Here is a 60948-nt window from a genome sequence, read left to right as displayed (position 1 = left end):
TAAATATTATTTTAATTAATTAATATTGGGAGATGCAAAAGGCTATAAGTTAAACCCTCTTTTTTCCTTTGGGTAAAGGTAGTACAGTTTTGCCTTTGATAAACTTATTATTGTTTTTATTATTTAACTTTTTAGGTTTTTGCTTAAGCTGATTATAGAATGCTTTTCTGTTACTTTGATATACGTAACATTAAATTTTCTTAGGATAGTATTATAAAAATTGTTTTTATGTATTCCTTATTTTATTTGTCCTTTATGTGGTGAATTTATTTGTGCAATTAATTTTTTATAGTTGCTATATTGGTGCATCATTTCAAGTTAAATGAGAATAAACTTGATTGATATTTGGTTGTGCTAGGAGTGTTTGTGAAAATTATGTTGGTGAACGACCCTATCAACTCGGGTTTAGTTTGGCCTTGATTTGGGTTTCAAGAAATTATAAATCCAAATAGGCAAATATATAAGCAAAGGGCATACCAATTATATGTACTACTTATATTGTACTATTATATGTCAAACTAATTATGATAGTCATAATATATGATAGTGATCAATGAACACCCTTATCTATACGCTACATTGCTAGCAAATATATGAATGAAGTCTAGGTAGTTGCTGGTTTTTTATGGCTCAAATTGTATGAAAGTCTAGGTTATGTAGTTTCTTTTTGCCTAGTAAGCCTAGCAGTATGGATTTTAAGTTAATAATAGTTGCTCGTTTTTGATGGTTTAAGTTGTATGATAGTATAGGCTATTTAGTTGTAAGCTTGGCAGAAATTAGTATGAATTATAGTATGTAATTATAAGCAGCATGAATATTACGTAAGCATTTTATTGGAATGACTATGAAATAATATATTTCTATCTATTTTAGCTAAAAGTTATGGTATTTGTTGTTAAGTTTGTGATGCTTTCTTCTTTTTTTGCCAAGTTTAAAGCAAATATTAGCTGAATTGTGTACCATTATAGTATTATTATTGTTAAACATTAGTGCACTAAAATGTTGTAAACCTTACCAGAAATGAGAATGTAAATCTTCTAATTATACTTATAGTAGCTATCAAAATAAATGAGACAAAAACATCACAAATTCAATCAATGCAAACTCAAATAAAGACTCCAATACCACTAATCTTTCTTCCCTCATAAAACAAAACTAAAGAACTTGAAATTAGATATGCATATAGTTCTGAAGATTTCCAGCAAATAGTTTTGAAGATTTCCAGCAAATATTAACAAAATTACAACTATATTATTAGTATAATAAACAAAAAGCAGTAATCTATATTATCAGCTATATTAATCTAGCATGCTTAATTTCATAGCAAATCACAAATAGTAATCCAACATGATAGCTGTCAGCTAAATAAGTAATTGAGAGAAAAATTTATAAAATCATTACATAGTTAATAAGCTTAGATTAATGTGGTAATGGATGATCGAGGTTTGTAAATTTGTCCAAAAGATTACAACTAAACGACTTGCAACAAGATACCATAGCTGCATAAGTTCACAGATGTGATGAATCTACCATCGATTCTAGGCTAAGATAGTTTTAGAAGAACCACTTATTAGCTAAGCAGTAGAATAGTTACAAGCAGTGCAAGATCAAAAGGATTAGTAGAGGAATATGAGATAACAATCACACTGCTTGCTAAGTAAACCTCCATCTAGTTACTCCAATGAGACAGATTTGAGAGCCCAACTCAGAGCTCCCACCCTGCTCAAAATGTTTGCTGGTCCAACACAAAAGTAAGCCTCCTTAGTCGACAGTCTAGCTGCTGCTTCATTAAAGTCATCCCAGTATTCCTATCAAGGTAGCAAATGATATTAAGTTAAGAGCTTGTTGTGTTTTAGGCTTGTAAGTCTTAGGTATGTGAGTTACTTACAGCAAGTGCTTTGTTGTATATGTCAGCAAGTTGCATGCCAAAGAGCTTCTCACACTCTGCTCCAAAAGCTGTGAGCTTCAATTCCCCTGTTCCATCAGTTATGGTGAAGGTGTAGTTTACCCTGCATGAAACAATATGACAACTAGCTTTTTAATTAAGACATGTGCTTGTTATTGCCATTACAAGAACATAGCTACCTAGTAGTGGCTGTGCAGACTTTGTTGGGGCGGAACATTTGAAGGTCTCACCAGCTAGTTCATCACAGCGACGACCACAATTGTCGCAGCCAATGTAAGCAATAATTTTCTTCACATCAGGTTCAGGGATTTTTGCTTCGAGCCATAGGCTTTCTTCTTGTATTGTATTAGTAAGCTGCAATATTAAAATAACAATTTAGGCATGCACATGCTATAGATTGGAACGTCAAATACAAGAGTAATGTTTGTAAACCAAAACCTTTTTCAGTTCAAGTTCATCAATAGTAGTTATAATCCTTTCATCAGATGGTTCACGGATTTGTAGAACCTTAGCCATCAAGTCACTTATGTAAGGTTTTTTGTCCTTAGTCCTGTTGAAAACAGATACCAAGTTAGCATTATAGCTAAATGCATGCTTTACATATTGGTTGTAGATAGTAACTGACCATTTTTTTAAATGATCTGCTGTCTCTCCTGAAGGGCCTAGTATTACTGATGTGGACATAGAGGATGCTAGTGAGAAGCCTGTTGATCCAAAAAATTTCTAAAGTGTTAGGCATAGGAGCTTATATAATCTTGCCTAAAAATATATAAATGTAGTAGAACCAGTTACCTTTGTGACCTATTGGGCGCATGTAGGTGAAACCAGCAATGAGTGGAACTGATGGCCAAGAAGCTAATTTTTCGCATGCTTCAGTAGCAAGTCCTCCCCAACGTGAGAGTATTAAAGGCTGGTAAATACTGCATGTTAATCAAGTTATGGGAATCAGTGATTCAATGTTCACACTATGTTAGTAATTAGATAACTATGTGTAAGAATTTACCTGTCATCAGCTATCACAACCTCTCGGACATCCATTAAAGCCCCTGATCTAGTTTTGACCTGCCTAACCTGCTCCATGTATACAATTACTCCAATGACATCTGCAAGAAGCATAATATAGTAAGCATACTGAAGGCACTCTAGCTTAGAAAAAATTGTAATAAGCAAAAGTAGATAGGTAGATACCAAAGCGTTCATTCTTAGAGCTGGTGCGTGGAATAGAAGCAATTGGAATATACTTAGGAAGCACAGGACCTGCTTCAGCTTGAAGTGGCTGGATGGTTGTATTCCCTCAAAAGGTCATCTGGCAGTCATCTTCTCTTGTTTCCCATTTCTCATTAACAACCCTTAGTGGAGCATTTACAATTTCATACTCCCTGCCTAGCTCAAGAATTCCCTTGAAGCTCTCTACTTCATTTTCGAACAAAGTTCCACGAATGCGATTTCCCTTAAGCAATTAGAATGACAAAAACAATTAAATCCAGTTGAGTTTGCCTAATAAACAGCCTGTACAAAATGCAAGCAAAAAGAAAATAGGAGAATTTGCAAACAAACCTCACTGTCTTCTAGTTTCAGCCATTGGTACAAAGTTTTGTTAGGAGATAGCTTTGGTTCTGCTTTCTCAATTACCCTTGCTCGAACTTTATACGCTTTAGTTTGTGGAGTCAGATTGCCAATGGGGGTATATTCAGGCTTCATCTACACATTGTGTTGGATATGTTATAAACTAAAGCTTGTAAGTAAACAAAAATAAACAAAATTATAAGGATTTTGTACAAGTCATTCTTAGTAATCTGTTTGTTGTTTTGATAATTTAGATTTTACTCAACTTTCTTTTACAGTTTTCTTTTAGGAAAAGCCTCTCTTCAACCTATCCCACAAAAATTATCTCAGAATATAGTAGTTTGTTTATCCAAGGCATAACAATTTCCAAACACCATTCAAATCAAGGCATCAGATTCTCATACAAACACTGAAGAAAGCATGCATGATTACGTAAAGCAAATACAACTCTGAGAATCCAATAACTAACTACACAAGCATACCATGCAGCAACTAAGTAGTGTAAGGGAAATATCAAAGGTCAGAGCAATATGTCCAAGAGATTTAGATGACAATTATAGATGGTCTTATAGTTAATTAATTCATAAGCAATTACTTGAAGAACAAAGCTAGCCAGATAGTCTAATAGTAAATAGCATACTTTAAAAACAAAATACCACACCTAAATAGGGTGTGGAATATGAGCAGCAGTGCATGAGTAAAAAAAAATCATGTTAAACAGGACTTGTTATAACATTCATCTACATTAATACTTTAATTTAGGCAGAACATTTTAGTAATACCAAACAATGATAAGTAGTGACCTATTTCTAAGCTTTGTTGTAGAGAATCTAAGTAGATAGTTCTTTTTAAGTCTCAGCAAAAGTTAGCACAAAGAGAAATTCAAATTGCTTCTATGATTAGGGTGCAAAATATGTTCACATTATGATTGGTTATTTATTTCTTCTACTAAAATAGTCACTTGTTACTATCCATTTGTGTGCTCATTTATTTATTGTTGTGGTAGATATAACCTTAAATACTTTATAAATTGTATATGCATAACATGAAGAAATGTAGTAAATTATAACAGAGGATTCATAAATACAATGTTAAAAGCATGTCAAGTGATTACTATGTGATAACAAACTTATGCTGGCATAATAATGATAAAAGAATCCATCTAAGCATTTAATTGAAAACGAAATATAGAATCTAGAGGTGAAGAAGTACCTTCAATGGAGCTCCTCAATTATGCTCTTCTATTTTTGAGAGAATACTAATGAGAGTGGTAAAAGAGTGCTTTGAAAACTCATATATGAGAGTGGTGAGAGAGTGCTTTGAAAACTCATATATGTACCTTAGCAATGGTTATTATCTAGCAGGTAATACACTAATCCTAGCTTTTGTAGGATTAGGAAAGTGACAAGTAGACCAAACAAAGAAGTGGGACGATTTGACTATGGTTTTCCTTGTAACAGTTATAAGTAAATCTATTATAGTGTTTGTTTAGGGTAAAAATACCCCAGGTACGTGGCCCAATCTCATAGTGACACGTGGCCCAATAAGAAGGCGACACGTGGCCCTATGAGAGTGTGACACGTGTCCACCTGACAGGGTGACACATGTCAGCCATCTTAAATACACAATATAACATCAGAAAGAGAAAAAGGCCCTGATTACAATTACATCAGGCCCAAATCCCGAGAAACCGTTGAAAGCCGTAAAACGGCGCCCCCATGACACGTGGCGACCCCTGATTGCGCAGCCAATCACGTCACGATATTCTAGGGTACAAACCCTAGAGGGGCACATGTTCCCACCCCTATAAATACCCTAATCATTTATGATGGGAGGGTGGATTACGACATAACATAAAGATAGAGCATTAAAAAGCTCCAACTTTTCTCTACTTTCTTTCTCTAGCTTTTCCGATTTTTGATCACTAACTTGATCGTCGGAGGCAAATATTCCGATCACCGGAATATTCGTTGTTTTGCAGGTGTCCGAGTCTCATCGTCAGTAGAGCGTGACCAGTATCCGAGGAGATCACAAAAAACCCCGAAACATTTGGCGCCGTCTGTGGGGATACTCGTCCGTTATGGCAATAGATGGTCAGACACCTAATTCTGGTCCTCGTCCAGGCGAGGACGGATATGTTGAAGACATACGTACTACCATACATTCAAGCAATCCTTTGACTGCCTCATTTGAAGAGGCCGAACAACCTCCTGTTACCCCAGCTACCCTAATGGCCGAGCTGACTAAGCTCCGCAAAGAGTTGGCCGCTAACCAGCAAAAGGGGGGAAGAGGTACTTCCAAGAAAACACACAACAGGACCAATGCAACTGATGCTGGTAATACCCCATTCCGTCGTCCGCATGGAAGGTCTCCCCGAGTCCCACAGACCAACCTCTCTAGCCTGTTAGCGAAAACACAGTCGGCTGGGGGGAGGGGCAAACAGCCGACAAGAGTTGAGACTGAGCCGTCACAGCGTTTCAAAGACGCAAGGGATTACATTCGGCACAGGCAAAGGGAGAGGGCCGCATATTCTGACACGGCCTCTACCCCAACCATGCCGGATGAAGCCTCCAACCAATCTTTCTCTCAATACACCAACACGGCCGTCTCCAGCAGAAGTCAAGCCGCTCATACCATTCTCCCAGACCAATTCAGCCATCACAATATCAGCCCCCTCAAGTACTCAATGGGTTGATACAGCCAACTCCCCAAGTCTTTGGGCAATATGGGCCGTATGGCCAGGTGTTCGGCCAGGCTCCCTACCTGGCTGGAACGTCCGCGCAGCCTCAGCCCATTGATTGGCAGATGCGTTTGTTGAATTTGGGAGATAAGCCGCCTCCGTTTTCGCAAGACATACTAACGTCCCCTCAGCCAGCAAAAGTGAAGAGTGTATTAGTTGGTGCCTATGATGGTACGGGCAACCCAGAGGAACATATTACCTCGTACAGGAATTTGATGTACTTGCAAAGTGTAGATGATGCTACATGGTGCAGATGCTTCCCGGCCACTCTTAAGGGGGTGGCCCAGGATTGGTTTAACAGCCTTCCGGCCGGATGCATAAATTGCTTTACTACCCTCAGTTTGTTGTTTGTGGGAAATTTCTCATACAACATCCCACCAAGAAAGACAAGTCTCAACTTGGCAACAATTGTTCAAGGAAAGAATGAAGGACTACGCTCGTATGTCCAAAGATTTAACCAAGAAAAAGCCCAAATTCATAATCTTCCGGACGAAATGGCATACTCAGATTTTCTCCGGGGATTAAGGCATAATGGTATTAAGTTTGATTTGGTAAGGAAAAAGATTCGGTCATACGCAGGTGTATTGCGGGAAGCCGAAGCCTATATTGAGGCCGCGGACTTTTGTTCGCTCACCAAATCAGAACAGCCGGCCAAGGGGGCTGAGAAGAAGCAATCTTCTCAGCAAGACTCGGCCGGCCGAAAGAGAGAAGGAAACAAAAGAAAAGAAATCTGGGTGGCTGATGACAAGCAACCCAAGTCAAAGAAAAGCAAGACGTACGAACCTCAGTATGAGTTCAACAAGGATGGCTACTCCATTTTGATGGAGATAAAAGACAAGTTTGAGTTTGAGAAGCCTCAGCCTTTGAGAGGCTCGGCCCAGTACAGAAACAAGAACAAGTATTGTCATTACCACAAGGATGTAGGTCATGACATGAACGATTGTATCAATCTGAAGAGGCTGTTGGATAAGTTGGCCGACAAGGGTCTGCTGAAACCCTATGTGACCAAGTCCAAATTCACCTTCAAACGGACAGACAACACGTCTGAGAAAAAGCAACAAAGCGATAAGAAAAATGACAAGGAAGATGATGGGAATAGCACTGATTCAGGTTTTGTGGCCGTAATATCAGGAGGCTTTGCTTCAGGCGGCCCTACCATGAAAGGAATCAAGCGGGATGCTCGAAATTTGTCAAATGTGATGCAAACGGACGCCGTTAAGGCCGAGCCATTTCCTGAAGTGATCATAAGTGAGGCTGACCGTGGAGAGGTCAGGGCTTTGCACAATGATCCCATGGTCTTTGTCATGAAGATAGCAAATTTGAAGGTGGGACGAATATTAATTGATACGGGCAGTTCGGCCGATATCATCAGCCTGTCTGCCCTAAGGAATTTAAGCTTCCCAGAAGATGCTCTCTAGGATATCACTCACCCCTTGGTAGGATTTGGGGGGAATGTCATTCATCCGGTCGGACGGATTGATCTTCCAATCCGTTTCGGGCAGAAGGGAGAGGGGAGAGACATGGTCGTCCGCTTCCTTGTTGTTAAAGAGTTGATCGGCTACAACGTCATCCTTGGCCGCCCCACTCTGAATGCAGCCAAGGCGGTTATAGTGCCTCACTTAATGTTGTTGAAGTTTGAAAGGTCGGACGGAAAAATTGGAACAATCCAAGGAAGTCAGAGAATGGCTAAGGAATGTAATCAGCTGGCCGTGAAGCCAACAGCGCGCGGCCCAAAACTGTCCGAGCCAAAGGAAGAAAGAACCTCACTCCCAGCATACCAGGTCGGCCAGAAGCATAAGGCGGCCAGGGCAGAAGAAGCCTAGCAATTAATGACTGTTGGCCGGCCAGATGAGTTGAGGCCCCAGCCGGCCGGCAGCCACCAGGATATAGTTCTTGACTCCAACCACCCAGAACGGACAGTTAGTGTCGGCACTATAGCTTTGGGATTGCTTGGGGATGAGTTAGTTAAGCTTTTAAGAGAATTCAAAGATGTGTTTGCATTTGAAGTTGGTGAAATGCCAGGGATAAGTCCTGACCTGTCCGTGCACAAGTTGGCCGTGAATCCTTTGATAAAACCTGTCCGCCAGAAGAAGAGGAATCACGGAGAAGAGAGGAATCAGGCGGCCGCAGCAGAGGTGAAAAAGCTGCTGGACGCCGGTTTCATTCGGCAATGCTTCTACCCAGATTGGGTGGCCAATGTAGTTCTTGTGAAAAAGCCGAATGGAACTTGGAGAATGTGCGTGGACTACACGGACTTGAACAAGGCGTGTCCTAAGGACAGCTTCCATTTGCTTAAGATTGACCGTTTGGTTGACTCTACGGCCGGACACGCCCTAATGAGTTTTATGGACGCATACTCCGGATTCCACCAAATTCCTTTGTGGGAAGAAGATCACAAAAAACCCCGAAACATTTGGCGCCGTCTGTGGGGATCGAACCCACGACCACGTGGTTAAAAGCCATTCGGTTAGACAGCGTTTGTGACCGAGCAGGGGTTGTACTGTTACAAAGTTATGCCATTCGGCTTCAAGAATGCCCCTGCTACCTTTCAAAGGCTTGTTAACACAGTCGTTAGAGACCAGATCGGCTGGAACATGGAGGCGTACATTGATGACATGATTGTCAAGTCAAAAGAGCCGGCCGACCATCTCAAGGATCTACGAGAAACGTTCACCGAACTCAGGCGGCATAAGATGATGTTGAATCCAAAGAAGTGTGTATTTGGTGGTGAGTCCGGCAAGTTTCTCGGATTTTTGATTGATCAACGTGGAATTGAGGCCAACCCTGAAAAAATTCAAGCCGTCCTTGACATGAAGTCCCCAAGAACAATTAAGGAGGTGCAAAGACTGACCGGCTGTTTAGCAGCCCTTGGAAGATTTTTGTCAAGGTCAGGGGATAAGTGCCGTTACTTTTTTCAAACCATTAAGAAGAAAGCCATGTTCGAGTGGACAGAGGAGGCCGAGGAAGCATTCGTACAGTTGAAGAGTCACTTGCATACGTTGCCTCGCCTCGTCAACCCGCTCAAGAATGAGAAGCTATATATCTATCTGACCATCTCTGAACATTCTCTAAGTGCCGTCCTTCTTGCTGAGAGGGACGGCCATCAGGTCCTGGTGTATTTTATCAGCCATGTACTTCACAATGCTGAGCTTAAGTACCCCCCAATTGAAAAATTTGGCCTGGCCTTATACATGGCATCAAAGAAGCTGCGGCCGTACTTTTTGGCACATTCAATTGTGGTCTATATAGACCAACCCTTGAAGAAGCCGTTCTCAACGTTAGAAGTAAGTGGCCGCATGCTCAAGTGGGCCTTGGAACTCAGGGGCTTTGACCTTGTGTTTGAGCCAAGGGAGGCAATTAAGGGGCAAGCTTTTGCGGACTTTTTGGCTGAAATGACACGGCCTGATCTTCAGCCGGCCGGAGACCAAGTCTGGAAGGTGTTTGTGGATGGTAGTGCAACAGCGACCGGGTGTGGTGCTGGTGTTATATGTGAATCTCCTGAAGGAGACAAGTATGAGTACGCATTGAGATTTCAGTTCCAAGCGTCAAACAATGAAGCTGAGTACGAAGCATTGTTGGCCGGCCTAAGGATGTGTAAAGCGGCCGGGGCAACCAAAGTTGAAGTATGCTCGGACTCCCGGCTAATAGTTCACCAAGTCAATGGTGGCTTCGAAGCTAGGGAACCGTCCATGATGAAGTACATGGAGCTAGTGAAGGATGACGCCGAGTGCCTAGAACATTTCTCTCTCAGACAAGTTCCTCGATCAGAAAATCATCAAGCGGACGCGCTCTCCAAATTGGCTTCCTCGGCATCATGTGATACTCCAAGATCAGTGTTTTGGGAAGTAAAGGAGAAAATGAGTATTGATGCCGAGCCCGTTCAGATGATAGATAGAAGTTCAACTTGGATGGACGGAATTATTTCCTACCTAAGGGATGGGATACTTCCGGACGACCCAAAAGAGAGTTGGCTAATGAAGAGGAGAGCGGCCTAGTTCGAGATGAAGGATGGGGAGCTATTCAAAAGAGCTTTTGTGAAGCCTTATCTTAAATGTATAACTCCTGAAAGAGGGAATGATGTGTTGGACGACCTCCATCAGGGGCATTGTGGCTCACATATAGGAGGACGAGCCTTAGCTGAAAAAGCGACACATTTGGGTTATTACTGGCCGAGCTTGAATGCGGACGCCATGCAAATGGTGAAAAAATGTGACAAGTGCCAGAGGTTTTCAACCCTTATTCATCGTCCAGCAAATAGTCTATCAACCATCAGTAGTCCGCTTCCTTTTGCTAAATGGGGCATGGACATTTTGGGGCCGTATACTCCTGCATCCGGCCAGAGAGGATATGTACTAGTGGCAGTAGACTACTTTACTAAATGGGTTGAAGCTGAGGCCGTCTGGGGCATCAAATGGACGGATGTGTCAGCCTTCATTTGGAAGAGCATAATCACTCGGTACGGGGTACCTCAGTCAATGGTGTTCGACAATGGACCTCAGTTTGAGACGCGCCAACTCAAGGAATGGTTGGGGGACCAGTGCATAACTCATTGTTTTGCCTCAGTCGGCGGACCACAAGCCAATGGCCAAGTTGAGGCCTATAACAAGCTGATTTCAAATAGGATCAAGCGCAAGCTTGAAAAGGCGGGCGGCCTATGGCCAGATGAGTTGGTTAATGTGCTATGGTCCATACGGACAACGACAAAGAGTTCTACAGGGGAGACTCCATTCTTTTTGGTCTATGGAGCTGAGGCTGTACTCCCAATTGAAATGTACGAGCCCACTTTGCGGGTAATGCTCTATGATGAATCGGCCAATTGGGAGGCCATAAAGACCGCTCTAGACTTTCTTCCAGAAGCTAGGGGCAATGCGGCGCTTAGACATGAAATTTATCGCTTAAGGATGACAAGGGCATATAACCGTCGAGTGTCTAAGAGGCCGCTCAAAATGGGGGATCTAGTGTTGAGAAAAATGGAAGTTGTTGGCTGTGCCAATGAGGACGGCAAGTTGACCCCTAACTGGGAGGGGCCGTACCGAATCAGGGAAGAAGTCCGAGACGGCACATATCGCCTTGAGGCAATTGATGGCCGTCAGATCCCACGGACATGGAACACTGACAATCTGAAGAAATATCATGTTTAAGTTTTTATTTCTCTAAGTACTTAGCCAAAAAGCTGTGTATACAGCTAGGTCTACTGACCGAGCCTTGCAATTAAAGCCATACGGCCACAACAATGTACTTTTGATAAAATTAATGAAAAGTCAGGCATTTTCGAACTATATTTATTTGCATATTATGATTTGTGATTAAAGGCCGAATGAAATCATTTACTAAGTTGCTTCCGATACAGCAACACGGCTTATCGGTCTTACTGAGTGGCCGAAGTAAAAAGGGAGCAAGATTGCTCCCAATATAGCAATTTGGCCACACAAAAAAAAAAACTGATTCAATTCAGAGATTAATGCGTCCGAACAAATTAAAGGCGGACGGTTGAGGCAAGGTATACTGAACTTATTTAAAAAGCAAGTGTCCTTTACAAATAGGGCAAGGGTATACCTAGGCGTTTAGCCCGGCCGAGTCAAGAATCTCTAAGTTGAGATAATACTTGGGATATCTAGGGTACGTCCGAGCGATAGATTCAACGGACTACATACTCGTACAAAGATAGCTGAACGACCAATTAAATTGATTCGGTGCTTCACCTAGTCCAAGGGCAATCATTACTATGATTTGATTAACTTGCTAGTCGTCATACCCTTTAAGGCATAAAAACTACCAAGTTAATCAAACATCTTAGAGTATGGACTAGGCGAACACCGAATAAAGGGGCATACCCCTAGGAGCGTACGAAAAAGCATAATATTGAGACGTACGAAGAACATTCAAAAGGCACAACATTGCAAAAAATTGCTAAGTATGAAACAGAATTAAAAGAACCGCTCAACGGGCGGATAAAATTTCCATTAAACTGACCGCGCAAAAGGCGGCCGAAATGTTTACAAAACCGCTCAAATAGGCGGCCTCAAAATAAAAAAGAGAGTACAGCATAAGCTAAGTAAAGCTGAAAAAGAAGAAAAAGCTGGGTAGCTGAGCAGACGGTTGCTGGAGGACCTGAGCTCTACTTAGCCGTATCATCCTTGGCAGGCTCCTCCGCAACTTTGGCGTCTTCGGCCGGAGCGGCATCACCGTCCGCCCCCTCCTCCTCATCATCTTCCTCTCCCTCGTCCTCTCCGGACTCGGGAGAAGTAACTACCAGCTCTGGAGGAGGCTGGCCGGCCTTCTTCGCCTCTTCCCTGAGGCAGACATAGTTCAGCCGCTTCTTAAAGCGTTCTTCATAGTATGCGGCCTCACCATCATCCACCATCAGCTCGAAGGCATCGAAGAAGTATGCCCTAAGCCTTTCTTCGGCATTCTGCTCAATGCGGACGATTTCCTCCGCGCTGGGCGGCCGAGGAGCTTTTAGCTGCTCAGCATAGTCCGAAACGGACTTCTTCAAGGCCTCAACCTCGGCCCTCAGCGCGTCCGCTTCGTCCAAAGCAGTCTTAAGGTTGGCTTGGGCCAACTTCAGCTCACTCTTCAAGGCCTCAGATGCCTCGAAGCCCAGCCTCCATTTCTCTTTCTCCAGGACGGCCTCGTCCCTCTCAACCCGCATGGCCTCCCTGGCCAAGGACTCCTCTTCGAGTGCCTTGCCCAGTTTGACCAGGTCTTCAGTTTGCCGCGCCGCCTTGTCGGCCAGCGCGGTTATTTGGGTCTCAAAATGCACCCTTTGGACGGCGGCCGTCCCCGTCACAGCGTCCTCGGCCTTCCTGATCTCGAGCCAAGCCTGCTTCAGCGGCTCGTTCTCTTTATCCTTCCATTCAAGGAAGGCGTTCAGGCGGAGGAAGAGCTGCGGACAGAAGAAGGAAACTTAGTCAAATATAGAAAAATTTGCTAAGTGTTAGAAAGAAAAAGTATAAAGAAAAAGAGACGTACCTCAGCAGAACAGTTGAGCATAGGGCCGAGGAAGCCCTCATTGATTCCCCGCAGCTTATCACGCTGCGCTTGGGGAACCGCGCGAACCATGGCCTCGTGCATGGCCTTCCTGTCTGCGCCAGTCAGTGACTGGCCGGGCAGCCTCATTTGCAACTCCTCTGAGATGTCTGCGGACGACCGAATAAGAAGAGTTAGCTAAAATTTACAAATCAAATGGTACAAGAACAAGGAAGAAAGGCTAACCAGTGGAGAAGCTTGGAGGAGAGAGATTGATGGGAGGGGGCGGCAAAGAGGCGTCCCCCTCGTTGTCTAAACGGCCAGCAGTGTCACTGGCCGACTGATTGGCGTTTAGCCAATCAGATTTTTTAACTAACTCGACAGGCGGAGTCGAGAAGGAGCCGGTCATTTTTTCCGGGGATGACTTACCCCCATCGTCCAGTGGGACGGACGAATCGTGGACCTGATCAGCAATAGGTTCCACGGGCTTGGAGACCACGCTTTGTGTCAGCCGAGGCTGTTCTCCTTGAGACTGCGTTGTAGCAGTCTGCGACTTTGCCTTGGTCGCGGTTGTAGACGTCCTGGTTGCAACCGTCTTCCTCCTTTTAGATGCGTTCGCATCAGGAGTGGACGAAGCCGGCTGCTTCCTCCTTGCCCTCGGAGTAGAAGAAGACTGTAAAAACACAAGCAAAGTTAGAAAAATTACACAAGGCAGAAAGCATGTCAGTGTTCGTGTGAATTGGGGAAGGAGCTCCCTTCCAACAGGTATGAACGGACGAAATACGTCCGTGCTAACTCGGGAAGCAGGCTCCTCCCAATATAGAAGAATGGACAATGAGGAAAGAAAAACTCAAAAAATAAACTAAGTGTTTACCTCCTTGAGTTGCTCGTACATCTTGAAACGAGCCTTGTATCGAGCAAGGTCCACCTCGGACATCTCCACCTCTCCCTTCTGAGCCGGGTCAAGCATAGCGTACGCCTCCGCTGCAAAAAAAAAAAAGTGTTAAGAGTATTTTTCTAAAAAACTCTACGTGCGTACAAAAAGTTTATATATCTAAGTGTCCACCTTGGGGCATGTTCTGGTACAGGCCGTACGCAGACATGAAGGTAGTGTCCCTAAGCCAATTGGCAAGAGGAACCCAATGGCGAGGGACACGTTCGGTTTTGTTACCCAGCTTGACTCGGTTGACCATGAAATATTCAAGTTGGTGCTCGTGGCTTGGATGGATGGGCGGCTTGTTAGGTTTATGGTCCCCGCGTCCGAGCTGAATGGGATCCGGACGACACTTGTTCATGCGGAGGTTGAACTCCGCATCTTGAGTTTTGATGCGGTAGAATCGGTGCTTCCAGTCCCTCCATTTGCTGACACGGTCGACCACAACCATGTAATCCCTGGTCGCGCTCAAGACGAGCCAACCATCCGTATCCTTCTCCAGCCGAGTAAGTGAGTGCATCTCACAGAAGACCGCAAAGTCTGGCGTGAAACCCTTGCAGATGCACGTCACCAGATACCCAAAAATATTTAACAAACTGTTTGGCGTCAGTTGGAAAAGGCCAATGTCATATTCGTCCAGAACTGTCCGGACGAATGGATGAAGAGGGAAGCGAAGGCCTACATCCAAAGCGGCCCTGTAAACGCAAAACGCCCGTTTACGCGGCTTCTCCTCATCCCAGGTAGCCACAGTAATGGCTTTCCTGGGGACTTGTATTTCGAATCCCTCCCCCAAATGGAGGGACTCCTTGTACTCCTCAAAGCCCTTCTTCAAGAACTTCAGGGCCGTCTCTCCAACCGTACAGGCGTACGGGTCCCTGAAGTTGTCAATGTTGGCGACGTTTTCTTCGGCCGCCGCCTCACCTTCGGCTGTCTCGCCCACGGCCTCTTTCTCAACCTCTTCTTCTTCCACTTGGTGAGAAGGGGCACTCCCAAACTCTGAAGACAGCACCCTGTCCAAGTCTGCTGCCTCGGCCGAGCTTCGGCCTCTTGAGCTATGTGCGCCCATGGAAGAAGGAATGCCCTCCTCAACTAATGGACGCTTGCCTTTGTCTTTGGCAGCGTCCGCCTGATTTCCCGAAGGAGGGGCGTTGCGAATAGGCAAGTCGGACGGTTCCCTAATTGAGATTCCCGTCATGGGTCTGTCCGCCCCGCCCAATTGAAGTAGAGGTTGAGTGGAAGAGGGGACGGACGAACCAGCAGTGTCCGCCCCAAGATCGGTAGGATGGTCTTTGCAGGCTACCAGTTCGGCCCTATCCATGACTGAACTGGCAAATTGAGGGAACCTAAGTTCTGGAGCAGGAGTGGACGAGGCGCCTTCAGCTTGTAGGCGTTCCTCGAAGGAAGAAGTGACCTCCACGGCCAAGTGATGAGAGCCAGTGGAGGCGGTCGTTCTTTGGGTGGTGGAGGTAGTCTCCACCTCCATGGTACTTGGGTTGTTAGGGTCATAAGGGACCCTAGGGTGAACCAGACTGCCGTCTGGATTCCTGGCCGCATGAAAATCGCGCGTACGCATTGTTCTTGCCATTGCCCGAGGGGACAGAGAAGAATAAGTGGGGGTGAGTATGTACGCACCAGACATAGACTCACTCCAAGGAGGAGACAACTCTTCTCCGTCCACTCTAGACTCCTCAGTCCCAGGCGAACGGCCGGCCTCATGAGGAGAGTCGGACGAAGCCGAGTATGGATCCAGAATTGAAATAAAAGAAAAAATACAAGAAAAGAAAGAAGTGTAGACGACCTACCTCTGTACGTTCTAAAAACTTCGTAAGTGTTCTTGGTGTTGTTGAAGATTGACCGGAAAACTCAAAAAATGCCCGGACAACTCAAACTCACGGCGGCGCTCTTGAAGATTAAAGGAAAAATCACTTTCTCTCACTAGAATGCTTTGACTTCTCTCTAGAATTCACAATTGGGTAAAGTGTGAAAATGAGGATTCACTTCCCATATTTATAGAATGAACTCATGGGGGCAAAATGGTAAAACCACCTTTCCCGCCTAAACATTCAAACGGTAATTTTTTGAAGAAATTACTCGAAGAAAGAGACAGAATGACGTTAGGGTTCTGTTAACTTGTGAAAAAATCAGACGGACAATTGACGGCGCGTTAAAGTGAGTTGAAGTGAGTTAAGTCACAAATTCAAGAGATGTACACCTTCAACACTTAGTCTCCAGGACTTAAAAACATCTAAGAGGAAAATGCGTCCGCCCAGTTCCCAGACGTTTAGTCCAAAGGGGAAAGTTCAGACGTACGCAGCTTGATGAAAGAACCATAGAGTACGCCTGAAATCAAGGAAGCCCAATCCATTTCAAAAATATGTGGACGCTCTAGGTAGTTAGGAGATAAGCTCCTCCCAGAGTATCAGAACGTCCAGACCAAAATAGGAGGACGTCTAGTCCCACTGCTGAGGCCGCTCTGGGTGGCTAGGAGATAAGCTCCTCCCAGAGTACGAGAGCGTCCAGACTAAAAAGCAAGGATGTTCATTTTAAATGCTGTGGACGCCCTGGGTAGTTAGGAGATAAGCTCCTCCCAGAGTATGAGGACGTCCAGTCCAAAAAATGCGGACGTCCCGATGAGCTAGGAGATAAGCTCCTCCCAGAGTATGAGGACGTCCAGTCCAAAGTATGTGGACGTCCAAATGAACCAGGGGTTAAGCCTCTCTCAGAGTACGAGAACGTCCAATACAAAGTATGGACGACCAAATGAGCAAGAAGACAAGCTCACTCCAGACTACGAGGACGTCCAGAACAAAATATACGGACGTCCAGGTAGCAAAGAGAGCTTTGAGTCCAAAGTATATGGACGTCCAGGGCAGATGGGAGGTAAACCCAACCCAGAGTACCAGGACGTCCAGAATGTAAGATCAGAGGAGACGGCCAGTAAGTGTACGAGCCACCCCCTCTGAGGGGCAAATGTTTAGGGTAAAAATACCCCAGGTACGTGGCCCAATCTCATAGTGACACGTGGCCCAATAAGAAGGCGACACGTGGCCCTATGAGAGTGTGACACGTGTCCACATGACAGGGTGACACATGTCAGCCATCTTTAAATACACAATATAACATCAGAAAGAGAAAAAGGCCCTGATTACATCAGGCCTAAATCCCGAGAAACCCTTGAAAGCCGTAAAACGGCGCCCCATGACACGTGGCGACCCCTGATTGCGCAGCCAATCACGTCACGATATTCTAGGGTACAAACCCTAGAGGGGCACATGTTCCCACCCATATAAATACCCCAATCATTTATGATGGGAGGGTGGATTACGACATAACATAAAGATAGAGCATTAAAAAGCTCCAACTTCTCTCTACTTTCTCTCTCTAGCTTTTCCGATTTTTGATCACTAACTTGATCGTCGGAGGCGAATATTCCGATCACCGGAATATTCGTTGTTTTGCAGGTGTCCGAGTCTCATCGTCAGTAGAGCGTGACCAGTATCCGAGGAGATCACAAAAAACCCCGAAACAGTGTTCTAAGCTAATGTGCATTGAGATGAGGAATTACTTTTTGTACTGCCAGTTGCTTACCTCCTATCACAGTCCTAATAAAGTAGTTTGTTATTAGTTGTGCTTTTTTGGTAAAAGTTGTAAGCAGAGCTATTTTTGTGATTTAAGTGCAAGCACTTAATGAATCTTGTTTTGCTAATGAACATTGAGAACTGGAATATCTTGCTTTTGTTGCAAAGTGTTTATTGCTTCATTATATATAATAATGTTTTTCATCTTTGCAATATTATATTTTTTTTATTTTTTTTTTGGGTTTAAAAAGGGGAATTTTTTTAACTCATTACCCAAAAAAAGCCTGGGTTGTTTCAATGGGTTCTACTTTACTTTACTGGGCTAGACTACAATGCTATGGACATTGCTTATAATGCCTTCATTAAGCTAGACTCTATTTATTTTGGGAACCAAAGAGCTTTGCTTTTAGCAGGCCTCTTTGTTTGATGCTATCTGAGTTTTTCTGAAGTGTTAACTTCATATGTTCAAGTTTTATAAGTTGTAACACAAAACAATCAATAATCCCAGGCTTAAAAGTGAATATATAATTATGTAAAGGCACATGAAATGGACTTTATAAATAGATCTGGATAAGCAATTGCAGCTGATACAATTATACGTTACAAAATTTTCAATGTGAAGGTCTAAATTTGCCAATATACCTTCCAACAATTCTTCTTAGAAGTAATTTGAGATTTAGCGTATAGTGTTATGACACCGCAGAATTTGCACAAGTCTGAGAGAAGAAATGTATCCAGGTTGTCCATTTGTTAGAAAATTCTGCATTAGAAGCTTAATGATATTTAGGAACCGTAAGCAAATGCACATTGAAGCTGTTTATTAAGTAACCCTTTAAAACTCACCTTGCTGAACCTTTGTTGGTGCTATACTGCTGTAATGCTGTAGCATCAACTTATAAATCATTTGCTAGAGCCTGCATTTAAGTAGACAAGTATTATGCTATGTGTGGCTGCTTAGGAATAAGTGTACATTAAGCATGGATAGTTAGAAATCATCTTGGAAAACTGACCTGTGAAGATTTTTCAGATATGATCCCAGCCTTGTATAGTATATCAAAAGACACAACATTCCTCACACCGTCTACGTCTAGTTTTTCTTAGCAGGCTTGTTTAACACTCTTACTTGGCTTGATTTCCGCGCTCTAGATAGCCCAACATAAAGCTGGCCATGAGAAAAGCAAGGACGCCGTAAATAAATCCTAACCTTGTTGAGAGTTTGGCCTTGAGCTTTTTTTATGGTCATAGCAAAGCTTAGCTCAATTGGGAATTGTATCCGTTCGAACTTGAATAGGTAATGGCTGGAAGAGGAAGGCCTTAGGTTAGCACATGGTAAAAGACCATCTCGCCTGAATGATGGCATGTTGTGATCATACATAGGATAACATTTGGGTAGAATACTTTACAGATGAGTCGAGTTCCATTGCATAGGCCTAAAGCTGGAGCTGTGTTCCGAAGCAAAATCACAGGACAGTTCTGTTTCAGAACTAAAGGGTGTGGGCTCATTCCTCCAGGGCATAAAGTATTTAAAAACTCGGTGGTGTAGATGTTGCAATTATCATCAATCAAAGAATCAAAGCTTTTATACACCGCTGCTTCACCAGGGTGATTTTCTATAAGGAGGCTGTTTTTCATCAACATCATCATTAAGAGGTATTAATATAGCACGATTAGTGAAAATTTCTGGGCTGAAGTGACCTTCTGACAGTTCTGGAAACACCTATTTAATAAGCTGTGACAAAGAAACACCTTCTTCTTCAAATGGGATGAGGAGCTCATCAGGGAGTTAGATGTTTCTAGTTTTTCTTTCCTGGAGCTCACTATTCCCAAGAGCCAGCAAGAAATCAGAGAATAATGGGTCTGACCGTGCACGCATGTTCTCACTTAGCCTAATACGCGTAAAGCATTTCCATAACTGAGAAGAAACTAAACTTGCTGCCACTGCTTCTTTTTGAGATTTTTTAGGCACAACAGGCAAAACTTGTCGGAATCTCCTCCAAAAACAACTACTTTACTGCCAAATGGTTGGCCTTCTTCACATAAATCTCTAAGCAACAGGTCAAGAGATTCAATATTTTCTTTCAAAGCCATTGAAGCTTCATCCAAAATTATCAGAGTGCTCGCTCTTAATAGGTCTGCAAGGCCACTTTTCTTAGACACATTGCAAGCCATTGACACAGAGTGGTCTAGAGGTAGTTTAAACCGCGAATGAGCTGTCCGACCCGTGACCATATTTAATGCAGCTATGCCTGATGTTGCTATAGGAAGCACTATCTTGCCCATCTGTCTAACAGCAGCATAGAGAGCATAGTAAAGGTAAGTTTTACTTGTGCCCCCAGGACCATCAATGAAAAAGACTCCTGGTTCTTCATTGTTGACCTTGCTCATAATTGCAGTGAAAGCTTCATGTTGCTTGCTGTTTAACGTAGCAATTGCTTCAATATATTCATCAAGTATAGGTGCGTCTAATGCATCTGCAATATCTTTAGTCTTGGTAAGCCCTTCATCAGTAGGGACGACTAAAGACTCCAACCCAAAATCTTGTAATGTCTTTCCCATCTCTTCTACATATCGTTCCACATCACGAACTGTTATTGCTTTTACTTTTTGTTCCTCACCTCTTAATGAATAGCCGTAGTATTCACAAAGAGCGTTGTAATATTTATGCCATAGTGCTAAATGATCACGCGGGTTACCAAAAATAAGTAGTGTTGCAAATAGCCTTCGCAGTGCCCGTGGCATCTGTGAAGTAGTAGCTTCATCCATACACTTTTCCACCGCATCATCTTCACTAAGTAGACCCAACTGTACAGCAGCTTCTTGGAACGTAGCACAGAGAAACCCATTAACAGTACGCAGGTCTTCAAAGAATGTAGGACCCCTTACATGCGTCAAGAGAAGACGGAGAAAATACCTCTCCCCTTCAGATGGGGAAACAAAGGCTAATCTGCTAACGAAAACACCAAGAGAACGTTCTTTCCATGTCTTAGAAGCAGGTTGCCACACATAATGTTTAGAAAATTCAGAATACAATAATTTTGGCTTGTCTGGAAATACAACATTCATTTTGAAAAATTCAGTTAATGATGTTCTGGCCAATCTACTATCAGCAACTACATCCTCTAGCTGGTCAGTAGCATTAAATCTAACATAATGGTAGTTTGGCAAGTGCACTTGTAGCAACAGTACAGGCGGAATCATCTCATGAAGATCAAATGAAAAGATCCTCTAGGCAGCTTCACAAGGAGACACCCAACGGCCTGCCTGAAATTGTTTAATCTCATCAATAGGTGGCCTTGGGCCTGTTTCTGTTACATTGAATGAACATCTGTCATGCCCTTTGTAGACATATTTATACAAATACTTCACAGCTTGAATTGTGGAGCAAATCTCCACATTTAAATGGCAATCAAAGAGCACTGACAAATAAGGATTGTAGGGGATCACCCATTGGTTGTCTACCCTTCTTCCCCTGATTCAAATAGACTCACCAGTAAAGTGCCTACGGTAAGCAGGGTAACCACTATCATTGTTCGTGGTTGTGTTGTTGTATGCTTTTGGGTAGCCATATTTACACTTTCCTTCCCACCCCTTCTTGTTCATGCAGGAACAACTAGGATTGTCCTTACCACAAGGGCCATGCATCATATGGCGAAGAACAATTTTACGCAAGTGAGGGTTGTCATTGCTAGGAATCTCAGCACAAGTGAACTTATCATACAAGGCTGGTTCCTTGTTTCAGTATAATCAACATATGAACATGCGGAAGGCCACTCTTCTGAAACTCCACAACATAAATGAAATCTGCCACTTCACTAAAGACATGTTCATCTGTAATTTTCTTTTTCAGCGCAATAAGTTTTTCCCTGAAAACACGCGCAACTAAATCAGGCCGGTCTTGAGCTTTTTCACCGAGGGCAAGTTTTGCTTTAATTTCTGGCCAGTTGGGATTGCAAGTCATAGTCACAAAGAGGTCAAGCTTGCCAAACCTCTGTATAAGAGTAATTGCATTAAGGTACCTCCTACTCAAATCTCGAGGGCATCCAAGGAATGTAGGGGCAATATAACTGAGTGACCAACATTAGAAGCATTTGTTTCCCCACCATCAATTGTATCAACAAGACCCTGATATAATTCAACCCTTATTTTTTTCTGGTTTTTCCGGAAAAAATCCAAGCGCGTATTTTCAATCTTCACATACATATCCACAATGAATTGCAAAAACAGTCGTCCTGCTCTTAACAGATAATTGCCAATCCATATCTGGAAACGATAGGCATAATACTCCCTTGTAGAAATAAACCTACCCTGTTTGCCATTAGTAGCAGCTGAGACAACAACATGCACAAAAACATTAATTATAACACCCATCTGATTGTTTATAGAATTTATTAGCAATGTATGTACATTAGCCATGCATGCAACAGAATATATTAAAATCTTACATGGATCATCTCCTTGCAGCAATGCAGCAGCAGCAGCATCATCCCCATTTGCAGTGGCTGTGTCTACAAAGCTTTGATCATGAGTCTGCCCACAAGAAGACATTTTTAAAAGGCCATGGTGCCAACCACAATCACCACGAGGGAATAATAAAGGGTATTGCAGAGGGTCATAACAGCCATAGTAATGCATTATACGGTGGTTCGGAGTAGACTTCCCAGACACTGTGATGTGAGGAGTATTTTGTTCATGGGATGCACTGGCATCAGCCCATATAGTAGCCACCTCGTTAGATGTTGGAGCATTGTACACCCGCTGATCCAAAGTAGGGTCTTTGTTGAGGGTAATCACAGTTTCAACTGAGACAATAATATCCCTCAGAGATTTAAAAAATCTAGCATGAGGGTTATGCGACATAACTTCCATCAGAATTGCAATAACATTCGCCTGGAGCTCTAGGAAGAGGTCAAGTCGGTGCTTAGCCTCATGCTGAGAATCATAAAAGTAAAGTTGAAGGAACTGTGGCTGGGTGCCATCAGGTAACAAGTCAGGCACAAAATGGTATAGCTGCCCATGTAATTTGAAAGCATATACGCTTTTTTTTTTTTTTTAATTGTGATTCCAATGCATCCCCCAAAGAGCTGAAAACGAACATGTTATTATATAAACGCGCATATTTTTGAAAGTGTTCAGCGATTTCATCTTTTGAAGTGAATAGTCTAATAATCTCAGGTGGAAGCTGATTATAGACAATTACACACTCTCCACCACTACAGCAAAATTTAGGAGATTCATAAGCAAATTTTTTTTCCAAGCATTTGTCACAGAAATAAGGAGCTGCCAATTCTAAAGGAGCTGTTGGAATTTGCTGACCAACATCCTAGGCATCTCCAACTACATTTTTATAACCACGTCTTAGTTTACAATTTGGCCAACATGTATAACAAAGTAACTAAATATAGCAAATTAAACAATACACTACCTGACCCTATAGGTTTAGGCTTCCTTTGTTTCTTTTTTTTGGGCTCTCCAGTAATTGCCCGTATGCGTTTGCTTATTCGAGTTATAGTTTAGAACTAGAAGGGTAATCAGGGTAGTCTGTAGCAAGTGAAGATAGCGTATGATATATAAGGTAAGAATCCTAGCATACTCAATTTACTAAATATAATAGGTTAGGAAGACAATACCCATAGATGGCCGACATTGATAAGAATCTAGTAGACAGTATACTCCTGCCATGTATAGACAGTAAACCACATCAATACATAATAAAAAGCCAAACTCCCTTAGTTTACACTATAAATGATAAAAATAACAGTATATAGATGCAAGTAGCTACACTAACAGTGAAACAAACTTTATATAATTGTAAAGTTATAGATTTCATTGCTTTTAAAAAGACATTATCAAAAGTAGCAATTACATAGACAAGGCTTAAGATAAAGCAAAAGACATGGCCATTAAATTCAGAATACATCAAACACACCATCACAAAGTCAACTAAGCACTATAGCTCTTAGGTTTACAAAAGAACAATACTAAACAGGCCATCAACCAACACATATTCTGAAATTTGACTTATCATCTCCAAAGAACCACCCTACAACTAATTCCTCTTCCTACGCTTAAAAACAACTTCCAAATCAGAGGAACCCTAACAAAGTTAATTGTAGATGGCTGATTAGTTGCACATGCCCTCTTGAAAGTAAGACGAGCTCTACGTTTGCGAGGAGTTAGTGGTGGTAGGCTTGGAGTTGGGATTTTGTTATAGAGAGATCTAGGTGTGCTGCAGTCATGCTCATCTAGGAAAGGCGCCAAGTGAAGTGTTCCTTGCACACCCAGCACACGTTCTTGAGCAGACATGTAGCTTTCTTGGGCCAATGAACACTTAATGCCAGCATATTTTTCATGGCCATAGTTCAGGTCAATTATTTCTATCCTGTACCTACATTGGAGGAAAGAAACAGCCTTCACAACGGCATTTTGTTTAGCAGCTGCCTCACCAATGCATATGTCACTGATTATACACTCCATGTTAACTGTTTCTCCAAGACAATACACCGTAAGCCATGCCACATATCCCTGCAATGCAAGCTCAGATGACTCAATAGTTGAGTGCACGCGTCTCTATAGTCAGCACATGCAGCACATCCAAGTAGTCAATAAAGATATCCTTGGCACCGCCTTCTCAGGGAAAGCACTAAGCTAGTTAATAGGTGGTTTTTGCAGTACCCGTTCCTTAGACTCTAAAGCATCATGCTTTAGCTGGAACAACACCTCACAACGCTTGTACATCCAAATCTTAGTACTTGTCCAATCATATATACAGAGGTCGTACTCTAGCCTCAAGTGTCGGACAGCCTCCTCTGTCGCTTTTTCAGAGGAAGCCTCCAACTTTTCACCCTCACCACCATCAAAAGTGTAGGTGTGTGAACCCTTGTTTGTCGTATCCACATGCAACTTCACATGATTCTTAGTAATGTCCACTAATTCATAAACAGGACGTGGGAACTGCAAGTGATCCATAACCTGCTTCAACAAGCAACAGTACGAAATAGAGACCTTGCGAGACTCTAGCTCCATGACCTGTGTGCATGGCCAACGGATCAAACAATTAACATCCTTCCTATTCACTAATTCTTGAACATAACCCACCTCACTCAAAATTCTAAAAAGATGAGCTAAAGGCGAATAAGACAACATTCTAATCAATCCTATCCTAAACCAACACAAGCAAAGTCCTCTTAGAAAACAATAAAACTACAATAAGATGTATAAGCAATAGAAAACAAAGCAACTGGCATATAGACCAGAAAAGCCATACCAATAATTCTGGGCAGCAGATGGCAAACAAGACCCAAAAAAAAAGAAAAACCAAAAAAAAAAAAAAAAAAAATTAAACATACACTAAAACTACAAGGCCAACACCCGAGCAATCTCACACCAGGCCGCCTAACAAGAAAGCACACACCATAAAAAAGGACCACAATCTAACAGGCACTTACTCCATGTGAAACAGAATTTGGTATCACTATCACACATCCACATTAATACCTTTATCTAAATAGAACACATTAGTGAAATCCAACATGTGTCACATACCAAGCACATATTTGAACCCAATAAAACTACAATAAGATGTATAAGCAATAGCAAAACAAAGAAAATAGCATAAAGATCAGAAAAGCCATACCAATAATTCTGGGCAGCAAATGGAAAACAAGACCCCAACACCAACCAACAAATGGCAAACAAGACCCCAACACCAGCCTGCACGAACCATAACATTACAATCAATGATCTAACCAATAAATATATTATCACTCATTAGCCAATTTTGTCTTAAAAGGAATATATAAACTATACAGAACAACCATATCAAAACCAATATAAACATCAAAAAATGGAACCCAAGATCATACTAAAAGCATAAATTTCATAAACACCAATGTTTGATAATTGAAACATAGTGCATGTAGCTCTGACAGCCATAATTTGTATAACTAAGTTACTCCACATTAAAATAGCCTAAATATATAGTAAATTGTCATGACAAGCAAGTCAAGATATATTTAGTTTGATTGGCAATCCAAGTAAGTCCAACACAAGTCCTTAAGCATATATCACATTTTCTGATTAGTGTAAATGCAAAGTTCCAATTGCCCAATAGATGCATTAAGCAAGAACAAGGAAAATTAAAATTAATTAAAATAATTATATAAGAGCAGGAAATTACCACCAAGAGTTCTTGGTTTTTCCTTTTTTTTTTGGACTTGGAATTTGGATTGGGAATGACCTTAATTGATAAATATATAGATAGATAGAATAGAAGTCACTGTCATTTTCATAGATTTCTATATAAGCTCAACATAAGCCTCGAGAACACCATTTTATTTGTTAGCAATTTTAATTGTATAATTTTTATAATTATAATTTATAAATTTAAAATAAATACCTCCATTTTAATTTTAACAATGAATTATAATTAAGCACAGTCTAAAATCAGAAAATATGAGTTAAATACAATACAAATTTTACTATATCAGTGTATAAAGGGAAATATATCCAAAAAGAGAAACAATCTGAAGTAATCTAAATCCAATGCTTATATATATACAATTTACCTTATGATGAAATGGTAGGTGTTTTGACATTTTGTAGCCATTGATGAAATGCTGTAGTGTTGCTTTATCAAGTGCAGAAGGTGAGAAAGTAGTTGTTGGCAAGGCATCGAATTAGCTGCCGGAGAAACCACATAAAAAGATCGAAACACAATGATGTGTCAACTTCATCATACTGAGATCCAGAGGAAAAGGAAAAAATGGTAAAAAAAAATTGGGGGAAAAAAATTAAGTCAACATCATCATCGAGAGAAAAAGAAAAAATTGGGGAAACAAAATTGGGGGAAAAAAACGGGAAAAAGAAGACATTTTGAGAAGAATGCATGGTCTTAGCTCCATGAATCATCAAAGAAGTAATGCTGAAGGTGACAGCAGCTCACACCAAGATCCAAATGAAAAGACAAAAAACAAAATGGTGGGCACATGTCCCCTTGAAAACGCCACGTTAGCAAAAAGAGGAAGAAATGCCACGTGAGCTAAAATTCAGCAAAGTAGCCACCATATTGCCACATCACAATATCTGCCACACATGCCCCTCACACATGTGAGCACTATTCATAAGGAGAACAAGTGAAACATTTTAAGGGTTGAGAATAAACCAAAACAACATAACTTAATTCTCAATTCTCCTTTCTCAATATCTTACTCTCTCACAAAGAATGTATTTAACAAGAAAAAGTTGAATGACTGCAAGATTTTTTTGGGTGAAGTTCGGATTTCGGGTTTGAATGTTGCAAAAGAAGGAAACAAATTTCGGTTTGGATTGGATTCTAATTCGAAAAACCGAATTAATTCGGTTTGGTTTAGATTGAATCTTAATTCGGTTTGGATTCGGATTGGATTCGGATTTGGCTATAATCCAAACCGCAAACCGAACTTTCACCCCTAGGCTTGCCCAAAACCGTTCGGATCAGGCTGAGCTACTTTCTCTAGGTTAAACTAGTTCTTTCCTGGAGTATACTCAGTTATTCATACTCCATTCATGTTTTAATAATTGTTACAGTTTGACCGATACATAGGTTTAGGCAATTTAATTGACTAAAATAAAATAAGAGGTAAGAAGGGTAGTTGCAATATTAGTAACTCGTAACAGAAAGACTGTGGGGTTAATAGTTTATTGAAAGACAATCAATGTGAGAGGAAAGAAATAATACAGTAATAATTATTTTTTAAAAAAAAGTAGTAGTGGGTTTGGGTGGGACCATGAAGGAAGAAAGATATATTCCCTCGTCCCATAATATAGTTTCTGTTTTCCTATTTTGGAGATCCAAAATGTTGTCCAAGTTTCTATTTTTAGATAACATGTAAAGACTATTATATGCTCACTTTTTTTAACTTTATTCATTGTACTTCCTAAATTACCTTTGAATTTTGCACATGTTTTATACTTTTTTCCACTTTTTCTCTCTAACTTTTGTCTATAATTGTACATTTCACTTTTATTAATGTATTTCATCAACTTTCTCCTCCTATTTCTTAAAAACTGTAAAAAAACACAAATAGGAATTATATTATAGAACAGAGGGAGTAATATTAAAATGTAAAAGCTAAAAAAAGAAGTGTTACACTTATTAAAGCATGGCCGCATTTGGTAAGTGTAAACAAGGAGGGAGTATGAAAAGAATTATTTTTATCAATTATTATAGGTTTGTATTTGTTATAGATTATGTATACATTTAAATATCTATTTATGCTTTCAAATTTTTATAGATGATAAGAGCTTGAAATCTTTCACCTAAGTTCTATATCTATACGTGTGCTCTTTCTTTTTATTTGCAAAGTTAGTTCATTAAATTTCAATGCTCTGTTTGGGTATTGAGAGTTCAAACTTAAACAAAAAACACCACTCATGTAGTTTTTTTGATAATGGCAAACTAATGCCAGCAGTGGCGGCTCTGTTTGATTTAATGATGATGGCGTAAAGAGGAGATAGGTGGGCTAACGGAGGAGAGATGAGATAGAAAGTTACAAATGAGAAAGGAGTGAGAATAACAAGTAATGAAGAATTTGAAATGACAAGCGTATGAGTGTGTAAGCATAACAGAGCATAATACCAGTAGATAAGTGCTCTAAATTATTTAATCTGCTAAACACTTGATTTATTCGAATATCAGACAGTTCAAAGACCCTATAAGCAATGTCTAATAATAGAGCATAATGCCAAACACTTTATTTATTCCAAATTATTTATCTAGAACTCTGCTGAACACATAAGTAATGTCTAATATCAGTAGATACAACCAGACATTGCACAAAGATATTTCAGAGATCCTATATGTAACATCGCAGAAAAAAAAAAAGAAAAAAAATAACCGTGCAAAACCTGAGTATACAATTTACAAATATTTATCTCCTCCCACCCACCTTTCACAAATATAACCACCAACAAATAATGCTCATGGTTGTAGCAGAAAACACAACAGGTCCCTAAGCTCCAAAAAAATATATCAATTGTAACGCTAGCATTAAAGCAGAATTGAAAACATCAAACACAAGCCAGCTACAACTATATCAAGCATTCAGAAAATGTCACGAAAACCGCAACTAAATAAGCTCTAAAAAGCGCCACACCACAAGAAATAGCCTTGAACAAACTGAGGTTGAAGTGAATTCATCCTAAACAGAATAAAAAATTAGTGTTAGAAAAAATGAACTACTTTTCAACAAGATTGGCCTAGAATTTGACACTAGTGATCTGATTGGGTCCAATTACCGGCCAAGGAGTTGGAATGCGAATCGAAGCAAGACCATATTCTTCTTTCCCATCAAACAAATTAGCTTGTGAACAATATGGGTGATCAATTTTGCCACCAAATCTATTAGACTATGTAGAATGAGTGCAAGAAGGACAATCTTTATAGCCTCTTGTACTCCAACCTCACAACATATAAATCATTAATAGTGGAGTGTAGGGCTACTCGCATTTTGAAGTTGCTTCCACTATAAGAATCAAAAGCATCAACACCTTCCCACAACAATTTCAATTCATGGATTAGTGGTTGCAAGTACACATCAATATCCATACCGGGACCAAATTTACAAGGAATAATTATAGAAAGAATAAATGACGATGATTTCATGCAAAGCTGTGGTGGTAAATTATAAGGCATGAGGACCACCGACCATGTACTATAATTTGTATTCATTTGACAATATGGATTAAAACCGTCACTCGCTAGGCCCAATCTAACACTGCGAGGATCAGTGGCAAACTCTGTATATTTTTCATCCAATTTTTTTAAGTCTCGCCATCAGCAGGTGTAGACACCTGATTGTGTCTCCCCAAAAACCAAACCCAGTGATGAATATCTTTCACGTTATTGATTATCGAACGAGGTGAAATGTGAAAGAGTCTCGTGAATCTCTATGTTTTTAATAAAAATACTTCTTTCTGTTTTTGAAAATCTTTCTTTTCGTACCCTATTTATGAAAAACGTCCATTCCAATTTAGTTTGGTCCATAATATGGGTCCAATAATTGTGTATTTGGATGGGTCTTGAAAAGACCTTTCCAACGATATATTATAAGCCCAATTCCGATGAATAATGAGGAAGTTATGAGCAAAATACTAAACTGAGTCCAAACCAGATTTTACCTACGACCCAATGATCACGTGGAGGGTCCAAGGGCTTTAATCTCTGTTCCTAAACTAATTAGGATTAATTAGAAGCTTCTATAAGTTTCTAATAGATTTTAATTATCCTTTTTTTAAAAGATAAGATTAAAGAATTTGAAATTGAATAAAACTCCCCTTTTTGAGAGTCTTTGTTCTGTGTGAAATGGAATATGTTCAAATATTATTTTCGTGCCTCATAATTTATATTCAAATATTATATTATTGGATAGATCTTGAAATTGTCTTTCCAATTATATATTATAATATTAATTCCGAGCTATAACAAAAAAGATATGAAAGAAATACGAAACTCTATCTAAAACTGACACCGTCCCACTATTTCGGCCATATCTTTTATTCTACAAAAGATTTTAATCAGATTATAATTGGGTTGGAAATTAGACTTCAAGATATTTCCAACGACATATTATATTCCTTATTTGGACTTCTGGATCAAAAGTTATGATAAAAACAAAATCCGCAAAAAACTATTTTTATCGCGACGCGATAATTCTATCGTGCCGCGATAATCTTATCGCGCCACGATAGTCCTATCGCGCCGCGATAGTCCTTATCTTGCCGCGTTAAAAGAAATTTTATTCTGATTCGAATTCTAACTCTTTTCTAAACGTTTTCGGATGTTTTTCTCTATAAATAGGGTCGTATTTCCCCGTTTTAATCACCAACAATCATCAACAATCATCTATTCTCTCTCTCACTTTAAGCTAAAGCTTATTATTTCCTTCTCTCTCTTGGTTTCTAAGCCTAGTCTTTTTTAAAATAAAATATTCGTTTATCATGAGACTTAGACGCACATAGCCAAGCTCGAAGTTGCCTTCGCCCTAGACGTGAAAGGTTGATAATTTATGAGGGTTTGGTCCCAAATATCTATTTCAATTATTTAAATTAATTGTTTGATTTAATATTTTCATTGAAGTTACTAACATGTGTATTCTTTTGATAGAAAGAGGTACGAGGCAACAAAGTAAGTAATTTTATTTTTTTATTTTGTAGAAAGCATGTTTAGATTATTTTAATTCTTAGTATCATGTTAGGATATTATTTTTTTAATTCCTAGTATCATGATTAGGTTGCTTCCTATTTCTTTCTATCATGTTAGGGTTAAAGCTTTGATCTTTGTTGTTTAGTGACATGCTAGGATTTGTTATTAATCATGTTAGTATCATGCCTAGGGTCTTGCTAATATTATTATACTTTATTGATATTGATGATATATTATTATGTTGCTTGATATATATATTATTGTTATTGCCTGATCACGCCCTCTCTTGCAAGTTTAAAAGGAATTTGTACTTTAAATCATGCTTAATAAGATAATTAATAATTTTATTTAGGCTAATGTGATTTTAATTCAAGTGATCGCCAATAATAGATTTGTTTGTGCATTAATATCAACCAACATAGATTAAACAGGTTTAGGATTAATATATTGATTGTATGTTAGTCAGAAAGCGCACATGAATATGAGAAGAACAAAGTAGAGGCCTATTTAAGGCAGGTTTAATATCTTTTAGGTTGGATTTGTACCTTCATCCCCGAATATCCAGTGATAGTTCAACACCACTATGGAGTTAGCGATCTCATGGATCGTGAGGGGTGTAACCTTCACCCTGTGAATGGTTTACAAGTTCCTAAAACTTGTTGGCAACTCTTTTGGTCTAGCTTCCTTTCCTTTGGACGCCACCATGCTTAAGTGTATGATCACAGTGAGGCTCAAGTGTGGGATGCTTGAAATATTCCCTACAGTTTTTTAGCGACTCCACTAGGGAGGATTTCTATTTTAATTCCTAAAATTTATTTTGGCAATAATTTAGAATGAGTGGATGATACTCGAAAAGTTCTAAGTATTCATGTGCGTAATTTTGATTGACATTATTAGCATAAGCATAAAAAGGTCCACATTGGATAGACCATCTGTAATGCGTCAAAAACATAGGATTTTTACACGTAGGAAATTTGGAAAATTTCTTTCACAACTAGAATCGTAAAAACACTACGAAAACTGGAAAATTCTAAGAAAAAAGAGAGCTGTTGAGGCATGTAGGAACTGACGCTGAGAAAACAGTGCCCATTGCAGTGTGATGGCTCTGTCACGGTGCGATAGAAATATCGCGGCGTGACAGGGCTATCATTTCGCGATGGTCCCTGTTGTCTCGCGCCAAGTTCTTCCAATATCGAGCCAGAACTCTGCCTTCTTGCTTTGATCGGTTCTAATACTGTTTGCTCGATTTACTTCCTAATTGAGTTTTTCCCTCTTTTTTGAACCCATATGTGTTCTACATATGGCCATAAACCTCTGGGAATTCACGCTCCATCTACCCAATCGAACGCTCATTGCAACGAAGGGTATATCTGAGTTTGTGAATTCACCAAACCATGGAAACAAGTTTAACTTGTGGGGTCCCATCCATACGTGCCAACCCTTCCAAAGGTAAGGCTTCCGCGCGATGCATTCGGACTCATAACCATGGACCCTCTTTGACTAACCCTTATCCTTGAACTTTGGAGAACTAGAGCCATGGTTAGGTTGCAAACTCATCGCATCATATTGTGTGTACTTGACTATTTGTTCATTCTTGCTTGTGCATAATCTATATGTGTTTACACTAACCGTTTGTTTTACTTGTGTATAAGTCTAAATAAACTAACCAATGACTAAAGGACTTTGCTTAATTAATTGATTAATTAATTTGAGTTAATAAATATGTCTAAAATTGAGTCATAATTCTTTTGAGTCAACCCGGATTTTTATTTCCGTATACTGTACAAGCGTCAACTTGTTTAGGTCATAACCGGAGTTCTAGAAAGAATTACGAGTCTTACAACCAATGGATCTGTAGCCCCAAGGTTTACCTTTCATGTGGCGTTAGTTTCGTCCAATTCGGAGTCACAGATCAAAAGTTATGACTAAAATACTACAGCATGTCCAGTTTAGTGCACATACGTGAGGTCTTAACTTAGTCTTTGTTTGAGTCTAGTCACACAGTCTAGTGACATGGTCATGACACGAGTCTTGAACATATCACTTACACTCACAAGTATTTACACACTTTGTACATACTCTTTTCACACCATGTCCATGTCTTAGGTTCATGCATGAGTTGCTTTTTCTGTCATTTGAGTTGGGGGTCCACTTTATTCCTAATTCTTCCACATCTCTCCATCTACATCATCTTCCCACTCTCTACATGCTTTCTCCATGCATATCACTCTCCACATTCTTCCATGTATCTTCCCATCTATTGCATGTTGAATTGAGTTTGATTCAAATAATTAACAATAAGTATCCATAACTTCCCTTTCTACAAACACTTGGTCAAGGAGAGAAGGGACGTTAATCAAGGACAACACTTTCATTCAAGTACTACTATTTGATAAACTGATATTTGACAAAAAAGGAAAGCTAAGAAAATGGCATCCCAAGAAGAAATTAATGAATTAAGGCAAAACATGACTAACTTGATCGAGATGTTCAAAACTCTCGTTCTCCAAGTCAATGACCCTGCTAAGCAACAACAGCTTGAGCGAATGGAAGAAAGCTTGAGAAAATTTTCCAATGATTAAAAATTTCAGGGGATTAGCTCACAAGGGGTCTCGGTGGACATCCCTAGATTCAAGCCAACTGACAACCCTTATTTTCATTTAAGAGCTTTCGAAACTATAATGAATATTATTGATAGGAAAGCTTTCCACTCGTTGTTTTCACTTTCTCTAGAAACCGTTTGTCAACAATGGCTCTTCTCCCTTGACAAAGAGAAAATCTCTTCTTAGGATTCTATAACAAACGCTTTCATTGATAGATATAAGTGCAACATTCAAGTTAAAACTGATCATAGGGAACTTGAGATACTAAAGCAAAAGGAAAATGAAGGGTTCACTTATTTCTTCAATAAGTGGAGGGAAACTTCCTCTAGGATGGTAGAGGTTCCTACCGAAAAGGAGACCGTAAGAATGTTCATCAAGAACCTCCAAGAGAAGTATTCAAAGAATTTGAAATACCAACACAACTTGAATACTTTCAAGGCCGTCTATAACATAGGCATTGACATTGAAGATGACCTTGCAAAAGAAAAAGCTACTAACAATAGTAACAACGGTGGCCGGAAAGGAAAGAAGAACGACAATCCTTCTTCTTCCGAACACACCTACTCTAGTAACAATGTTAGTACCTTTGACCTCAATGAAGTCTTAGCCAGGAAGAGTGAGGAGGGTGAGAAGGTGAGTGATTCATGTGGGAAGAAAGAGCTTGATGTGTCAAAGAAGGAGAGTCAAGATGCCAAAGAGGAAGTGAAAATTGAAGAAAAATTGCATGAGGATGTGATCAAACCCAAACTTCCATACCCCCAAAAGTTGTTGAAGAACAAGATTGATGAGCAATTTGGGAGATTTTTGATATATGTTGATAAGGTTCTTGACAAGTTCATGAAGCAAGACTCTAAGAGAGGATGTATTCCTATGTTTCATGGTAGTACGCTTAAGGAAGTTCATCTTTCTATCCCTTTCACTGAAGCTTTGACACAAATGCCAAGATATTCTAAGTTCCTTAAAGAAATTTTGAGTGGCAAAAGAGAGTGTAATGAGGTTGATTCGGTGAAAGTTAGGGAGTGTTGTAGTGCTTTTATCCACAATGATCTACCCAAAAAGATGAAAGATCCGGGCAATTTTTCAATCCCTTGCAAGATTAATGGAAAAATGTTTCAAAATGCTCTTTGTGATCTTGGTGCTAGTGTTAGCATAATTCCTTATTCCGTTTTTAAGAAGCTTAAGTTAGGTGAGCTTCTTCCAACCAACATGACCTTACAATTGGCTGACCAATCTATTAAGTTTCCTTAGGGAAGAGTTGAGGATGTCCCCCTAAAGATAGGTAAGTTTACAATTCCCGTTGACTTCATTGTGCTTGAAATTGTGGAAGATGACAATATACCTATTATCCTAGGGAGACCATTCTTAGCTACTTTGAATGCTTTAATTAATGTGAAAGGTGGCCTTATTACATTGCGTGTTGGTAATAACAAGGAAAGTTTTGAGCTAAAGTCAATGTATGAGTCTTTGTCTTTTGTGAAAGGAATTATGTGTATTAATTCACCTCATTCTAATGACAATGTTTGCATGATTGTGTCTCCTACTAACGATGTTCTTGTAGCTTATCTGATAGGAATGATGTCCTTCGAACAAGTGTATTATTCCGATAGAGGGTTCGGAATTATTAGAAAGCTAATTATTCAGTGAGGTCAAGTGATTGGAATGCCTAGTTGGAGGCCGCTTCTGATCAGTATTATTAATATATAATTAATATTACAGCTTAATCTTGACTGAACCCTTCGGGTCATACCCAAACACCTAACGATCCGTCGCGACGAATTAATCCGAAAGGAATTAATGAGTCACTCGAGTAATATGAATGAACATAGACGTCGGAAATCGAGCTAGGAGCGTCGAGACCGAGTGTCGCAAGTTGAGTCGAATGAATAAAACGGCGAGACAGTAAAAATCAATTAATCAACAAGTTACCAAAATACCCCTAGCATCGGAATGCCTCGAGCAAACCGAGTGCTAAGGGCATATGGGCTAGCATGGTAGGTAGCATGCGCTCCGCACCAAGCCTAGGCTCGCACAAGCAGCAGGCTAGCAAGCTAGCATCGTGCTAGCGAGCTAGCACTGCTAGTAGTGGGCGCAATGCCTCGCCCAGCAGCCTACATGCATGGCAGGTACGCTTGGCCGAAGTATCAGCCCGCAGCGAGCATGCGCCCAACAGGCCCAGACAAGGGCATTAGGCACCAGCGAGGCTGCCTTGGCGCCCAAGGCAAAGCCTTCCCATTGGCAGCAGCTCATAGGGGTCGAGAGAGTTGTGAGGGTGGTTTGGGGAAGCTTGGGGATCAAGGCTTTGGTCCCCTTCCCTCTTGTGGTCTTCACCAACCCTTTCCCTCCTTGTTGCCACTTGTTGATTAATTATTGCTTTGCTATTTTTCTTTTGTCTTTGAATTAAAAATAAAATGGAAAAATGATTTTTACCAACTTTCTCACATTGATGGGAGATTGGAATAAAGTGGGAATCCTCTATAAATACCCATGTATTGGGATTTGGAAATTTCACTTGAGTTGAACTCAATAAGGCATCTCCAAAGAGAGAAAACCTTTAAGTTCATTAAAACTTGACTAGTTTATTTTTGGCCCGACTCGACTAAACTCCGAGTTAGAGACCGAACAGGTCGAGTTGTGGGTGGATTTTCGTCGGAGGTCTTCACACATGCGGGACTCGAGGCTTTCCAAGTAAGAGCTCGTTGAACGAGCGAAGCGCGCGTCAAGGGTGATATTGTCTTTTCTCTTTATGTTGTTAATTATGTCTTTTAGTTATATTAATTGTGAGAGGGTCTTGGGGTCGGGTTTTGTTCCACGAAAAGTCGGACTTTCCGAAACCCAACAGTGGTATCAGAGCCTTGCTCATTTATTTTTGTAACTGATATTTTCAAGGTGTTTAAAATGGATTTAAATTTCTTGTTGTTATTGCTAATTAGATTAGTAGCTCGATTTTATTAATTTTAATCTCGTTTTATTTAGAATTTTGGCTCCCGAACCCAGATTTTCACCCATGACTAGTGAATTTTGGGTGAAATCGATGTTCTAGAAACATATTGAGGCTTTTAGGGTACGAAAAAGCCAAATTCTGCCCAGCAATGCTTGTTTCGAGGGATTTTTCGTTTTGACGAAATTTTTTAAATCTTTTTAACCTTGAATCTTAATGGCATATTAATTGTGATTATGCATTTGGTTCTTTCCTTTATGCTTCTGCAATTTTAGACCACTTTTGAGCATGATTACTTTGTAGTAATTGGTGCTTAATGGTTTGCTCAAATTTTCACATAATTGCAAATAAATTGCTTTAAGTGTGAAAAGTTTGTGTTTTGAGGATCTTAAGTACTAAAGATCCAATCTTTAATTATTTTAAGTGGTTGGAACTTTGTGTTACTAAATTCCATGTATGTTTATTGAACTTTCTTGATTTAATTATTTATTAAGTTGATTGGAATCATTAAGTTGGAATTTTTCATTGAATATTTATGTTCATTATTCCAACTCCCTTTTAATTTTGTTAAATCTCATGATTAACTTATGTTGGTTAAATTAATAGTGAGAGTAGCCCTTCATTTAGTTGCGTCAAGTTGAACCAAATTTTGTTAAAGAATAGTTCTTGGAACTGATTTGGTTTGTGCACTTGAATGAATATTATTTAATTAGGCTTATTTTAATTTTCATTTTTGCTCAAATTGATTCTAAAATTAATTTAGAATTGACTAAATAAAGTCAAAAGAAAAATCGAAAATTTTTCAGAGGCACGAGCACACAAATCGAGGCCTAAGAGCCCCAAGCATGCTCTCGGCCAGCCGTGCTGCTAGCGCAACCCACGTGAGGCTGCTGAGGCTGCTGGGCGCCTCGAATGTGTGTGCGTGCGTGGTGCGTGCATGGGCAACAACATGGTGCGACAGCTGGTGCATGTTGTGCGTGCGGTATGTGTCTGAGAGTGTGTGGTGTGCTGCTTGATGCGTGTAGGCGGGAGTGCGCGAGGGTTGTGCAGGATGTGGCTGCTAGGTAGCACAAGCCCAGCACAGCAGCAAGCTAGTGCGAGCAACAGCCTCACATGCCCTCTCGAGGCTTGGTGCCTAGCAAACCAAGCCTTGTTGCTTGGTGCTAGGCACTTGAGAGCGTAGGGCTATGTATTTTGTGGTTTTTAATTTAATTTAATTTAATTAATTTTTGGAGGCTAGGCCTCGGTTATTGAGCGGCACTTGCAAATTTTTAATTTGGCAAAATATTGGGTTTACCGGCTTAATTAATCGGATTAAGTAAGTTGGATGTGGAATTTAGTGGGAGCTTCATTATTTGAGCTATTTTAATTGCGCTTAATCACATAATCGGTTAACAACTTTGATTAGTTTTAATTTGGCATGTTAATCGGATTAACCACCTAAGTTAGTTACTAGTTTACGCATGTTGATGCATTGTTACTTGTTTTTTCGTTGTATAATGCATGGGCCATTCACATATAGTAAATGGATGAGTGGAATGTATATTCTATCACAGGTTTTAAGAAATGGCAACTAGTGGGGCCAGATTAGGATAGAAAATACGGACTGCGTTCCGTTATGTATTTTTGTAAATTTAAATACGGTCTGCAAACCGTTTCATATTTTTGTACCTCAATATTTAGATTAGTCCTAATCGTAGATACTAGTAGTTGCATTATTTTGGTTATGTCTTGAAGACGGAGTTTCTTGGAAGACGCAAATCAAGACCCTTGAATACTTGAAGACTCAAGGGGTCATGCTAGTTGCCAAATGCATCATTTATTTATGCTTATATATATATGAATGTTGTGTTAGATGCATGTTTAGGATTTCGAATGTTGTGGTGATTAATTAAGTTCACTTAAATCAACAAACATAGAAACCCTAGGTCCCTAAAATATTAAGTAAAACTTGTCATTCCAAGACAACACTTACCGAACTATTGAGAATAGTAATGGCTTACGCCAAAACGAGGCATTACTACTTTCCTAGGAACGTAAGGTATGTTGATGGGTTTGCCAAAACAAGACATCATAGTACATATTGGTTTTGGTTAGACTCAATGATATGAGTGATGGAGTCCTAACATGTCGTGGAAAAAAAGATAAATTGTTAAAAGAGCAGTAGATGCGACGATTTATCTAACCAAGAGTGGAATGGAGCCATTAGCAAAGAGTTGCTTACCTTAGAGTAATTAGTGTTAAGACAAGCCAAAGCATGCTTAAATACTCATTGATTCTTTGGATCTTGGAATCGACTTATTCTCACCAAATAGGGACAAATTTAATGTGTGAATAAGACGTTCAAAAAAGTTTGAAATATATATATGCATGATTCAATCTTATTTAAGAATTATGAATGGTTTTTCATTTCAAATTCTTTCAATTGTAGAACCATATTTGCAAATAACTCAAACAACCAATTCTCGTTACACTTAATTCTCGACAATGAGAAACTGAGTGGGCCAAATTTTCTTGATTGGTAAAGAAACTTGCGTATAGTTCTCATGCAAGAGCAAAAGGAATACATCCTTGATGAGGAAATGCCCGAGACTCCTAATGAGGAAGTGACTCAGGCTACCCTAAACTGATGGCAAACTGCCAATCGAGATGTCAAATGCATCATGTTGGCCACTATGTTTCCCGACCTTCAGAAGACTTTCTTTGAGAAGGAGACAACTTTTGAGATCATTTCTAAACTTCTGAATATGTTCCAAGAGCAGGCCCGAACTGAAAGGTTTGAGACCCACAGGCAGATCCTTGAGAGCAAGCTTAAGAAAGGAGAGTTAGTCAGCCCGCATGTACTTAAAATGTTTGGTTTATTTGAGAACATGGAAAGGCTTGATGCGGGGTATTCGACCTAGATGGTAATTGACATTATTCTTCACTCGATGCACAAAGGCTATGATCAGTTCAAGATGAACTATAACATGCACAACATGGAGAAAACCGTCACCGAGCTTCATGGTATGTTGAAGCAAGCCGAGCAAACGCTCAAGGATGAGGGAAAGCAGGACATGCTTATGGTCAAGAAGGACAAGCCATTCAAGCGCTCAGGCAAGAAGAAGAAAGGCTTCAAGGGGAAGGGTAAGAAGACCTTTCCGCCTAAGTCAAAAGCTACCAAAGACAACAAGGACAAGAAGGTAACCTCTTCTAAATCTGATTCCGAATATTTCTATTGCAAGAAGAAGGGACATTGGAAGAGAGATTGCCTCAAATTCAAGGAAGATAAGAAGAACGGCACCGTTGCTTCTACATCAGGTATTTTCGTTATAGACTTAAACTTCGCTAGCACAACATCTGATAGGAATGGTGTCCTTCGAACAAGTGTATTATTCCGATAGAGGGTTCAGAATTATTAGAAAGCTAATTATTCAGTGAGGTCAAGTGATCGGAATGCCTAGTTGGAGGCCGCTTCCGATCAGTAATATTAATCCATAATTAATATAACAGCTTAATCTTAACTGAACAACCCAAGCAACTAACAATCCGGTACGACGAATTAATCCGGAAGAAATTAATGAGTTGCTCGAGTATTATGTATTTAGACGTCGGATATCGAGCTAAGAGTGTCGAGACCGACCTTCGCAAGTCGAGTCGAACTAATAAAAGACGAGACTGTAAAATCTGTAACTAATAAACAATTACCGAAATACCCTAGCATCGGAATGCCTCGAGCAAACCGGATGCTAGGGGCAATGGTGCTAGCATGCGCACCGCATTAAGGGTAGAGTGCTGGGTGCGCATGGCTAGCTACCTAGCTGGCGCAATGCTAGCAGCACTAGCCACGCGCAGGCAGCAGCAGAAGCCCGCATTGCATGCGTGGCTTGCTGCGTGCATGTGCGGGTTGGTGCGAGCCCAACACGCTACTGATGCCGCGCCAAGCAAGCAACGCCTAGCAGCGACCTGCTAGCAAGCAAGGCACGCTTGCTAGGCCGCGCTTGCGAGTGACCAGTCAAGCAGCCTAGCCGAGCAACCCAGCCAAGGGCCTAGGCGCCAGCTAGGCTGCCTTGGCACCCAAGGCTGGGCGCGCCACGTGGCACAACTCGATTGGTCTGTGTGGCTTGGGGAGGAAGGCAATGGTCCCCTCCCCTTGGGGTCCTCACCTACCCTCTTCTTCCATGAATGCCACTTGTTGATTAATTATATGTTTGAGATTTCCTTTTATTTTTGATTTAAAAATAAAATATGAAAATTAATTTTACCAACTCTCCCACATTGATGGGAGAGTGGAATTCTCATATGACATTCTATATAAATACCCACCTTCGGAATTGGAGAAAATCCCTTGAGTAGGAACTCGAAATGGCATCTCCACTTGAGAGAAAACCTTTAAGTTCACATAATACTCGAGTAGTGTTTTGGTTCGACTCGGCCAAACTCCGAGTAAGAGACCGATCGGGTCGAGTTGCGGGTGGATACCTGTAGGCGTCATTCGAAGCGCGCCTACGTTAAGCATGTCGTGAATATGCTTGGCACTCATAGGAAGTGGGAATTGACATATACGATTAGGGACAAGGAAAGTAGGGAGCCGCCAAAAAGTTTTTAAGGAACTTGTAAACCTTTCACGGATCATAAAAGGCAATAAAAATAATAAGAGTAATTAAGTGAATTAATTAATCACTTTTCGTGTTTCCTTGAATTGCTACATCATGAATAAACTGTTAGTAACTTCAATAAATAATATAAATAAAATTAAAACAATTAAATTAAATAAAAAGTAGAGTTGATTTTGTCCAAACCCTCAGTTAATTCTTCCTTTCACGTCTTGATTTAAGGACAGAACCTCGGGTCAAGTATGGACTCCTTAGAGTGCTTAAGGGATGTATGGTGGAAGAATAGGGAGGCTACAGAGAGAAGAGATAAGGTTTTTGGTGTAAGGAGAGAGAATGATTTTTGGTGCCCCGAATTGAAGAAAGGAGGGGGGGTATTTATAGTGGAAATGAATATGGGGATGCACGGAAACCTAGAGCTGCAGATAAACCCTAATTTGGGCGCCTTGACACAGTGTTTCTATCGTGACAAGGTCATAGGGCACCGTGTCACGGTATCATCTACCGTGGCGCGATACAAAGTTTGGCCCTAAATACAGCTAAACTGATAAAGCGCGTGAAGAGCTATACGCGGAGAGTACGCAGGAAAATCCCGTGTCACGATACCATGACACGGCAAAGGACACCACGACAAGGCACTGTCCACCGTGGTACGGTATAATACACCGTGTCACGGTGTATAGTTTTCTAGAAATGCGTCTAGGTTCATAAGCGCGTGAAAAAAAAACACGAAAAAGACACGAGAAAGCATCGTGAAACGGTGAAAATTACCATGTCACGGCACCAGGCACCGTGCCACGTCAGATTTTGCCGCGACGCAGCGTTTTAGCTGTTGCGCGGTAATTCTTGTTTTTTATGCGTTTTTAAAACTATGATAACATTTGATCTGTAACTTGGATAAGGAATATAATATATCTTTGAAAATATTATCAAGTCTATTTTACAACCCAATTAGAATCAGGTCAAAATAATTTGTAGATTTTAAGATATGGCTATTTTAGTGAAATGGTGTCAATTTTGAGTCGAGTTTAGTGTTTAGCTCATATCTTCTTCGTTTTAAATCGGAATTGGGCTTATGATATATTGTTGGAAAGCTTTTTGAAATTCCTATCCAACCAAATAATAATTAGATCAAAATTATATATCCACAAAATCATATTAGCTCGGTTTTGTGATGTGGACATGAAAAGAGGAAAATAAGTTATGGTGTGGGGAAATAGGCTAAGAATTAGGTTGGTTTATGAAATATGTTGAATATAAATATGGATTATTCACTCCAAAGATTACACACTTAACCCGACTAATAATGGCAGTAAAAGGTTGTTCATCATCGGGTTTGGTTTCGGGGAGACATTTTTAGGTGTCTACAGAAGCCCCCCACTTTGACTGAGTTTGTAGAAACGTCAGTTTTGAAAGCGATAGTCAAAGTAGTCGATTGTGAAGGAGAATGATTTAAGACGTTCTGCGATCCTAAATCACTCTTTATACGCCGATACCTGCAGAAAAATGTTATTCTGTAGATAAAAGAGTAGAGATAGAATACTTATCTGTCACCAGTGTATCGGTCGCAAATATGTTCGATAGTATCTGACACCAGTGTATTGGTGGCAAATAAATTTGGTAGTTTTCTATGATTGAAGTAATCCACCGGATGAAGATTGTTGTGATATAATCGCTGACTTCTTCGCCTTGAGAGGTGGCAACGACCGACAATTTTCCATGCTTGAGGAAAATATTGTCTGATGATGATATTGCAAGTCTCTATGTATCGAGAACCTTGCGTGGTGAATCGTCTTCGCTTTGGGAGATGATCACTAATGTTTGAAAAATGATGATGGTTCGATTGTCCCCGAACGTGGGCTGTAGGTGGTTCGTTTGTCCCCGAACGTGGGCTGTAGATAGTTCGTTTGTGCCCGAACGTGGGTTGTCGATGGTTCTCTTGTCCCCGAACGTGGGCTATAGATAGTTCGCTTGTCCTCGAACGTGGGCTGTAGATGGTTCGCTTGTCCCCAAACGTGGGATGTATATGGTTCGCTTGTCCCCGAACGTGGGCTGTAGATGGTTCACTTGTCCCCAAACATGGGCTGTAAATGAGACCTGTAAAATGAAATTTGCCAAAGGACTCGTATATATTGTGATTGACTTGACCAACTAACTTGACTAAGCTTGACTTGACATGACATGACATGACATGTGTATGACTTGCGATTGTGTGTATATAGTTTGTGTGTGTGTGCAGACACAAGCAACCGAAAATGCAAAAGCAAAAAGCAAAAATTTTCCCTCATTTTTGTCATGAGATGAGTGGAGGTCATTTTTGTCATGAGATGACTGGAGGGTACTGACTTTCTCTCGAAATAGAAAGACGTGAAAAATGAAGTTTTGTTTTTGAACTTCCCTTGATGAAAAATTTTGAAAAAGTTTTTGAACTTCCCCAAAGGAAAAGTAAATAGAGAAAAGCAAGGTAAATCGCATGAATATTTGTCGAATTAAATTGCTTTTCTTGAAGATAATGTATGCATGATGCATGCTCTTAAGCCATGAGGCTAAGGAAAATTACATAATGTGACACGATAGATGAATGAACTTAGGTCATAGAGCTAAGCATCATATGTGGTATAAAGAAACGATCTTGAACGTCACTTAGGTCTGGAAGCTAAGCACGTATGCTTTGTAGGATTACAAATCATTGATAAATAAATGTTGCTAAGAACATTATGCGATGCGTGAAACAATGAACATTGCTCAGGTGAGGAAGCTAAGAAAGTATACAATGTTTCTTAAAATGAATGTTGTCTTGAAAGATGATGAAGCATGCGCGGTAAGGAAACAAGATTTCATGATAAAGGGTTCCTAAGGGAAAGATGATATGGCTATGTATGTGTGAAAGAAGTGTGTGAATGTGATACTAAGGCTGGCTGCAAAGGCTGTGGTTATGGAAATAGATGTGAGAAGAGTCGAAACGGTGACTCTTTAGGCTAGGTGAGCTAAGTGATGTGGGTTCAAGCCCCTAAGTCTAGATCTATATGGGTAGGGATAAGATTTGGAAGTGACTCGATCATGTGTGGATATGAATATGAATGTGAGTATGAATGTGGCCGCACCTCGATGTGAGGTTGCCTACATATCCGTTAGGAATCAGGCCAAATGTAGCTCTAACCGAACTTTGCACAAGTGTATGTACACCTTAAAGAGGTCTTTCAAGGGTTGTAATTTGGTTAAGCTAATAGGTGAAGAAGAAAGGATAAAAAGGCTAAAGACCCGAGGTAAGCCCCCCAAGGTGTGTAATTGTGAATTTGAAAATTTTGAATTCGCAAGTTTATTTTCAACATTTTTTTTGCTTTGATTTTTTGTTGTTTTTTTGTTTTTATATTTTTTTTTATTTGAACCAATGTGGGCAATCCCGGATCATGCGGTCCGTCACCCACTTAGCATTCATGTTTCTCAGGAACTGTACCAAGCACTCAATGAGAGATGCAATTCGAGACGTGTTCATATCAAAGACATTGGAACACTTGCCCTTAGACGACATTGTTTTATTGTTGCTTAGCTGCTTTATTTTTATTTTATTTTATTTATTTATTTTTTGACTTTCTTTTTGAACGTTACACAAATTACACACCTTCCCATCCCATGGTTAAGTGAATGTGGGTTAAATAAATGAGGTCAAATGTTAGACGAGGCTCAAAGTGGTTGATGAAGAAATGTAATAAGTGTTTGAAAATGGTTTTAGGGGGAACAACAGGGTTGCAAAGGTGTTTCAAGTCATTGGTGTACCTTGTGTTTAGATCGACAATTGTTTTTTTATTTTATTTTTTTTTCCAGTGTTTGCGCTAATTACTAAGTGAGTACGGTCCATTGGCATTCGTTAGTCATAAAATAAACCACCATAGACAAAGAAAGATCGTTAATGTTAGGATCAAAACGATCAAATATAGGGCACATAGGCACAATGATGCAAAGAAGAGTTCGCAACCTAAGTTCAAGTTCTATGTTCCACTATGGTCAGGTTTATTTGGTGTCAGAAGGGTACCATGGTTAGAGTTTGGACGCGTTAGCAAGGCAGTCTCCCTTGAGGGTGTATGCCAACGGGTGGCTTCGCAAGTTCGTGATTAAATCAAACTCGACTCCATGGTTTGGGTGAATTTAATAACTCGGATGAACTCTTATTGCCATGAGCGTTTTATGGTCGATAGAATTTAAATTCCCCAGGGCTAAGACATATGTAGAACACACACGTTTTTTTAGAAAAATCGAAGGAAGCTGACTGTGATAAAAAAATAAAGCCACTAGAAAGATTTCAGGACTGTTGTGACACGGTAGGAAGCACCGTGTCACGGTATAGAACGTCGCGTCACGGCATTCTGCACCGTGACACGGCAGTCAGGAAATCTGACAAGTGCCTCTGTTTTTTCGTTCGCAATCAGGTTATTCAATTTTTCCTACGGGCGAACCTAAAAACGAAGTTAAAACGTCTATGAAAATGCAAAAATGCCAATTTAATCACGGGAATATGATTAAAGAATCTTTCAAGTCTCCAGTGGAGTCGCCAAATTGTAGACATCATTCGAAGCGCGCCTACGTTAAGTATGTCATGAATATGCTTGGCACTCATAGGAAGTGGGAATTGACATATACGATTAGGGACAAGGAAAGTAGGGAGCCGCCAAAAAGTTTTTAAGGAACTTGTAAACCGTTCACGGATCATAAAAGGCAACCATGATAAGGGACAAAGATAGGCAACAACGATTGACCCGTGAAGGTTACACCCCATTCATAATCCATGAGATTACTAACTACATATGGTTCAGAACCGCGAAAGGAGGATCGGTGATGATGGTACGAAGTGAGTCATGGAGTCACATTCGCCCGTATTGGCCTTTACTCGATTCTTATTGTGAAAAGTGATTCTTGTGATCTTAAAGGCATGCAAACAAAATATTCAATTCGCTCCAAACTATTATTATGCTAAATTGGTTGAATATTAATGCAACAGATAATTCTAAAATATTTGTGATCACTTAATTAAACAACAAGATTAAAAAGGAACCTAAATCGGTTGTCCAAATTATCTTATTGGGTGTGATTTTCAATTACATATTCCCTTTAAACATGCAATATAGTGATCACGAAATATAATAAAATTAACATTAATATTGGAAGAAATTTAACGAAAAATTGTTAGTCAAATCAAATATAAATAAACCTAATCATGATGCTAGCAATAAAAATAATAAGAGTAATTAAGTGAATTAATTACTCACTTTACATGTTTCCTTGAATTGTTACATCATGAATAAGGACAGAACCTCGGGTCAAGTATGGACTCCTTAGAGTGCTTAAGGGATGTATGGTGGAAGAATAGGGAGTCTAGAAATTAGGTTTAAGCAAGAGAGAGAAGAGAGAAGGTTTTTGGTGTAAGGAGAAAGAATGTTTTTTGTTGCCTCAAATTGCAGAAAGGAGCGGGGTATTTATAGAGGAAATGAATATAGGGATGCACGGAACCCTAGAGTTGTAGATAAATGATAAGTGGTTTATTTGACCACTTATTGTGTTAATTTAAACCCGGATTTGCATTCATTTCCCCTCTTTCTAACTCGTTTTGAATGAAAATGTTTTATCTTGGCCTTGCCCCTCCTTGGTTTGTGTTTGTCCATGTTTTGCAGATTTATTGATTCAGTTTGGCAAGAATTCGATGCATGGATTTTGTCTAAGGCAAGAAAATTAGAGAAAGGAGAGCCTGCTCCTGCTGGAGCGGGCGTGCACCTCTCAGGAGCGGGCACTCCAAACTTCCGGCAAACTGACTGCCAAGTGCACCATGTGAGGAGCGGGCGTGCACCTGTGAGGAGCGGGCGCTCTTCCCCAAACTTTCAAAACTTCTTGTATTCTGAAGATAGCTAGAGAGGGCGTGGAACAATCTGAAGCGGGCGCTCCTGGCCGTGGAGTGGGCGCTCCTCAGGTGGAGCGGGTGCTCCTTCGCTGGGAATCCGTTTTCTTTTGACGGATTTCCTTATGTGTTTCGGGGAGTATAAATACTTCCCCTTTAGTTCATTTGTGAGAGAGACAGAAATAGCCTAGTTTTTTAGAAACTCCTCTTAGTTTGAAACATTAATTTTGCTTAGTTTTCACCAAATTAATCATTGTAATAGTTGGTTTCAAGATTAATCCTCAAGAATTGCCACTTTGTATTCAACATTTCCAAGCTTCAATTAGTAATTTCCTTCTACTTTTCTCCATTCAATTTCTGATTTTATTTTTTCTTGCATGATATTTAAATCTTCTTAGTTCTTGATAATTTGTTATTGGATGATAGTTATTTCAATTGTTAATCACTTTTCCCCAATTATTGAAGAAGTTAGAACCCTAATACTTGTTTGCATGTTGATAAACATGAGTTGTGAGTAGTCTTCTTGCTAGGGGTTGGGTGAAGCTCAACCTTTTGGGTTAATTATGCAAACGTGGGAGAAGCATTGATGTTTGTATTGCAATTAAATTAATTATATGAGATTGCTTGTTAGTTCTTCATGATAGGATTAGCTACCCTTGACTTAGGAGCTTGATATCATGATATGCTTAGTTTGACATGGGAATGTAAATTGAGTATGTCATTACTTATTGAAATTTGATTACGTATCATCTATTGCTAGACTAATGAGGAATCTAAGTTTAGTAGTGTGAGTTGTTTTCTAATTGCATGAGGTTGATTTTACATATTGTCCTTGCTATAGCTTGTCTATTTTACCCCCCGTTTCCCTAATTTCCTTGGTTGAGTGGATCCCATTCCCTAATGCCTTTAATCCATCGATTTAGAATCATAGTTCGTTTGTCTACTTGACGAACCCCAATTGACCATAGACTTCGAATTAGCTTAAGTGTTAAGATCTTTAGCAACCATATCCCGTTTCTTGTGGACCGAACTCTTACTTATCATTATGCTTGGTTTGTAGGGTGTTTGCTAATAAATGTGTTTGATTGAGTGTGGAATGTGCGACCGTTCTAACGCCCATCAAAATGGCACCGTTGCCGGGGAGTGGTGTTGTTGATTGCTAATTGATTACTTGAGTCTAGTTCACCATAAAACAACAAAAATTCAAAAAGAGTGTTTTTCTTTTTGGCTACACTTGTAGCCTTGTTACTAATTGCAATTGTTGAGAGTGTATGCGCAGAAATCATAACAGGATTTTGGTGCCTTACGATCCCGAGATTGAGCAGACCTATAGGAGGAGAAGGAGAGCCAGTTCTAGGCCATTAAATACTTCCCCAAATAGGGAGGTCAATTTCGGGGAAAAACAAGAGCAAATGGCTAACGGGGAACAACCGGTCTAAAGACCTTTGAAGGAGCTGGGAACTTTGGGAGCTTATAGAGCTTCAAGTGGCATTGCTCCGCCCGTTACTCAAGCCAATGATTTCAAAATACGCCCCTCTATGATAAATTTGATCGAAATGAGGCATTTAGTGGAGCAAAACATGAGAGCCCTCTTGCACATTTGAATGAATTTGAAAAATATTGCAATACGATCAAGGTAAATGGGGTAACTCAAGAATTTGTGAGACTAAAGCTATTTCCTTTCTCCTTGATAGGAAGGGCTCTTTAATGGCTTGAGAAAGAAGTAAGGCCAAACTCCTTGAGAACTTGGGACGAGGTCACCACGGCTTTCTTAGGGAGATTCTACTCTCAAAATAAGACGGCCGAGGCAAGGGCTTTGATCCAAGGTTTCCGTCAACGGGCTAGTGAAACCATTTATGAGGCTTGGGAGAGGTATAAAGAATATCAAAGGGAGTGTCCCCATCATGGCATTCTGACATACCAAGTGCTTCAAATTTTCTATGGAGGCTTGAGCCCACAAGGAAAGACTAGCCTAGATGCGGGAGCGGGTGGCCCGATTATGAACAAGACGGAGGAGCAAGTCATAGAGATAATTGAGGATGTGGTGAGGCACCACATGGATTGGCAAGAAGGAGAGAGAGAGTCTCTAAACAAGGGAGGAAATGCGGTTTACTCCGTTGATCACCTCAACGCCATCAACAACTTGACGTCCCAAATTGCCAACCTTGGCAAGGAGATGACGTCCATCAAGGCAAAACTAGAGACCTCTAGTTCAACACAAGAGCATCCTTCCCAATCTAAGGGGAGAGGTATGAATTCTAACTCTTCTCCTTCTACTTCTAATAACATGCCACATGGGTGTTTATTTTGTGAAATTTGTGGGTATATCAACTAGGAGTGGTAAAGTGTTGGAAGAGAGTGTTCCTAAAAGAAGCAATGAGAGAATGAACATGAGTGAGCCTCCCCTTGAGAGTGATTTTGAACAAGAGAGAGAGCAAAACCATGAGAATGAAAAAAAGAAAGAATGTGAGAAAGAAAAAGAATTTGAGAAAGAAAAAGAATGTGAAAAAGAGAAAGATTTTGAAAAAGAGAGTGAAGACAAAAGTGAAAAAGAGAGAGAAACAAAACAATTGCAAAAGCTACCATATCCTCATAAATTTGTTAGAAACAAATTAGATGTGCAATTTGGAAAGTTTCTTGAAACATCGAAACAAATTCACCTTTCAATTCCTTTTATCGATGCTATCAAGTAAATGCCTAACTATGCTAGGTTTGTAAAAGATATTTTGAGTGGAAGGAGAAAGTGTGAATTGGTGGAAACGGTGAATTTCACCGAGAATTGTAGTGCAATCATCATGAATAAAATGCCACCGAAATTGAAAGACCCCGGTAACTTTTCTATCCCTTGTGCTATATAATATGCAAATTGATAATGCTTTATGTGATCTTGGGGCTAGTGTTAGCCTTATGCCATATTCGGTATATCAAAGACTTGAGATAGGGGAACTTCTACCCACCAACATTACCTTACAATTGACCGATCGTTCCATCAAATTTCCAAAAGGTAAGGTAGAGGATGTTTCTCTAAGGGTGGGAAAGTTTGTAATCCTGGTGGATTTTGTTGTGTTAGAGATGGATGAAGATGTAAATATTCCAATATTTCTAGGAATACCTTTTCTTGCTACTTCGGGCGCTTTAATAGATGTTAAAAGTGCTTAGATTTCACTAAAAGTAGGAGATGAGGTGATAGAATTTGATTTGAATGAGAGCATGAAATATCCAAGCTCTAGTCTTGATAATTGTATGATGATTGATACTATTGATTCTATTGTGACTTCTATGCACGAGCACTTTCTCACTACTAGCAATGCCCTTGAGAATGTCCTTTTGAATAAGGAAAAGATAGGTGAGCAAGACAAGGAGATGACATTGTATGAAGGAATGCTTGAAGGAAGTACGGAAGAAAGCATTGAACAAGTATGCATGGGAATCACAAGTGATGATGCTTTGGAAATAGCTACCTCAAGAGAAGGTAAGGGTGTTCCAATGGTAGAGTTGAAACCTCTTCCATCACACCTAAAGTACGAGTTTTTGGGTCCTAATTCAACTTTTCCGGTAATTGTGAATTCTTCTTTGAACGAGTGCCAAACTCAAATGTTATGTGGTGTTTTAAGAAATCACCAAGGTGCTTTAGGCTATACCATTGATAACCTCAAAGGTATTAGTCCCGATTTATGTATGCACCACATAACACTTGAGGAGGGTGCTAAGCCTTCCATTGAGAGGCAAAGGAAACTCAATCCTCAAATGGGGGAGGTGGTGAAGAAAGAAATCACCAAACTCCTTGATGCCGGCATCATCTTCCCCATTTCGAGTTCTAGATGGGTTTCCCCCGTTCATGTGGTCCCTAAAAGGGGGGAATGACTGTAGTTGAAAATGAGAATGGTGATCTCATTTCAACTAGAACGGTGACCGATTAGAGGATGTGCATAGACTATAGACGTCTAAATGCATCCACTAACAAGGATCATTTTCCTCTTCCTTTTATCGACCAAATGCTTGAAAGACTAACCAAGCACAAGTATTATTGCTTTCTTGATGGTTATTCGGGTTTCTTTCAAATCCCCATAAACCCGGATGATTAAGAGAAGACAACTTTTACTTGTCCATATGGTATTTTTGCATATAGGAGGATGCTGTTTGGACTTTGCAATACCCCGGCAACCTTTCAAAGGTGCATGATGAGTATCTTTGGAGACATGCTTGAGGCCGAAATGGAAGTGTTCATGGATGATTTCTCGGTAGGGGGCCTTTCATTTGAAGATTGTTTGTCTAATTTGGGCAAATGCTTAGCAAGATGTGAGAAGGTCAACTTGGTCCTAAATTGGCAAAAATGCCACTTCATGGTTGAAGAGGGAATCGTCCTTGGTCACAAGATATCAAGCAAGGGGATTGAGGTCGACAAGGCCAAAGTTGAAGTGATTGAAAAATTGCCATCTCTAATTAATGTGAGAGAAGTAAGATCCTTTTTGGGGCAAGCCGGGTTCTATAGGAGATTTATCAAGGATTTCTCACAAATTGCTAGACCCATAAATGCTCTTCTTCAAAAGGATGCCATCTTTAATTTTGATGAAAAGTGTCTTCAAGCTTTCAACAAATTAAAGGAGGCTTTCATCTCTACTCCAATCGTGCAAGGGTCGAGATGGGATTTGCCGTTTGAACTTATGTGCGATACTAGTGATGTTGCAATTGGAGGGGTGTTGGGACAAAGAATTGAGAAGAAACTTCATGTCACTTACTACATGTCCAATACCTTGAATGAAGCTCAACGGAACTACATCAAAACGGAGAAAGAGTTTCTTGCCGTGGTACATGCTTTTGAGAAGTTTTGGAACTACCTCATTGGTTCCAAAACTATTGTTTACACCTATCATGCGGCTATTAGGTACCTTGTGGCAAAGAAAGAGTCCAAACCTCGTCTTCTTCGATGGGTCCTATCTCTCCAACAATTTCATGTTGAAATCCGTGACAAGAAAGGGGCCGAGAATGTGGTTGCGGACCATCTTTCCCGATTAGAGAATGTGAAAGCTAGTGATGATGAAATCCCCATATGTGATGAATTGAGAGATGATGTGCTCTATATCTTACATGAAAAGGAGCTTCCTTGGTTCGCCGACTTGGTGAACTATTTGGCTTGTGGAGAATTCCCTCCCGATTTCTCCAAGAACCAAAGAAAGAAGCTAAAGAGGGAAGCAAGACACTATGTATGGGATGACCCTATTCTCTACAAAAGAGGAGTAGATGGTTTGCTCCGTAGGTGTGTTCCGGATGAACAAGTGCAAAGTGTGCTCAAGATTTGCCATTCCGATCCATGTGGAGGGCATATGGGAGCCAACAAAACAACGTTGAAGTTCTTGCATAGCGGTTTGTGGTGGCCTCACATTTTCAAAGATGCTTGGGGTTTTGTGAAGACTTGTGACCGGTGTCAACAAACCGGTAACATATCCAAGCGTAATGAGATGCCTCAACAACTAATTCTTGAGCTAGAGGTATTTGATGTATGGGGTATTGATTTCATGGGCCCATTCCCTACTTCTTATGGAAATCAATACATCCTTGTGGCGGTCGATTACGTATCAAAATGGGTTGAAGCCATTGCCTCCCCAACTAATGACCACAAGGTAGTCATGAAGATGTTCAAGAAATTTATATTTCCAAGATTCGGAATTCCTAGAGCAGTGGTAAGTGACAACGGTTCACATTTCGTTCGTAGTGCTTTTCAAAAGATGCTAAGAAAGCACAGGGTTCACCAAAGATTCGGCCTTACCTATCATCCACAAACAAGTGGGCAAACGGAAGTGTCCAACCGTCAAATTAAATTAATACTTGAGAAGACGGTTGCAAGGAATAGGAAGGATTGGTCGAAAAAGCTTGATGACTCTCTATGGGCATATAGAACGACATACAAAACCCCAATAGGCACAACTCCATATCGTCTTGTGTATTGAAAATCTTGTCATCTACCGATGGAGCTTGAACACCGAACTCAATGGGCAATCAAGAAAATTAACTTTGACTTGGCTAGCGCGGGAGAGAAAAGATGGCTTGATTTACATGAGCTTGAAGAACTAAGATTGGAGGCATATGAGTGTGCTAGCAACTATAAAAATCGCACCAAGGATTGCCATGACCGCAAAATTGAAAAGAAAGCATTTCTTAAAGGCGATAAGGTACTCCTCTACAACTCTAGGATGAAATTGTTTCCCGGGAAACTTTTATCAAGGTGGAGTGGTCCTTTTGTTGTCAAGGAAGTATTTCCTCATGGAGCCGTGGAAGTTTGGGATTTGGACGGAAAGAGATCCTTTAAGGTGAATGGGCATCGCCTCAAGCTTTACTACGAGGGTGCTCATGTCGGTGTAGTAGAATTAATTCAATGTAATCTTACCTATTGAGTGTGGAGGTCGTCAAGCTATTGACGTTAAAGAAGCGCTTCCGGGAGGCAACCCGAGTAAAAAAAAAATAAAAAAATAACAAAAAATTCGACAAGAGGTAGAAAATGAGAAATAAAACAATGAGTGAGTGAGAAAAGAAAGAAGAGTGTTGGTGATATCTGATTTTGGCTAACATTTGATTGAATTATGTTCTTATGGTTTTGATACAGAAAAAAAAGGGAGCAAAAAGGAAGCAAAGAAGTAAATGAATCAAGCCATAAGCAGTGAGGAGCGAGCGCTCCTCAACATTGCATGCCCGCTCCTCACAGGGTGAAATTAAACAGCCGAGACAGAAGCTTTGATGAAGATCTGGAGCGGGCGCTCCAAGGAGCTGCACGCCCGTTCCTCAATATGGAGCGGGCGCTCCAACATTTGCACGCCCGCTCCTCACAGGGTGAGCCTTTTTGAAGAAAAAAATAGTAGGTTCTCCAACGATTAGGAGCGGGCGCTCCAAGGAACTGCACGCCCGCTCCTCAACCAGGAGCAGGCGCTCCAACATTTGCACGCCCCTCCTCAACCAGGAGCAGGAGCTCCAACATTTGCACGCCCGCTCCTCACAGGGTGAAATTTTTGAAAATGGGCAGAAGGTTGGCAGAAGAATAGGAGCGGGCGCTCCAAGTCCCTGCACGCCCGCTCCTACAGGTGAGCAGGCGCTCCACCATGTTGCACGCCCGCTCCTCACCGAAAACCAAAAAAAATATATAGTCAGAATGTTTGCCCAGGTCTGGAGCAGGCGCTCTTCCTAATTGCACGCCCGCTCCACCTGTCCGGGTAAAAAAAAAAAAAAAAAAAAAAGAGAATCTTACTCCTCCTTTTAATCTCCTTCACCCATTTTCACCAATCATTCTTACATTCATATTCTCTCTCCTCATTCCCATCTACTTCTCACTCTCAAAACCCTCATTTTCTCCAACTTCTCTCTTCATTTTCATCATCAAATCCTAACTTTCTTCACTCAAAATTCACAAATTCTTATTCTCCATCAAATTCTCTCTCCAAAAACCACAATTTTTCACAAATTTGGGCAAAAATTTTGAAGACCCACAAGTTGAAATTGAAGAACAATAAAGGAAAAGGGCCAATATTGCTAGAAAAGGAGGAAATTTGGGTAAATTGGAGGATTTTAGAGTATTTTCATACTCTAATTGGTAAAATCTTCTTCCCTACTTCACTTTCCCTCTTAAACCTTAGGGTTTTTCTTCAATCTATCTCTGAATTTGTTTATTTTATGAATGTTGTGTGATTAGTTTCATCATTAGGTGATTTAAACAAGCTTACTTGCCTTTGATAATTAATTTGTGGATTCTTGTGCTTAGTTATGGAGTAAGAGAATTGTAGTTAGTTTCTTGCTTAAGTTTGATTAACTTGTGCATGAAAATTGGTTAAATTGTGTGAAATTGTGAATTTGTTGTGTTGGAATTGTTGGTTAGGTGTGTTGGAATTATATTGAATTGTGAGCAGGTACTTGGATTTATTCAAGGGTTTGAAGTTTCAGAGATTGTTTGTGTTGTGTTGCGTGTGTGTTTGTGGTGTTTTAAGTTAGCTTTCCATTCCAAACTAAAATTCCCAAATGGTTCTTCATTTATTTGGAGGTGCGGGAGGGAAGAAGAGGAAGACTACTTCCGGCATCCAAATAAACGAAAATCGTCATTCCGAAAGCCCAACCGAAACCCAAAACGAAACAATAGATCAATCAAATCCTCCCCCTTTAATAAAAATACCCGAAAAATCCAAAGGTTACCATAAAAAGCTATCCAGAAGAAAAATGCTTCCAACCTGATTCTATGACCAAGAGTCGTGCCAATTGCTAGGAATAGACGACGGAATTCGTCAAGTGGCTGCAAATTTCGGATGGTTAGACTTCCTTCGAAAGAGGGAGGAAACATTCGAATCGCTCACTCTCGAATTCCTATCCACCCTAACCGTGAGAAAAACTAGTGGTGAGGGAGAGCCCATTGTGTGCGAGATTAAGTTTAACATGTTCAATCGACCTCAAAACATAAGCTTAACTCACCTCAATCAGATATTCGAGTGGCCCGTGAACAACCAAATAACCAAACCCGATAGTTACAACCTCACCAGTTACGAAGAGTGTAATTGGTAGAATACTATCGCGGGGTACCCCGCATTCACGTCCCGTTCTAGCCATGCTAGCCACATCATCCACCCCGTACTCCGTATATTCATGAGAATTATGGGGTACGCTTGCTTCAAAAAGCAAGATCTCGGGAAGCTATCTAAAGAGGAGATTAAATGCCTCTTTGTAGCTTCCCGATTTGAGGGGGATCTTGAGGGGAACATGAATATGGGGTACATGTTCATTAAGCGGTGCTACAATATCAAGATGAGTACAGAGTTGACGGGTGAGATTAAGTGTGGTGGGATGATCACTATTATCGCCAAGGCATTGGGTTTCACCGGTTGGGTCAACCAATTAACCCCGATGGAAGGCTCAAATGCTCTTGACCTTTCCACTTTTGCCACAATGAATATGATTGTGGAAATCCGGGGAAATGTGACCACCTACTCTTGGTTGGTCAAGGGGAAACACCGTTGCATTCTCCCTAATGCGGAGGTAATGAACACCGTGGGAACCACTTGGCAAGTGCCAAATGAGCCACTCCCCAGGAATGTTCCCGACCTTGATCAACCATCTCAACCCCGCCGCCATAGCATATCTACCATTCCTAGTTTTATGGGCGACCAATCCTCCTCCTCTTCTTCCTCCTTCAACCTTGAGTCGGCCTTTCACCATCTCAACCTAACCAACCAAAGAATTCTTCAAGAGAATGAATATCAAAGTTTTGTGTCCCAAATGTCCTACCAAAACCAAGTTGAGAGGGGAGATTTCCTCCCCTATGTCAACTATCCTCACTACCCCGTGCAAGAGGGGCCGGTTTTGGGTTGGAACAACAACCAACCCACCTACTCCTATTGGCAAGGCCCCCGTAGCTCCATTTTGGAGCTACAATCCTTCCCGCCCTACGATTATACACAACCCGGAGGTTGTGATTTTAGGGGGGACCCTTCTTATTACCACGTGCCCGAGACATGTGGTAATATGTCTCCCGAGGAGATCGATAACCACCCCTTGAGGGGATACTTTGGGTTTCCACCCGGGTATGATGGTGGTTGGGGTACTAGTAGTGCACCGGACTACGGTCACTATCGTAGTAGCCCCAACTATGATCTTCCCCCATACGTTGATCAACCTTCCTTTTCCGGTGATGTAGACCTCAACTATAACTACATGCCATCGCCGCCTAGGGAGGATGATCGGGAGTAGCCTTTAGACATTTGTTTTTACCGTTCCCTTCTCTTCTTTCCCATCATTTATAAAACTGAGGCCGGTGTCGAGTTTTAGCTTAGGGGGAGAGTTGTCCTCATTGTGTCTATCTTTCGTGGGAACGGTATTCAAATATCTAGCTTGGGGGGAGGTCTAGGGGGCCTTGTGTCTAAGAGTAGGTTTTGGTTTTGGTAGGAGATGTGCTTTCTTGTGATACTTTATGATTTATGTATGGAGAAGTTTGAGTTTGTATGTGGAATGTTTGGCATGAAAGGCTTAGTTTAGCCTTTGGGACTTGTGGTAGGATTCATATGGTATTATGTTCTAGATTGCATGCCTATTTTAGGTTGGTTGTTGCCCTTTTCACGATTATATGGCATGCCTAGGCTAGAACAATTGCATATTGATGTTTTTGTTTCACTTCTCCTTATATGTGTGCTATTGGAGCATCTTATCTATGGCTTTGATATGTTTATGCTTTGGTTGGTTTGTATGAGGGTTGGTATCATGGGTTGATTGGTATTGCTCTTGGTCTTTCTTGATGATGATTTGTGTGGATTAATAATGATGGTTTTCCCTAATATCCAAATTTCTTTTTCTTATCCTCTAACCCCTCTAACATCCAAATTCCCTAACATCCAAATTCCCTAATATCCAAAACCCTAATAATTAAACTATGGAGATGGTAATAATAGAAATAAGGAAAAATAATATGCCTTGACCTTTTGTGAATAAACAATACATGACGCCTTTTATCAACACTAAGAGTAGTTTAGGCCACGGTCTTGGGAGTTGAGACTCAAGTTCTCGATCTAGGTACTAAATAAAAGAATAGTTGTTTATTCACAAAAGGTTAAGGCATATTATTTTTCCTTAGTGTTGACAAAAGGCGTCATGTAATTATTTATTCACAAAAGGTTAAGGCATATTATTTATGCCTTAACTTTGTGTCGAAGTCCTTGAGTTTTGTAATGATTAGGAGAGTAGTGGAAGCCTTTGTCGGAGGAGGGAGTTGATTCACAAGCATATGGAGAGGGTACTTATTCATTGAGATGTCGAGTGTTTCGAAACCCGCTTTATCTATGTTTTTCCGGCTCCTTCGAGGAGTCATGAGACACTACCATTAGGGGGGATTTGAACTTTTTGATATGGACGCAGTAAGATGTGTTGAATAGGCTTGAGTTGAGTATTTTTGGAAAGGTTAGCTAGGCCTTGGCTAGTCATGATCGTGGTTGATCTTAGGCATATACCTCATGCTCGAGTTTTATTGCTTAAGGATTCTTGTATCTATGCATGTGCTTTTCTTTGAGCAAATTGATCTTTGGGTTTGTTTTTGGGCAATGTAAATTGCTTGAGGACAAGCATTTGGCTAGCTTGGGGGGATTTGATAAGTGGTTTATTTGACCACTTATTGTGTTAATTTAAACCCGGTTTTGCATTCATTTCCCCTCTTTCTAACCCGTTTCGAATGAAAATGTATTATCTCGGCCTTGCCCCTCCTTGGTTTGTGTTTGTCCATGTTTTGCAGGTTTATTGATTCAGTTTGGCAAGCATTCGGATGCATGGATTTTGTCTAAGGCAAGAAAATTAGAGAAATGAGAGCCCGGTCCTGCTGGAGCGGGCGCTCCAAACTTCCTGCAAACTTAATGCCAAGTGCACCCTGTGAGAAGCGGGCGTGCACCTGTGAGGAGCGGGCGCTCCTCCCCAAACTTTCAAAACTGCTTGTATTCTGAAGACAGATGGAGAGGGCGTGCAGCAATTTGGAGCGAGCGCTCCTAGCCGTGGAGCGGGCGCTCCTCAGGTGGAGCGGGCGCTCCTTCGCTGGGAATCCGTTTTTCTTTTGACGGATTTCCCTATGTGTTTCAGGGAGTATAAATACTTCCCCTTTAGTTCATTTGTGAGAGAGACAGAAATAACCTAGTTTTTTAGAAACTCCTCTTAGTTTGAAACATTAATTTAGTTAAGTTTTCACCAAATTAATCATTGTAATAGTTGTTTTCAAGATTCATCCTCAAGAATTGGCACTTTGTATTTAACATTTCCAAGCTTCAATTAGTAATTTCCTTCTACTTTTCTCCATTCAATTAATGATTTTATTTGTTCTTGCATGATATTTAAATCTTCTTAGTTCTTGATAATTTGTTATTGGATGATAGTTATTTCAATTGTTAATCACTGTTCCCCAATTATTGAAGAAGTTAGAACCCTAAAACTTGTTTGCATGTTGAGTAGTCTTCTTGCTAGGGGTTGGGTTAAGCTCAACCTTTTGGGTTAATTATGCAAATGTGGGAGAATCATTGATGTTTGTATTGCAATTGAATTGATTATATGAGATTGCTTGTTAGTTCTTCATGATAGGATTAGCTACCCTTGACTTAGGAGCTTGATATCATGATATGCTTAGTTTGACATGGGAATGTAAATTGAGTATGTCATTACTTATTGAAATTTGATTATGTACATCTATTGCTAGTCTAATGAGGAATCTAAGTTTAGTAGTGTGAGTTGTTTTCTAATTGCATGGGGTTGATTTTACATATTGTCCTTGCTATACCTTGTCTATTTTACTCCCCGTTTCCCTAATTTCCTTGGTTGAGTGGATCCCATTCCCTAATGTCTTTAATCCATCGATTTAGAATCATAGTTCGTTTGTCTACTTGACGAACCCCAATTGACCATAGACTTCGAATTAGCTTAAGTGTTAAGATCTTTAGCAACCATATCCCGTTCCTTGTGGACCGAACTCTTACTTATCATTATGCTTGGTTTGTAGGATGTTTGCTAATAAATGTGTTTGATTGAGTGTGGAATGTGCGACCGTTCTAACGCCCATCAATAAACCCTAATTTGGGCACTGTGATGCGGTGTGTCTGCCGTGACACGGTCCTAGGACACCGTGTCACGGTATCATCTACCGTGGCGCGGCACAAAGTTTTTCCATAAATACAGTTAAACTGATAAAACACATGAATAGCTGTATGCGGAGAGTACGCAGAAAAATCCTGTGTCATGGTATGACACGACAAAGGACACCGCGACACGGCACTGTCCACCGTGGTACGGTATAACACACCGTGTCACAGTGTATAGTTTTCCAAAAATGCGTCCATGTTCATAAGCGCATGAAAAAAAACGCGGAAAAGACATGGGAAAGCACTGTGACACGGTGAAAATTACCGTGTCACGCACCAGGCACCGTGCCACGTCAGATTTTGCCGCAACGCGGCGTTTTAGCTGCTGCGCTGTAATTCCAACTTTTTACGCGTTTTTAAAACTATGATAACTTTTGATCCGAAACTTGGAACAAGGCATATAATATAGATTTGGAAAGCTTATCAAGTCTACTTTACAAAAAAATTAAATTTAGGTTAAAATCAATTTTAGATTTTAAGATATGGCCGTTTTAGTAAAAGGGTGTTGATTTTGGGGTGAGTTTAGTGTTTGGCTCATATCTTCTTCGTTTTTAATCGGAATTGGGCTTATGATATATTGTTGGAAATCATTTTTAAAGGCCTATCCATCCAAATAATAATTGGATCTAAATTATATAGCCACCAAATCAGATTAGCTCGGTTTTGTGATATGGACACAAAAAGAGGAAAACAAGTTATAATGTGGGGAAATAGGCTAAGAATTAGGTTGGTTTTTGAAATATGTTGAATAGAAATATGGATTAAGAACTCCAATGATTAGATACTCAACTCGACCAATAATGGCAGTGAAAGGTTGTTCATCATCGGGTTTGGTTTCGGGGAGACATTTTTAGGTGTCTACAATACCGAATGAGGTCTTTGCACTTGCAAGACTCAGCTTTAAAGTAAGAGCTCCATGGTGTGAGCGAAGCATGCGACAAGGGTAAGATGGAAACTCTTTCTTGTTATTTATGTCATTTAGTTATTTTAATTGTGAGAGGGACTTGGGGTCGGATTTTGTTTCGCGGAAAGTCGGACTTTTCAAAACCTAACAGCGGTATCGGAGCCTTGCTCATTTATTTTGTAACTAAAATTTTCAAGGTGTTTAAAATAGATTTAATTTCTGTTTGTTGTTGCTAATTAGATTAGTAGCTCGACTTTATTAATTTTAATCTCGTTTTATTTAGAATTTTGGCTCCAGAACCCAGATTTTCGCCTAAGACTAGTGAATTTTGGGTGGAAATGAATCCTAAAAATTCCTGTTTTGAGGGATTTTTCGTTTTCATGAAATTTTTTAAATCTATTAAACCTTGAATCTTAATGGCATATTAATTGTGATTATGGTTGTGGCAACAATTACCTCCTTCTTATGCATTACAACCGTTCGAAGATGATGATGGACCAGAAGGTGTTGTTACGGTAAGGA

The 60948-nt window shown here is 40.4% G+C and overlaps 2 protein-coding genes and 1 non-coding gene across 3 annotated transcripts; all 3 read right to left on the bottom strand.

The window, feature by feature from the left end:
* Positions 1–1673: 1673 nt before the first annotated feature.
* LOC145565101 (replication protein A 70 kDa DNA-binding subunit D-like) lies at positions 1674–19334 on the bottom strand. The gene is made up of 11 exons (XM_081625199.1): positions 19092–19334; positions 3464–3607; positions 3273–3356; positions 3095–3182; positions 2910–3009; positions 2699–2826; positions 2532–2610; positions 2345–2456; positions 2106–2260; positions 1889–2009; positions 1674–1808 (listed from the first exon to the last, which is right to left on the bottom strand). Exons 1-11 carry the CDS (start codon positions 19332–19334, stop codon positions 1674–1676), a joined length of 1389 nt encoding a protein of 462 aa, XP_081481325.1.
* A 282-nt stretch (positions 19335–19616) lies between these two features.
* Positions 19617–20891, bottom strand: LOC145565100 (uncharacterized). The gene has a single exon (XM_081625198.1). It carries the CDS (start codon positions 20889–20891, stop codon positions 19617–19619), a length of 1275 nt encoding a protein of 424 aa, XP_081481324.1.
* A 27807-nt stretch (positions 20892–48698) lies between these two features.
* On the bottom strand, positions 48699–48804 carry LOC145565845 (small nucleolar RNA R71). Its single transcript, XR_014095212.1, has one exon. It is a non-coding gene; the product is annotated as a small nucleolar RNA R71 (small nucleolar RNA).
* Between the last annotated feature and the right edge of the window lie 12144 nt (positions 48805–60948).

The sequence above is a fragment of the Chenopodium album genome, chromosome 10, assembly GCF_948465745.1.
Source record: "Chenopodium album chromosome 10, dcCheAlbu1.1, whole genome shotgun sequence".
In the NCBI taxonomy this organism is placed as follows: domain Eukaryota; kingdom Viridiplantae; phylum Streptophyta; class Magnoliopsida; order Caryophyllales; family Amaranthaceae; genus Chenopodium; species Chenopodium album.
This window is presented reverse-complemented; position numbering and strand designations above follow the sequence as displayed.

Bases quoted from the DNA above. Each gene is read 5' to 3' on its own strand.
- LOC145565101 (XM_081625199.1), bottom strand. From the start codon at position 19,334: ATGATGTTGATGAAAAACAGCCTCCTTATAGAAAATCACCCTGGTGAA. The intron at 3,183-3,272 runs GTAAATGCTCCA...ACAACCATCCAG, and splicing joins TAGGCAGGGAGTATGAAATT to CCACTTCAAGCTGAAGCAGG. The intron at 2,261-2,344 runs GTTTTGGTTTAC...TTAATATTGCAG, and splicing joins ATGAACTTGAACTGAAAAAG to CTTACTAATACAATACAAGA.
- LOC145565100 (XM_081625198.1), bottom strand. From the start codon at position 20,891: ATGATTCCGCCTGTACTGTTGCTACAAGTGCACTTGCCAAACTACCAT.